Source organism: Myotis nattereri (genome assembly GCF_964212035.1).
Source record: "Myotis nattereri genome assembly, chromosome: 2".
NCBI classification, from domain to species: Eukaryota; Metazoa; Chordata; class Mammalia; order Chiroptera; family Vespertilionidae; genus Myotis; species Myotis nattereri.
The window spans coordinates 206937884-207007021 of NC_138076.1; the positions used below are offsets into that span (position 1 = coordinate 206937884).

The 69138-nt window shown below is 56.4% G+C and overlaps 2 protein-coding genes across 2 annotated transcripts; both read left to right on the top strand.

The window, feature by feature from the left end:
* Positions 1-956: 956 nt before the first annotated feature.
* HMOX1 (heme oxygenase 1) lies at positions 957-7872 on the top strand. Its single transcript, XM_081084143.1, has 5 exons — positions 957-1266; positions 2553-2673; positions 4518-5009; positions 6154-6250; positions 7155-7872. Exons 1-5 carry the CDS (start codon positions 1244-1246, stop codon positions 7277-7279), a joined length of 858 nt encoding a protein of 285 aa, XP_080940269.1. The 5' UTR covers positions 957-1243; the 3' UTR covers positions 7280-7872.
* Positions 7873-11613: 3741 nt separating this feature from the next.
* MCM5 (minichromosome maintenance complex component 5) lies at positions 11614-29506 on the top strand. The gene is made up of 17 exons (XM_081084627.1): positions 11614-11652; positions 11989-12163; positions 13744-13870; positions 13965-14093; positions 16244-16416; positions 17089-17244; positions 19346-19512; positions 19988-20159; positions 21078-21189; positions 22718-22861; positions 23224-23289; positions 23482-23658; positions 24263-24375; positions 26158-26286; positions 26743-26885; positions 27635-27762; positions 28664-29506. Exons 2-17 carry the CDS (start codon positions 11997-11999, stop codon positions 28763-28765), a joined length of 2205 nt encoding a protein of 734 aa, XP_080940753.1. The 5' UTR covers positions 11614-11652; positions 11989-11996; the 3' UTR covers positions 28766-29506.
* Positions 29507-69138: the final 39632 nt, after the last annotated feature.

Below are 69138 nucleotides of genomic sequence, written 5' to 3' on the forward strand. Positions count from 1 at the left end.
AAAAGACCGTACCCTTTTACGTAACGATGTTCACTTTGATTATATTAGTTCACACAAACACTCCATCCATGCTTTTGTTCCGGCCCTCCGGTCCAGTTTAAGAGCCCATTGTGGCCCTCGAGTCAAAAAGTTTGCCCACCCCCGGTAGTGCCTAGTGACCTCTCTCCCTGGCCTCCGCTTCTCTTGTCACACCCCCTCCTGTGTGGGTAACCCTGCAGCCCCCCTCTTACAAGGACTTTGTGATTGCATTGGGCTCACTTGGATAATCCAGGATAATCTCGCATTACAAGGTGGTTAATATACTCACATATGCAAAATCCCTTTTGCCCTGGAGAGTAGCACATTCGCAGGTCCTGGGATTAGGATGTGGAATGGGGGCGGGGGAGGGGGGGCTTGTTTGGCAGATCGCAGGGGGAGAAGACCGTCTGGGTCATTCCTGGGCTTGAGGAGCGGGAAGGGGAAGTCAGGAAGCTGAATAAGCAGGGGGGAGGGCTGCGAGCTCCGCAGCGGGACAGAGGACGGAACCAGCCGCGCTGCCCTGGCCTCCTCTGCCCTGGGGTGGGGGTGGGGGTGGGGGTGGGGGGCGTCTGTTCCAGCCGAGCCCGGGGCTGCCGGTTGGGATGAGAAGCAGCCTGGACTGAGGGCTAGGAGCCCCTGGTCATTGGGGAGCCCTGCTGCCCAGCAGCCGCCACCTCTGAGACGCGCTTCCCCCCAGCTCTCTGGAACCCTCGGACTCCTGGGGGCCTCAAGCCCTATCCCTGGGGGGTGCGGGGGGTGGCGTTCGGAAGGAGCAAAATCACACACAACTACTCAGATTTCCAGATGAGCATTTTATTTGTTTTTACGGTCTCTTTCTAAAAGCTTTGCTTTGTTTGCCAAGGCTCATGTGACCGCTGCCCCCCCCCCCCCCCCCCCCCCCGCCTGGGCGGGCGGCGAGGGTGTTGCTCTGCGGCGCCAGAAACGGGATCAGCTGTGGGGCGGCAGCCACGTGACCCCCTCCTCCGGGTATAAATGGACGGCGCCGCCGGGCTCGGCACAGTCACTCGCTCGACTTCTGCCGCCGCCTCCAGACGTCGGAGCCAGTCCCGAGCCGGTCCCGAGCCGGTCCGGAGCAGGTCCCAAGCCGGTCCCGAGCCGGTCCCGAGCCGATCCCGAGCCGGTCCCGAGCCGATCCCGAGCCAGCGCCGTCGGAGCCAGTCCCGAGCCGATCCCGAACCAGCACCGAGTGAGCCTAGCCGCCCAGATGGAGCGCCCGCAGCCCGACAGGCAAGCACTGGGAGGGGGACCGGAACGGGACCGGAGCCACGCGCTGAGCCGCCGGTCGGTCCGGGGGCTGGGGGCGAGGAGGGTCTGGGCGCCGGTCCTCTCTGTACCCGGGAGCGAGTTGGAGGCTGGAAGGTGACTAACATGCCCGCTCGCTGGCGCGGGGCGTGGGTGACCCCTGGGAGTGTTGCTGCGGCGTCCAGCTTCGTTGTTAGTATTTGCACTTTGGCGTGTGCTCGGGGGTGTCTCTGCTTGGTCACCTCGGGCCCCTCGGGCTGCGGGGCCTGGCTGTGTGGGCCCCCCGGGGCCCACCCTGGGCCGAGCCCCCCTCCCACGAGCTGTCAGACACCGCTGTGGCCACGGTGTCCCCATTCACAGCCGAGGACGCAGCAAGCCCAGGGTCGCTCCGCCAGCAGGTGTCCGGCTGGGATCGGAACCTTGGTCATCTGTCCCTCTGGCTCCGTCCCTTCTCCCAAGGATCTGATCTGCATGCGCGGAACAGGGGTGTTTGTTTCCTGGAAGGGGTGCAGGTGGGAGAGAAAGGAGAAATGGCAATTCAGTGGGAAATAAGTACAGACATACCACAGAAAAACTCCCAGAAAGAAACTTTTTATTTTATTTTTAGTAAAGCACAGCTTTACTCGGGCATTTTAACACAGGAAGTATTTTATAATGAGTATATGATAGGGGGTAATGAGATTTGGACCTGAAATCTCAACAAAATAAATGAGTTAAATCTCCGCTCTAAAAGCCCGTCAGCGCAATCAGACACTGAGTACAGCGCTCACCCTGCCCCCTGCTGCCGCTTCCGGGGTTGTGCTGCCTCCTCTTCCCTTTCCTTAGAATAACTGCCGGGATTCCCCCTTGGTTTTGGGGACCATCGTACAATGTCTCTTACTGACTGAAGAGTGTTGACGGGCTTGCATCTTTTTTTTTAACATTTTTAAAATTTATTGATTGATTTGAGAGCGAGAGGAAGGGGGGAAGGGAGAAACATTGATTTGTTGTTCCACTTATTGATGCATTCCTTGGTCGATTCTTGTATGTGCCCTGACCGTGGATCAAACCCACAGCCTTGGCGTATCCGGATGACACTCTAACCGCCTGAGCTACCCTGCCAGGGCTATGGGCCTGCATCTTAAGGCAGTTGGGAATGTGGCCTGTGGATTAGATAGATGGGAGGCTGGGCTGACTTCTGTGGAGAAGCGGGGCACCCTCAGAGCTCAGCCTCTGGTAGAACCCTGCTCAACGCCGCCCCCTTATTCACCCTCCCTCCCCTCCCTCTGCAGCATGCCCCAGGATTTGTCAGAGGCCCTGAAGGAGGCCACCAAGGAGGTGCACACCCAGGCAGAGAATGCCGAGTTCATGAGGAACTTTCAGAAGGGCCAGGTGACTCGAGAAGGCTTTAAGGTATGTGTCCTGGTGGAGGGTATGACAGGTGTGGGTGTGCCCAAGCCTCAGGCAGGTGTTTCAGTGGGACTGGGACTAGGGATGCTGAGGGACCAGATAGGAATGTCTGAGAGGATCATTTTATAGATGATGACATTGAGGCTCAGAGAGGGGAGGTGACTTGCGCAAGGTCACACAGCAAATTCATAGCCTGCTACATAGCATTGTGGAGGGGCTGGGGCAAGTAGTGCCATCAACTGAGCACCTTTTCCAAGCTGGGCATTTTACACACTTGGTATCTAATTTGTGCCTCAACCCTGAAAAGGAAGACCAGGAAGGGAAGGCTCAGAGAGGTTAAGTAATTAATAGACGGTCACACGGCCAGTAAGTACATAAGAAAGGCCAAAGTCAAACCAAGGTAGGTCTTATTTCAGAGCTTGTGTCCTGACTTAATTCTAATCTTCCTCGAAGGCAAGGGGCAGTACAGGTTCGAGCCCTGGCTCCACCATTTCCTAACAGTTAGACTGTGGACACCTCACCTTCACCTCCCTAAGAAACTTGTCCCTCAGCTGTGAATTGGGTTTTCTTAAGCTCTCCCTTTATGCCCGACGCCGACGTTGCGAATTCCCAGCACAGTTGTGCAATTCATGCAAATAGGACACACTTGACAAAGAACCAGACAAGCGCCTAGTGTTAAAGCATCAGCACGAGGAAGGGCTTGTTCAGGCTGAACATAGAGGGTGGGGGAGCTTTATCCCGCCACTCCTGGCACCCCTCCCTTTTGCAACCTGGGCCTTCCCCCACTCCCAGCCTCAGAGGTGCTCCAGCGAAGGAAGGGGGATTTAACAAGCAGTTGTAGGTGGGCTGGGGCCCTTGCCTCCATCCTGTGGGTGCTGGCTCTAGCTCTTGTTCCCTCTACCTCGTCTTCCTCTTTCCGCCTCAAAAAGATGACTTACACCCAGTTGCTGTTAAGGGGCTGGGGCAGCGGGAGCAGGGAGTGACTGCTGGAATACCCCACCCACAGCGCCCCCTACCCCTCGGAGATTTCAGTCTTACCGCTAAGCCATTGAGTTCAAAGTGGGCACGAAGTCCGCGAGAGGACCCAGTGCTCGCGTAGGGTGTGCTGAAGGAGGTGGCATGCATCGCCACGGCCTCCGATTCCAGTGCTGAGTGCCAGGCTGCACCTGCGTGCCAGGCTGCGCCCAGTGCTTTACCTGTGTCGTCCTGCTCCATCGTTTAGGATTATTCCCTTTGCAGGGCGTGGGGACCAAGGCCTGACTTGCAGTCACTCGGACCTCAGATCTCCCAGAGAGAGAGAGTGGCTCACCCGTGGTCACACAGCCAGAGTATTATGTGTAACAGGAATTCCCCAGCCAAGGTACACTGGGCGTGTCACCCCAGCCCAGCAGCCAGAGGTGGTGGGGTTCGGAGTGGGCCTCCAGGAGGGAGAATGGGGCCCTGCAGCCGGCCACCCAGAGGTCAAAGGTAGAGGCACCTGCGTCCCTTGTACGTGCTTTCATTCAGGCATTCCCTTGCTCAGAGCCAGCATGGCTTCCTAGCAGCGTCTAGGCTTGATTCCTTACAGGCTTGTCATTTCTTACTGGCTGTGCAACCTCCACATCTCATACCCTCTCTGAGCCTGAGTTTGCTTTTCTGTAAAATGGGGATAGCAACTCCTGAGTTTTTGTGAGGATTAAGTGAGGCCATGTGTTTACTACCCAGGGGGGTAAAAAGGCTTTAGGCTCAGGAAGTGTGTGATCAGTGAGGGGAGGTCGGAGGGGCAGGCAGGAGGTGGGAGCCCAGCCTGGGGAGGGGTGGGGGCTGCTGTTGGGATGGGGGTCCTGACCTGCTCTCTCTGCTTTCAGCTGGTGATGGCCTCCCTGTATCACATCTACAAGGCCCTGGAGGAGGAGATTGAGCGCAACAAGGAGAACCCGGTCTACGCCCCCCTCTACTTCCCGGAAGAGCTGCACCGCAGGGCGGCCCTGGAGCAGGACTTGACCTTCTGGTACGGGCCTGGCTGGCAGGAGACCATCCCCTACACACAAGCCACCAGGCGCTACGGGCAGCGACTCCAAGAGGTGGGGCGCAGGCAGCCCGAGCTGCTGGTGGCCCACGCCTACACCCGCTACCTGGGCGACCTGTCGGGGGGCCAGGTGCTCAAGAAGATTGCCCAGAAGGCCTTGGACCTGCCCAGCTCCGGCGAGGGCCTGGCCTTCTTCACCTTCCCCAACATCGACAGCGCCACCAAGTTCAAGCAGCTGTACCGCTCCCGCATGAACTCTCTGGAGATGACGCCTGAGGTCAAGGGGAGGATCATCGAAGAGGCCAAGACCGCCTTCCTGCTCAACATTCAGGTGAGGGTCTGGCGGCCCAGGGCTTGACTCCGGTTTGTTGCTCTGTTATACCGGAGGTGGGGTTGCGGGCGGGGGTGGCGCGATTTTGGAGGGTAGAAAGTTACCAGACTCGGAAGCCTGGGTTCTAGTTCTGCCACTTACTTAGTGGCTACGTGATCTTAGGCAAGTCCCTTAATCCCCAGCTCAGTTTCCCCATCTGTAAAATGAGTGGGTCATTGTGCCTGCCTCTTAGAGTTGTGAGGGTTAAATGAGTTTATACCAGTAAAGTCGCCATCGCGGGGCCAGCGCAGAGGCAGCCCTCTGATGCTAGCTGCTGTTCTCGTGGGGGCATGAGCGTCACAGTTGTAGGACTGACACACTCAAGTCGAGTGTTGCCAGGTTGGCACTGCAGAGGTTATAGGTGCCCCAGATGTGGCCTCTGACCTGGGGCCTCTCCGCCCAGCCAGGAAGTGAGGAAAGCCTGGCAGGAGGGGTTTGTGGACACTGAGGTGGGGGCGGGAGGTGTCCCGGGTGGGGGGTGAGGTTCCTCCTAGCCTGGATGTTGTACAGTCCTGTCACTCTCCCCCACCTGGAGGCACTCTGGGGACGGGACTCCTAGCTCAAGCTCTCCTGGCTCCCTGCTCCTTCCTTGCAGTCCCCCAAACAGCAAACCAAACCTGGTCGGTGGATCCTCCAAGGAAATCCATGTCTCTCAGAGAGAGAGGGGGGTTGGAGAAGGATGGGATTTTGAGCCAAAGCCCGTCGGAGGGCTGGCTCTTGCCCCCTGACCCCGTGGTTAGCCTGGGTCCGGGCACTTCACCTGTAGGAGCTGCGGCTTCCTCGTTGCGAACACCCCCGTGAAACAAGCTTTCCCAGGGGGACTCACAGAGTCGTGAGGAAAGCAGGCGGCATAGACACGAAGGCCCTGAATGGCGACAGGGCACCCTCGGTCCAGGGTGGCTGTCGGGGAGCATTTGGAGAAGAGCAGGCAGTCAAGCGAGTGAAATGCACTTGTGACATCTTATCTCTTAAGCTGGAGGAAAGGTACACGAACAGTCAATGTTTTTCTTAGGGGTTTTGTCCTCAATATTTCTTAGCAAGATTCCCAATCCCCCGGCAGCTGGGCTAGTGCCATCCCTCCCTGACACGTGTCTCTGTCTTCCAGCTGTTTGAGGAGCTGCAGGAGCTGCTGCCCCAGAAATCCGAGGACCAGAGCCCCTCGCAGCCGGGCCTTCGCCGGCGGGCCGGCAGCGGGACGCAAGGTGAGGGCCTCCGGGCAGCGGCGTCTCCTCTGGGCTCTGGTATCTCTTGACTCTTCCGTCTTCTGAATGTTTTAAATAAAAAGTGGGGTGCAGGCCAGAGGGCAAGAGGTCAGCCTTCGGTGTGTGACGCTGGGCAAGCCGTGTAAGCTCCCCCTACCTCAGTTTCCCCATCCCTGAAACCAAGGGCAGCTGAGTTAGTTCTAGTTCATTGGCTCTGAAGTGGAGACTTGCACACAGAGGACCCTCCGACGTCAGGGGCAAAGCCTTCCTCGGTTGATTTGGGTTCCTCTGAGGCCCTGTAATGATTCCTGAACAGAGACCCCTGATGGGGGGCGGGGAGCCTGCGACCACTCCCAGCTGTTACCCTGCCCTGGGACGCTAGGAAGACACGTAACCTTGGGGTCTTGCTGCGTGTTAGTCCCTCCCTCGTGTGCCTCGGAGGCTCAGGGGAAGCTCCCCGCGTGCTTGGTGCCACCCTAACCCACCTGCCCTGTGGCTTTCCCACGTGCGCCAGGGCCACGTGGCCCTCTCTGTTGGACCTGTGCCTGGAAGCATTGGAACATGCCAGTCCCTATAGGATTGGCTGCCTGGTGGGATGAGGCGACATTGCCTTAAGGCACCAGTTCTCAAAGTGTGCTCCCTTGGAGTACCCCTGGAGGGCATGGTCTCACAGTGTCAGCTGGTTGAAAGGGCAATAATAGACAGCTCAGAGGAGTAGTGAGCCCCCTGTCTTTGGAGGTATTCAAGCAGTGGCTAGAGGGCCACTTGTTCGTGTTCTAGCAGAATCCTGGCATTGAGGGGGACTGTATTGGAGACTGCTGACACCCCTCCGCTGTGTTTCTGTGAACTCAAACACCCCACCTCTGTCCACCTGTTGTTGACATGAACCCCTTTTCTCTTTCAGACTTGACGCCCACGGAGACCCCCAGAGGGAAGCCCAGTGTCTTCTCCCAGGCACCACTCATCCGATGGGTCCTCACACTCAGCTTTCTGGTGGCAACGGTTGCCATGGGGCTTTACGCCATGTGAACGCAGCGTGTTGGCTCCTGGGCCGTGGACTCGAGCGGAGGGCCCTCTTTCTAGAGAGGGCAGATCCCGTGGGCATGGGGAGCTGTCCGCTCCTCCCGCACCCCCATGCCCCCCTCTCTGGCAGGGAGGAAGGAGTCGGCGCCGTCTTCCCAACCAAAAGCACATCCAGCCGATGACCTGAACTTTCATAATGGACCGAGGGGTCCTGCCGGGCCCTCAGACACCCCCTCCCCCCTCCCCGTTCCTGCAGCAGAGCCCAGAAGACGTGGCCAGAAGTAGCAACCGCCTGAACCTCAAAGCGCCCTGGGTTCACGGTCTGCTTGTTGACGTGCCATGACCGTTGCCCTGTGGGCACTTTTCATATAAATGTGCCAGGATGTTGTGTCTTGTGTTTGTCTTGTTTTTGTTGGAGCTGCTTTTGTTCCCAGCTCAGCCTGCCTGTGGCATTTTGTTGTGTTCTGTTATAATAGCAGGGTTGGGGTGGGTTTGGGGGTGGGGTGGGGTGGGGTGGTTGGGTGCTGGGGGAGGTGTTTAACAGCACTCTGGCCTTGGTCTCTAACATTGTGAATAATAAACTGCATTGCCTGATAGTCAGTGAAGTGTTGTTCTTGGCTCTGTGCCCCTTGGGGAACGGGCCTTTCCTTCCCTTGTGTCTTGAACGGTGGGAGCAGGGATGACGGTGTGGGTGGCGTGGGCTGTTTTGGATGTTTTCTGTTCTGAGACTAGTGTTGGTGGGTGAGCTTCAAGCAGTTGGTGGGCAACTCTGGTGAACCCTGCTTGATGCAAGGCTCCCTGGACTGAGGAGGGGCTCGCCCTCGTAGGCTGACACGAGTGGGTTCTGGGATACGGTCCGAGTCCTGTACTGGGAATCTTAGGGACCCGGCGAGACCCTGGGCTGAAGTCCCTGCTGCTCTGCTGCATAGCTCTGCCTTTAAGGTTAGCCATGAACCTCTCTGCGGGCTCAGTTCCGTTACCTGTAGCATGAAAACGGGCCTCGCCTGCCTGTCTCGAGAAGCAAGTGGGATGCATGTGACATGCCAACGCTGTACATAATGAAACAAGGGCGACCAGGGTTTTTTATTTTTATTGTTTTATTGCTTAAAGTATTACAAAGGGTATTACACATGTGTCCTCCCCCCCCCCCCCCCCGCCCTTGACCATCCCCTGGCCTCCCCTACCCCCTGCAACCAGGGTTCTGAGTTCTTGCTAAGTGAGCTTGTACTGCCCGTCACCTCACCTATGTCATCTCATTGAATTCTCACAGCAAATCTGAGGAGAGCTACCATGCTCTGAGGGTTAGGAAGGGTTTACACCCTGTCTGCCCAACTCCATCCCTAACCCAAGCCTTTCCCGAAGTCCCAAAAGCCACTGGAATGTTACAAATGCAGCCCCCACCCCCATCTGGGAGAGGGAAAGCCTTTTGCTGAAGGGGTTTTGGGGAGCAGGGGACAAGGCACTCCCTTAGAAACGAGTACGTGAGCCCTAGTGGATAGAGTGTCGGCCTGTGGACTGAAGGGTCCAGGGTTTGATTCCAGTCAAGGGCACATGCCTGGGTTGTGTGTGTGTGTGTGGGGGGGGGGCGGGGGGAGTGAGGGGGGCATGCAGGAGGCAGCTGATCAATGATTCTCTCATCATTGATGTTTCTAACTCCCTCTCCCTTCCTCTCTGAAATCAATAAAAGCAAATAAATCAATAAATAAGAAAAACCAGTACGCGAGGCCTGGGAATTAGCAGGTCCTTTGTCCCTGCCCCTGCTTTGTCACTAAGTGCGGAACCTTGGACAAATCCCTTAGTCTCCTTTGGTTTACTGGCAAAATAATAACACACCTCCCGCCCACAGCTGGTGGGAGGGCCCAGCGGTGTCCCAACGCCAGTCTGCGGACGGGATGGTGGCATCAGATCCCTCCCCACACCCCCGGGAGCCCTGGGCCCCACCCTGGATGGAGGCTCTGGTTTTGGAAAGGTGGCCGGGCTGGAGTCTGGACTCATGTTTACGGTATGACAAGCTCCCAAGGGCAACCAGGCCCTGCAGCCGCTGTTTGTTTATGAGATGTGTGTGTACATGGTAGGCACCCAAGACCCAGCCTCCGGTTTTCCTTGAAGGGCATGGGCATTCATTGTTTGTAGTGACAAAGACAGGAAGGGGGGTGGCGGGGTGGAGAGAAACCACCTGGGATTGTACTGATGGGGAAATGGCTGAATAATCTGCGTTCTGTTCACACTGGGAAATTCAGGAGCTCTCAGCTAGAACGAGTTCCATCTTTGTCCACTCAGGGGCTTCCGTGAAGTGTCAGTGAGAAAAGCCCATTTCAAATTCGTTTGTTATATATATATTTTAAATATATTTTTATTGATTTCAGAGAGGAAGGGAGAGGGAGAGCGAGGTAGAAACATCAATGATGAGAGAATCATTGCTTGGCCGCCTTCTGCACACCCCCGACTGGGAATGGAGCCCACAACCCAGACATGTGCCCCTGATGGAATCGAACCCGGGACCCTTCAATCCACAGGCCAGCACTCTATCCACTGAGCCAAACCAGACAGGGTTTGATATCTTTTTTTATACACTGTAAAAGTACACATTGTAAACACTCCCCATAAGCATATGTTTGTGTGAACCTGGTGGCAAAGGAAAAAGTGCTTCCCAGTTCGTGTTGGGGGATGGAAACGAAACACGGGGGAGATTATGCAGCCCTTGCTGCTGCTGGAGCATGCGTCCATTTTTGCCAAATCTCCCTATTTTTCAAGCTAGGTTGGGAATCTGAGCGTGAATTTTCGCAAATGTTAAGCACGTCCAAATAATTTAAAATCTTCCATTTAAAATAAAACAAAACACCATCTGGGTTTATGAAAATGTCAAGTCCCAAGATAGGAAGACTTTGGTCCCAGGTGCGTTAGGCCCTAACAGTTAGGACAAGCTTGTCAAACTCAAAGGCAAACACGGGCCGAATAAACAAGGTGTACGTTTATGTGGGCCGCAAAAAACAAAAGTTCAATTTTCATAGAAACGTACGTTCATTTCCATAGAGACATGCTGGATACAGAGGGCTGAAATAAAATGAGTCATCATTAACACAAAATAATAGAATTTTAATAAAAATTAATATTTTTCTTGAACATTAACTTACCAGACACTGAATAACTGCACAAACGAGTAAGCATAACGCAAATAAACCTATTTTTCCTGTTCTCCGAAAGCGAAATATTTCCTGTTGCGCACACCAAACAAGTCAGTGCAAGACTAATGACGCGGCCATCGGCCGCTAAAATATTCGCCGCTGGTATTAGCGGAGAGAAATGTGCACCTGCACGTAGGGGAAATGAATGCAACACGATCATAGTCATCAGCCATTGGCAGACGTTGTAGTTCGTTATTAATGATTATGTATAACAAGATATTGTAAAAATTAAGTTACGAAAGTTTCGTTTCTGGCTGGGCCGCAAAAATATTCGTTGTGGGCCGCATGCGCCCGAGTGTGACGGGCTTGCGCAGGGGAGACCAGGCGGCCAGTCGCATGACCGCCCTGGAGGAGAGGTTCCTGCCGAACCAGGGCGGCCGGCTCCCACCGCAGGTGTGTACTTCTCATGGGCTCTCCCACCCCATGGCTCTGAAAGGGGCCACTTTCTTTCTTTCTTTTTTAAAAATACGTTTTTATTGATCTCAGAACAGAAGGGAGAGGGAGAGAGAAACATCAATGATGAGAGAGCATCACGGATCGGCTGCCTCCTGCACACCCCCTCCTGGGGGTCGAGCTCCCAACCTGGGCGAGTGCCCTCATCGGGAGTCGAACCGCCACTTCCTGGGCTCGGAGACTTTTGTTTATTTTAATTTTGTTTTTTCTCTGTGCCGTTGAGTGACAGCTCCCACGGGCACAGTCGCCGGACGAGCATGCACGCAAGGGATATCCTTCGGCACCAGCTGCCAAGTCCTGGCCCCGCCGGCGAGGACCGCAGAGACTTGGAGAGGCTTGCGCACAGCACCGGAAGTCCCCCTCCCCCCCACCCCCGCGCACAGCCCCCGGCGCCCCGCCCCCCGCCATCTTGGCGCCCCTCCCGCTCGTCCCGCCCATCCCCCCCGCCCCCCCTTGCCAGAAATTTCGCGCCAAATTGCTGGTAGACAAAATGGAGCCTGGAAAAGGTCCCGGAAGCATGACATCATGAGCCCGGAAGCCAATCGTCTAGGAATGCCGGCCCGGGAGGCGGGGCTAGAGGGCGCAGAGCGGTCCAATCGGTGTCCGCGGAGCCCAGGCCAGCCAATGGGAACGCAGCGGCCGCGGCGTGCGAACTCGACGTCTGGTTTTTCCCCGCGAAACTCTGTGGCGGGGCTTGGGGGGTGCTTGTCTCTCGGAATTCGTGGGGTGCAGAGAGGAGAGGTGAGGCCGGTGGGACTGGCGAGTGGGGGCCCGGGAGCTGACCCACTGGGGGTCCGCAGGCGACTGCAGTGGGGGTGGGCAGTGGTTTCTCCCGGGAGGACCGGGGTCGGGATGGGGGGGAGGGGGGAAACCAGGGTCCGTCCCCCTCTCCTCCCTCCCCTCCCCTCCCCCTCCCTCTCCCTTCTCTCTCCCTTCCATCTCCCCTTCCCTCTCCCCCTCCCCTCGCCCTGAGTGGGGGCCGGGACCCCCCGCCCCGAATTCCGAGCCGAGGCCCCGGCGTCGGGCGGGGGAGGCGCGCGGCCCGCCGTCCGCTCCAGCGCCCTGTCCCCGCGCCAGGTGCAGGCATGTCGGGCTTCGACGACCCCGGCGTGTTCTACAGCGACAGCTTCGGGGGCGACCCCGCGGCCGACGAGGGCAGGGCCCGCAAATCGCAGCTGCAGAGGCGCTTCAAGGAGTTCCTGCGGCAGTACCGCGTGGGCACCGACCGCACCGGCTTCACCTTCAAGTACAGGTGCGGCTGGGGCGGGGGAGCGGCGCCGCACCTTCACCGGCGGGCGCACAGCCTTTGGAGGCACCGACAGTCCGGGCGGGGGGCGGGGGGCGGGGGGCGGGGGGACGACTGGCGGCAGGGGAAGGAGCCCGTCCGGTTCTAAGGCGCTTGGTCCAGCGGTGCTTCTCCGACCCGCCCCCGGTGGGGTGCAGTTTTGCATATTTCATACCCGAAGTTCACGTTGGAGTGAGTCACCTGTTCAGTGGGCCGCCAGCGACCCAGCTGGAGGAGTCCCTGGGCCTGTGGCTCTTGTTCCAGATCTTGTTCCGAGGTCGTCTTCTGACTGCCCTTCCACTTAACGTCAGACACCTCAGACTCAAGCTCTCAATGTGCAATAGGTGAAGATGGGGGTTATGATTTACATCATTCATTCATTCCCTCATTCACTCATTCATTCATTCACTCACTCCCTCACTCACTCCAGTCTGTCACCTCACTGACGGTGCACCTGCTGCCTGCCAGGCTCTGTTCCAGGTGCTGGGCTGCAGCCCTGGAGGAGCTGGGCAGCGCAGCCCCTGCTCCCGGCCCTTGCACCATCTGTCATTGTCGGTCCTTCAGATGCAGAGAACAGGAGTTTGCAGGTCCAGGCTCTGGCGGAGTGACTTCCAAGTGACAGTCTCTCCGGTCCTCGGTTTCTTCATCTGTAAAATGGGCATAGCCATTCCTGCCTCCATTTATTCACGTGCCAGCTGATGTTGACCATCTGTCTGCCTGGCGCTGTGCCAGACACTGAGACACAGATAGGAAAAGATTCACGCTGCTCGCCCTCAAGGCCAGTGGGAGCGAGGGATAGAGACCAACAAATAAGTACTAGGTGAGAGTCACCCCAAAGAAGGAATGTAAATGAGTTAGGCGAGGCTTCCAGAGGTGACCCCTGAGCTGACGGGGTGGGGGGTGGGGAGGGAAGCATTGCACAGCAGTTGCATGGGCTGAGGTACAGGGTGGCCTGGTAGGGCAAGGGCCCTGTGGATCAGGCTGGCAGTTTTCTATGGCTTCCAGGCATAAAGCAGAAGGGGATGAGGCCTGAGATGAGGCTGGGGCAGGCTCTGTGAAGGTCTGTGTCCCCAAGTGTGTTTTTTGGGGACGATAGTCCCAGGGGATACTCTGCAAGAAGGGTCTGTCTGGTGGTTGACGGGACACACATGGTGTGTATCCTGTGTGCTGCCTTCAGTCTCCAAGTTCTGAGGAGTGAACCTTGTTAGTTTCCTGAGCTGAGCTAGTTAAAGGCTCCAAGGAGTCCTGGAATGAAGGAACTGGTTTACGGTGAGAGTTACCCAAACTGACCTGCATGCAGAGGCCAGTCTGAGTGTTGAAACGTGCTTCCACGGAGCTCTCAGTGGAGGATGCCTCTGCTGGCAGCGGTGGCCTCTGTGGGGTAAAGTCAGAAAACCACCTGGAACTCGACCTGTGTCTGGGAAGAGAAGTGGGGGAGCAGTGCTGGTGGCCGTGAGGGCACATTCAGGGTGCAATGCACCTTAGCCAGCGTTCCGTCCTCTTCTCTGCACCCTTACCCACCTTCAACTGCCACCTGCCCACTCCAGGGATGAACTCAAGCGGCATTACAACCTGGGGGAGTACTGGATCGAGGTGGAGATGGAGGACCTGGCCAGCTTTGATGAGGACCTGGCTGACTTCTTGTACAAGCAGCCGACGGAGCATTTGCAGCTGGTGAGTGGGACACTGTCCTCCATCCCCCCCCCCCCCCCCCCCCCCCGGGCTGCCCTGCGCCAGGCACTGACAGCCTGTTCCCTTCCCCCTCCAGCTGGAGGAAGCTGCCAAGGAGGTGGCCGATGAGGTGACCCGGCCCCGGCCCAGTGGTGAGGAGGTGCTCCAGGACATCCAGGTCATGCTCAAGTCGGACGCCAGCCCGTCCAGCATTCGCAGCCTGAAGGTGGGTTTGCTCAGAGGTTGGGTGGAGGGTGGCAGCGGCTCTGCCCCTCTCCTGCTTCCTCAGGCTGACCTACCTGGGTGCCAGCCGTGTAATCGAATTTAACTCATTGGACAAGTGTTTACTGAGCTGCTCCTGTGGGCAGAGCATTAAGTTGGATCCTAGAGGAACAACAGTGAATTAAAGGACACGCCCCTGTCCTCACCGAGTTTATTATTGCCCCGGGGAGACTGAGGAACTAGTAAACAGCACCCATGACAATTTTAGGTGATCGGAGGAAATGAGGGTGACGAGCAAGTGGGAGCCTCTCTGGAAAGGATGGAGAAGGCTTCTTTGGGGAGCTGACATCTGAGTGAGATCTGAGGATGGGAACGAGCAGCACACAGACCGTTGGGAGAGAGCATGGGGTGGGTGGGGGAGGTGTGCGCTAGTGCAAAGTCCAGAGGTGAGGAGGGCATGCGATGTGCAGGGCCATGTTGAAAGCCTGCGAGCATGGCTGCAGAGGGATGAGGAAGCAGGAGAGGGGCAGAGCCTGTCTGTCATCCAGTCGTTTATCTGTTTAACTCGGCAAATCCTGAGTGTGCCTCCCTCCAGGTTCTGGGCTAGACTCACTGTGGACAGACAGGGCCTCTGTCCCATGGCGCTTACAGAGAGAAGCAGACGAGCACGGAGATGGTGGCAGGTTCTGGGATGTGAGTCATGAAGAGAAGAAATCGGGCAGCATGACAGTGGCTGAGGGAGGCCTTCGAGGAAGTGCTGGGGGCGCGAGTCTGAGCGATGCCGCAGCCCGAGGGACACAGCCTGAGGGACGAGCACTCCGGGCTCACAGAGAAGCAGGTGCAAGGGCTGTTTCCGGGAACAGGAAGGAGCCAGTGTAGCCAGAGCCCAGGGAGTGACGATGGGGGAAAAGGAAAGGAAGAAGGGGTGGAGAGGCCAGGACGCCGGGCCTTTCCGTTGGAGGAAGGAGCTTGGATTTTGAATCCCAGTAGGAGACCAGTGGAGGGTTACGTGGAAGAGCAGGCTGATTGCACTTGTAAAAGGTCCCTCTGGCTGCTGTGCGGAAGGAGAATTTACAGACTAGGCAGGAGTGGAGCCGGGAGAGCAGTGAGGGAGAAGTCATGGCGTTGGTTCTGTCACAAGGTGGTTGTGAGAAGATGAAAGGAAGCGCGTGCCTGTGCTCGGTGAACTCACAGTGGGGTCCACTGTCCCCCGTGACCTCTGTTGGGGTCCCCGTGAAGCCTTCCTTGGCTCGCACGACGGCAGGTCGCTCCAGAAGCCAGAGTGTGGACCCTGGAGGCTACGGAACGTGTGGCTTCATCTCTGTTCCCAGCAGCAGGGAGGGTCTCCAGGACCTGATGGAACCAAACTGGGCTTCACGCGCTTGGCCCCTCAGTGGAAGCGGAGTTAGACTTGCTCTCCGGGGCAGCTGTTTCATCAGAGAGGCCAGCCTCCGCTCCTCCCAGCGTCAGCCTTCCGGTCTCGGACTCGCTGGAAAACACAGGAAATGGCCTGCTTTGGGTGATGGGTTTCCTAACAAGGGACGGAGCCTGCTCTCGGAAGATCACTTGTCAGGGATGCCTTAGAGGCCGGGCCAAGGCAACCCCAGTCCTTTCCAACTCTGAGTGCCAGGGTTTGTCGATTGTTTTCTAGAAAACATGCTCTGGTGGTTTCAGCAGTTCCAGTGACCCCTGGGCCATGGCAGGCACCTGGGGCTCTGGCCTCAGTTACTAGAGGGGGGCTGGCCTCCTCTCTGTGTGTCTCCCCTCCCTGCAGGCTTTGGGGGAAAGGCATCAGCATGAACCTCTAGCCTGCCTGTCCCGGAAAAACTAGTGGAAATGGGGGGGAAAGATGAGGGAAAAAAACTTTTATTATTTTTGGCTTTTTATTCTTAAATATTACAGAAAGGTAGGGAGTAGTGTAATGAATCTATACCTTCACCTAAATGTAATGGCTGTTAACATTTTGCCTTCTTTGCTTTTTCTCTCATCTCCCCACCCGCCCCCCTCCCCCGCCAAAGTATTTTGTAAAGTAAGTTACAGACATGGCACTTTATCCCTAAATATTTCAGTGTGCATTAAAAAAAGGCTTGCATGCATCATCTCAGGTGTACCTGGCTCCCTGTAACCCACCATCCTCCCATGGCTCTGTTACAGTCAGACATGATGTCACACCTGGTGAAGATCCCTGGCATCATCATCTCAGCATCCGGGGTCCGCGCCAAGGCCACCCGCATCTCCATCCAGTGCCGCAGCTGCCGCAACACCCTCACCAACATCGCCATGCACCCCGGCCTGGAGGGCTACGCCCTGCCCAGGAAGTGCAACACGTGAGTGGGCCTTGAGCGGCCTTCGGGACTGTGAGGAGGTGATGTGAGTGGAGATGTGAAGGATGAGGATGCTGCTCCGAGGGGCTGGGGCAGGGGGCGCCCAGTGGGAGAGGCACAGAGCTGCTTGTCACTATGTTATGTAGTTATTTGCCGGGTGTTTTCCGGTTTCCCCTGACTAGAACCTTAGCTCTATACGGGCAAGGGACTTTTTGTCCACTGCTGTGTCCCCGGCACCTAGAATAGTGCCTGACACATAGTAGGTGTTTTGCTATGATAGTGCTACAGTAGTTAAGTACTGATTTCAGTATATAGGGGTATATAGAGGCCTGGACCTGGGAAAGGTCTCCAGGTGCCCAGACCCTTAGGGATCCTGGGATTTGACTGGGGGATTAGTAAGGTCATTAGCAGTCTGGACCCTCTCTACCTGTGGGTACACTGACACCCTGTGAGGGGACTGGGAGTGTGACTGGTCTGCCTCCCAGCAAGTTCATGGAAGAGCCTGGCCCGGAGCAGGTCTCCCACTCTTAATCTGGTGTGTGGTCCCCCAGAGCTACCTTTTAGGGTCTTTCCCCAGCTTATCCTTAATTTGCTGCCAACCAGGCCTTGTTGCTGACTCCTGGGATGGGCTCTGGGTTCTCAGGGCGGCTCTGGTGACTCCTCTTCCCCATACAGGGATCAGGCTGGGCGCCCCAGGTGCCCGCTGGACCCGTATTTCATCATGCCCGACAAGTGCAAGTGCGTGGACTTCCAGACTCTGAAGCTGCAGGAGCTGCCTGACGCAGTGCCTCACGGTGAGATGCCCAGGCACATGCAGCTCTACTGCGACAGGTGAGGCAGCTGCCGATGGGCACCCACGCGGTCAGCGTCCCTGGCTGTGCCCTAAACTGGTGCTGGGTGTGGACCATCCAGCGTGGTGGGTGGGGAGGAGAGGGTGGCTGGTTAGGGGACACTTGCTCTGTGCCTGGCACTTCCCTCAGTTTCCTGTCGTCTTCCCATCACCTGCGGGCATGTCAGCCCCCCTTTTGCTGATTGAGGACATGTCACTGACTCTGGAGGAGCTTTGAGCCTGTGATCTTCCTGGGAGACTCTCAGCCCTCTTAGAACCGGGAGGCTCCAGGAGGCTAGATAACCAGGAGCTAGATAACCAGCAGCTGGGAGGCCTCATCCCAGCCTGACACCTGCCCCTGCCCCGCCTCGCTGTTAAGATTCTTCCTTGGATTTTGTTGAGCCATTGGAAAGAGGGAGAGGGTGCCGAGCTGGAGCCTAGTCCCCTTACAGTAACGGGCAGAAGGTTTGGAGATGGTGACTAGGGTCCTGAACTGGGGCTTGCACACCCTGGCTGCACAAATGTTCTGTGCATGTGCATTTTTCTGGAGAGCAGACTTGGAGGTTTCATTTGCTTCATTTTTTTTTTAAAGATTTTTAATTGATTTTTAGAGGGAGAGAGAGAGAAACATCAATGACCAGGGATGGAACCCACACCCTGGGCATGTGCCCTGACCAGGAATCGAACCGGCAACCTTTGGTGCATGGGACAACACCACCAACTGAGCCTCACTGGCCAGGGCTCATTAGCTTCTCCGGTGGCAGTAGAACCTGTAGAAGTCAGACTCTTAAGCAAGTTGCATGAACTTGCTGAGCCTCGGTTTCTGTATCAGTAAAATGGAGATCAGTCTTGACAGTCCTTAATCTCTCATCGGACTGCTGTGAGATTTAAACTGGAAAATGCACGTCAGACGCTGAGCACAGTTTCTTATACAGGCTAAGGGTTCGTATATATTAGATTTTGTCCCAGCTGTCTGTGATCCACAAAGCTTCAGTGGGACATAAGAGAGGAGTCCTAGAACCCTCTGCTGAAGCACTAACAGTGACAGTGACAGTCCTCAGAGGCTGTGCCTGTGCCTGTGACCTCACTGGGTCCCACAGCAGTCGGGCAGGTCAGACCAGGTGTTATCAGTGACTTCTTTGCCATCACATGGCTTCTGAGTGGCAGTGTCCCAGTGCTTCCTCCATGCCCAAGACTTCCTTGTTTCAACATCTTATTTTTCAAAAGAGGAAACGAAAGTCCAGAGGAAAAAGGACTTGGCCGAGCTCCTGGAGCCGTGAAGGGGCAGAAATGGGAGTAGTCCTTGCGGGGAAGCTGGGGGGGCAGGGGGAGGCTTCCCTGAGGTGGCTAAGGGGCACCCTGCGACGAGGCTGACAGCAGAGAGATGGAGGGGGCCTTTTTATTTTTATTTTATCTTTACTTTTTTGGGGGGAGGTTTAAATTTTTTATTGTTGAAAGTACTACATATGTCTCCATTTTCCCCATTGACCTCTCCCTGCCGGCTCCTGCCCCCATTATTTTTACTTTTTAAATTTCATTTTCAGTTACAGTTTATGTTCAATATTATTTTTCCCCATCACCATTTAGTCCCCTCATACCCTCTTCCACCTCCACCCACCCCCTTCCCCCACAATCACCACACTGTTGCCCATGACCATGAGTTCTTTTTTGCTCAATCCCTCCACACCACCAACCTTCCCCATCCCCCCCAATCTCAATATTATTTTGTGTTAGTTTCAGGGGTACAGCATAGTGGTTAGACAAATGTTTTGCGACGGGACTTCCGAGGGCTCGGGGTAGGCTCCCCTCTGACCCCGAGCAGCATAACAAATGAGCTTGTGAAGGCAGTGGAAGGGGTACGTCACCAAGGATTGTCATCATTGTCCTCCAAGTCACTGAGTTGCCCAAGCAGGGGGTAGGCTGTGATGAGGGGGAGAGACCCGTTTTCTGTGCCCATGGGAAGGACAGGTCTGGAGCAGCTCAGGTTGTAAGGCCTCTGGTAGAAATGCTAAGGTGGACTGCGTGACAGGGTGGGTAGAGTCAGGACTCTGTCTCCACCTGGCTCTCACCTGCTTTTCCCCTTCCTCCCCATCGACCTCTCAGGTACCTGTGTGACAAGGTCGTCCCCGGGAACAGGGTCACCATCATGGGCATCTACTCCATTAAGAAGTTTGGCCTGACCTCCAGCAAGGGCCGAGACAGGGTGGGCGTGGGCATCCGGAGCTCCTACATCCGTGTCCTGGGCATCCAGGTGGACACAGATGGCTCTGGTGAGTTGGCTTTGGGCCCTGGCCTGGCCCTGCCAAAGGCTGTGCTGCACCCTGGCCGAGCTCACGTTGTCTTCCTGAATTATTATTGGGCCTCCTCCCTGTTCTGGCCCCTACACTGTTCCACACAGTGGTCAGGGTAAGCGGTGCTGTCATCACCAAAGACACCACGTCATTCCTTGGCTGAGAGCACCCCACCCCTCTCTGCAAGATGGACGACTTCCCAGGAGTCCACAGGGGCCTCCACAATCTGACCCCCTGGCTCCTCTGACTCCCCCCACTCTTCCCCTCACTCACTGGACCCTGGAACTCGCAAGCCCATTCCTAAGGGGGGGATGGGGGCTTTGCCTTTTTGCTGACGAGCTGCCCCTCCCCTCCCCTCTGAGACGCCCTGAGCAGCACCAAGTTCTCCCTCACACAGCTCTCATGCACCCTCCCTCCCCTCCACCCTCCCCCCCCCCCCCCCCCCCCGCCCCAGGCCGCAGCTTTGCTGGGGCCGTGACCCCGCAGGAGGAGGAGGAGTTCCGGCGGCTGGCTGCCCTCCCCAATGTCTACGAGGTCATCTCCAAGAGCATCGCCCCCTCCATCTTCGGGGGCACGGACATGAAGAAGGCCATCGCCTGCCTGCTCTTTGGGGGCTCCCGGAAAAGGTGGGGGTCTGGGCTCCCCGGGTTTGGGGAGGGGACGGTGACTTGGCTCACAGGAGAACAGCTCCCAGATGGTCAGGACATGAATCCTCTTCTCATTTCCCCAGACTCTCAGCCCTGCCTGCTCTCACAGGCTCCTTGTCAGCTGGCTGGGGACTGATCCATCCTCTCTCCAGAGAGACCCATCCCCAGCCCTGGCTAGGGGTGGGCTGTGGGGGACCTGGCGGGCACAGTGGGGAGGGCTCTGGGCTTGCAGTCTCTGCCATGCTGCTTATTTACTGTGTGACCTTGGGCAAGAGACACCACCTCTCAACCCACGCTTCCACATGGACGACAAGTGAAAGACCCAACACAGGGCGTCGCATGCCCTTTGAAACGATTAAGTAATAGAGATCTGGAAATTAATATGACTAGCAGCTGCCACTTACTGATTCTTACTGTCCGCTAGGCCTTTTTCTAAGCGCTTTAATGTGTCTGAAACCCAGCCAGTCTTCATAACCCTGTGAGAAAGCTACGATCACACCCATTTTATAGCTGAGGCAGTTGAAGCATAAAGACCTAAGGGAACTTGTTCACAGGCACATGTAGGGCCAGGAGCCTGCCCATGTGATTCCCAGTCCACTTCCACGCACAGCCCACTGGCGGCTTCCCTGCTTGCCTTCTGCCCAGCTACGAGGGTGGTTATCAGAGGCTCACTGTGTGCCCCAGCCCAGCCCCAAGTGCCAGTTTCCTTTGACACCCCCCTCCCTGGGAGGCAAGTTACCACGGGGCTGTGAGCGTGGTCTCAGCCCAGACCCTTGCCTCCCCACTTGCTCTGAGGCCCGTGGTAGGTCAGGGGGCTGACGGCCTGCTGCCATTGTGAACAGCCTGAGCCCAGGCCTCGGGCGATTCTTGCCTTGCCCACCTGCGTGTCCTCCCTAGGCTCCCTGATGGACTCACTCGCCGAGGAGACATCAACCTGCTGATGCTGGGGGACCCGGGGACGGCCAAGTCCCAGCTGCTGAAGTTTGTGGAGAAGTGCTCTCCCATTGGGGTGAGTACTTGAGGAGCTGCTCTCCGTGGCTGCCCAGCAGGGAGGAAGGCCGAGGGCAGGGCCACCAGGTCCCCCGGGTCCTCTTGGTGGGCAGGATCACCCAGAATCTCTTCCTCATTCCCCTTGGTTGTGGGCAGCTAGCACAGGAGGAGAGGGAAGGAAATCAACAGGTGGGTGTAGTTTTGGGGTAGCGGGCAGAGCACCGGATGTGAGGCAGGTTGGGGTTGGGGTTTCAGCCTGGCCAGTCATTGGCTGTGGGCCTTGAGCAAGTCACCTCTGTTCCCTGAGCCTCAGTTTACCCGCCCACTAAATCATAACGCTGGTAATGGTCATGGCTAAACTCAAGGGCCAGCCACTGCTTGAAGTGACCGACGTCTGTTTACTCTTAAACGTGCACCTCGACTCTGCAGTAGGCATGTGAGCCCGTCCTGTGATGAGGAAACGGTACAGAATAGCTACGTGTCTTGCTAGTATAGTAGGTGCTAGTGCAGGTATTTGAACGCAGGTGCCTGGTAGGCTGGGGCCTCTGCAGTGATGAGCGTGTCTGGGGATCAGAGTGGGGCGAGGATGCCTGCGTGTTCAGTGGGACGGGTTGTACAGGTGGGAGGGGTGGTCTCTGGGTAGATAGGAAGTGTGTGCGACAAGTGCTCGTGCCAGGGCTGTCCAATAGAAATGTGTGTCAGCTGCACATGTGAGCCACATGTGTGATGCTAGATCAGCCGTGGGCAAACTATGGCCCTTTTGAAATGAATAAAACTAAAAAAAAAAAAGACCGTACCCTTTTATGTAATGATGTTTACTTTGAATTTATATTAGTTCACACAAACACTCCATCCATGCTTTTGTTCCGGCCCTCCGGTCCAGTTTAAGAACCCATTGTGGCCCTCGAGTCAAAAAGTATGCCCACCCCTGTGCTAGATGTTCTAGTAGCCATGTTAAAAAGTGGAAAAAGAAAGTCAGGTGAAATTAATCCTAATATTCTGTTTAGTCCAACATATTTACAATATTTCAACATGTAGCTTAACGTAAGAAAATAGGAGATACTTTACGTTCCCTTCTTAGCACTAAGATTGAAATCTTACACTAAAACGCTTCTCAGTTTGGACTTGCCACCATGCAAAGGCTCAGTGACAGCATGTGGCCTGCAGGTCTTTTCAAAGATGACATGGGACTCAGGGTTGGGGAAGCTTTTTTCTGGGAGTCAGAAGTCTGTAGCTTTGAGGCCGCTCCTCTGTGATGAGCCAGGCCCCTAAGGGCTGGTTCCTAGGGTCATCATGGCGGGGCTCCGCTGAGGCTCGGAGCTGAGGCAGGCTCAGGGTGTAATGGATGTGAACCACCCAGTGGGGCAACCCTCCAGGCCGGATGGGCCGGGGTGTCCTCATCCAGCGGGAGGCTCCCTGCGTTCTGTCTGTGCCCTGTGGCCAGCTGTGATGTGTGACCTTGTGTGAGTCACAGCTTTCTGGTCCCCTTGACTTGGGGTCAGCATGGAGCTGTGTTGGGCCCTGACACCTCCCATGGCCCTCCCCAGGTGTATACATCTGGGAAAGGCAGCAGCGCGGCAGGCCTGACAGCCTCGGTGATGAGGGACCCCTCGTCTCGGAACTTCATCATGGAGGGCGGAGCCATGGTCCTGGCTGATGGCGGGGTCGTCTGTATCGATGAGTTTGACAAGGTGAGGCTGACAGGGTGAGGTGGTGGCTGAAAGGTAGGTGGCACCTAGTGGTCTCAGGGCAGGGGGTGTGGTCTTCTATGCCTGGACCTAGGAACCACCTCTGACTTGGAGACTTGTATTCAGTCCCCTGCCTGTCGCTATAGGGTAACTGGGAAGTAGCTTGACTTCTCCCAGCCTCAGTTTCCACATCTGGAGCGTGGGGAGAGGAGAGCCAAGCCCACTCAGTTGTTACCAGGATGAGAGGTGACCCAGTTCCTGCCGTTGGCCTGGCATGAAGCTGGGACCAGCAGTGGTCGTGCTGTAGCTCTCCTGGCACTGCCCCCACCCTCGCCTGGTCTGATGGACGCTCTCTCCCCTCACAGATGCGAGAAGATGACCGCGTGGCAATCCACGAGGCCATGGAGCAGCAGACCATCTCTATCGCCAAGGTGGGTGGTCCTCCCTGCAAGCCCATTCGGCTGAGATCCAGCTTGGTTTGGCCGAGCCCAGGGTGCTCTGAGCACTGTGCCAAGCCCTGCCTGCCCAGGTCTCCGTTGGCGGCAGCAGCAGGCCTAGCATCTTGTGCGCATACGTGTCTGGGGTCCTCATCTCTGATCTGTCATCTGTTCCCCACTCCTCAGGCTGGGATCACCACCACCCTCAACTCCCGCTGCTCCGTCCTGGCTGCTGCCAACTCGGTGTTCGGCCGCTGGGATGAGACGAAGGGGGAGGACAACATCGACTTCATGCCTACCATCTTGTCCCGCTTCGACATGATCTTCATCGTCAAGGACGAGCACAACGAGGAGAGGGACATGGTGAGTCAGGGCCGCAGGGTGCACGGGCTCGGCTCCAGCCAGGCCCACGGTTCTGGGGGAGGGGGAACGGGGGCTGACAGGAGCCCTGACCATCGGATAGGGCCCATAGTGGGTAGCCCAGGAGGCGGCAGATGGGGACTGCAGAGAGCACTGGACCAGGGTGCAGAGTTCTGCCTCCCTGTGAGTGATTGGGGGTGAATCTCTCCCCCTGGCCCAGACCCTTGCATGGGAAATGGGGAGTTGACATTTGGGTACAAGTGATAGAACCCCATCCAGTTCTGGTTTGTAAATTTCTGAAAGGAACTCGGTGGCTGATGGAATGGACCAGCCCAGAGGTCTGAGGCCCCACTGGTGTCCTCAGGGCTCCTGCTGCTGCTCTGCTCTCCGTGGGGGGTCTTGTTCCCTGGCAGCTGCTCCCTCTGGTGGCAGAGGAGGCCCTGGCAGCTCCGGGCTTTTGTCTTAGCAGCTGACAGCCCAGAGGAGGAGGAGGCCTCCCCCTTTCCATTGGTTCTGGGTCTGCAGGCTCCCTCCCTGCCTGCCGGACCACTGTGGGGACCCAGGCTTAGGAGGGCCTGCCCGCTGACCCAGGTCCCCTCTGCCCTAGATGCTGGCCAAACACGTCATCACTCTGCATGTGAGCGCGCTCACACAGACCCAGGCGGTGGAGGGGGAGGTGGACCTGACCAAGCTGAAGAAGTTCATCGCCTACTGCCGAGCGTGAGTCCTGGATGCTGGCCCGTGGGCTGGGGCCCCCCGGCTCCCTGGGCGGGAGAGCGCCCTGTCCCCTGGGCCTGCTCCTCATAAAGGACGCCTGAGATGATGCTGTCCTCTGGGGTTCTAGTTCCGTGAATCTGCTCCACTCCTGTCTGACCTTACACAGGTCACTTGGGCTGTCGGCCTCAGTGTCCCCGTCTCCAAAATGAGGGCGTAGGATTAGGTGGTGTCAAGGACACCCCCTCACCTGACATTCAGGGAGGCAGGGCAGTGTGGTCATTGTAGACACAGGCTCTGGCTATTGCCCACCCCCACTGTGTGACCTTGGGCAAGTCACTTGACCTCTGAGCCTTGCTTTCCCTCGTTGGTGTTCCCTGGGGGTTTGTAAGGATTGCACAAGATGATGAGTAAGGACTCAGCACAGCCCTGCATCACGTAACCAGTCAGTAAATGGCACTTGCAACTTTATTGTTATTATCACAGATGGTCAGTAATAGTAACCGTACGTAGGGTACTTGTTCTGTGCCTGGCATTACTCTCAGTATTTATGGACAAGTGAAATTTAGCTCTTCCCTAAAACCTAAGAAACTGGTGTATTATTGTTCTATTTTATAGATAGGGAAGCTGACAGACAAAGGTTAAATAACTTGTCCAAGGTCACAGGTAGGAGTTGTAGTGGAGCCAGGATTTGAACCCAAGTACCAGGCTCAGAGGCTGTGCTTTTAGCCACTCTGCCAAGGTATTTTATTGTTTGTTTTTAAGTGTATTTTTTTATTGATTTCAGAGAGGAAGGGAGAGGGAGAGAGAAACATCAGTGATGAGAGAGAATCATTGATTGGCTGCCTCCTGCACGCTCCCCACTGGGGATTGAGCCTGCAACCCCAGCATGTGCCCTTGACCAGAATCGAACCCGGGACCCTTCCGTCTGCAGGCCGACGCTCTATCCATTGAGCCAAACCAGTCTTGACAGACACCTTGGTTGTGTCTTGTTGGAGCTACAACCTGAGAGTGAAAGAATCTTTGAGTGCCCCTTCCTTGGGAGGGGAAACGCTAAAGTCCGGCGGGTTTCTACTCACCACCTCCTCTGGGTGATGGGTGGTGTGGTGCCCAGTGATTTCTGGGTCTTCATCACGGTTCCGAGCTCCTCACAGCCGTGGGGAGCTGGCTCCTTCCATCCAGCCTTGGTCTCCTCATCCTCAGGATGGGGGTTGGATTAGGATCAGTGACTGTCAGTCGACGACCTGTGTGGTGTGTGGGAGGGAATAGGACCTACCTGATCAGGATCTACCTGATCACCCGCCCTCCTGGGAGAGTCTGACATGCTCCCTGTCCCTGGACAGCAGTCACTGCCAAGCCTCTTGGGGCGGCACTGAGCATCACATCCTCAGTTGTGTTGGCTGGGGGGGAAGTTTGGGTGGAAGCCGGCTGTGAGCCCGCTGTCCACTGGGCCCTGTGCTGCGTGGTGGTGCCATCATTCTGTTCTGTGGGTGAGGCAACCTTTGCTTCATGACTTGAGCCGCATGTCACCCAGCAGTAAGGAGGGCAGTCTTCACCCCCTGCAGATGGGCCTGGCTTCCCTCTGCCTATTTTCTGACAAGGCACCTGTTTTTCTCTCCTGCTGTTGGTCTCAGGCACCTGTCTGAGCCCAGATTTTACTTAAATCTCTTCTAAAGGATGCACCCAGCCCGTTGGGGGCAAGCACGTGATTGTAAGCCAGCTGAGGGCAGGGAGGGTGCCCCATGTTTCCTTCCGGCCTCATGGCAGCTGCTCCTTCCCCTTCCGCAGGAAGTGTGGCCCCCGGCTGTCAGCGGAGGCCGCGGAGAAGCTGAAGAACCGGTACATCCTCATGCGCAGCGGGGCCCGTCAGCACGAGAGGGACAGCGAGCGGCGCTCTAGCATCCCCATCACTGTGCGGTGAGCCGGCGGGCAGGGCTGGGCGTGGGCCTCACTGTAGAGCAGGGCATGCCGGGCCATCGGGGCCGGGCCATCGCTAACCACACAGCCCAGGCCCTAGGGAAGGCGGGTGGGGGAGCTCCTTTTGGAGTGTAAACAGTCACCTCCCTCTCAGCTGGCAACCACCTGAGCCACACTGGTCAGGGCTAAGGACACTTAAATATCCCACAAAGTGTTTGGACTTATGACTCATTGGCCACACCTCACTCACACACACACCTAGATGCAAGGGAGGCTGGGTGTCACGTGGCGGAATAAAAGTCCCGTTACTGAGGAGGAGCAGGCAGACCGGGCAGGGGGCACCCAGCAGTCTCCGCTGTGGTCTTACCACCTTGGGCAGGTACTGCCCTGATGTCAGGAAGGGCCGGGAGGGAAGATGGGCTCAGGCCCCCCTGGTGTCCCGTTGCCCCCACACAGGCAGCTGGAGGCCATCGTGCGCATCGCCGAGGCCCTCAGCAAGATGAGGCTGCAGCCCTTCGCCACGGAGGCGGACGTGGAGGAGGCCCTGAGGCTCTTCCAGGTGTCCACGCTGGACGCCGCCTTGTCGGGCACCCTGTCAGGTGAGCAGCGGGGCTGCGGGCTCAGGGCTCCGAGGGCTGGGCGGCATGCTGGAGGCCCCGGTGTGGCTGCTTTCCTGCCTTTGCTTCCTTGCTGTTTCTCCCCCGGGCATTTCCTCCCGATGGGAAGAGCCGCTTCTCTCCAGACCCTTGAGCACAGTCCTTTGAGCCAGTTCGTTAGGAACGGGTGCAGTTGATCATTGGCCAAGAACCGTAGCCAGCACCCCGTGAAGCTCTTTCCCCCGTCTTACAGCTGGCTCCTGGGAGCCAGTGGCCACTTCATCCTTCTCGTCTTAGGAGAAAACTGACACTCAGCTTCCTCACAGTCAGCTCCTGTCTGTCCTCAGAGGCCTCCAGTGGCAGCTGCTCTCGCCAGAATCACAACGAAACCTGTGCCGAGGGCCACAGGGCCCACAGGACCTGGCCCCTGGGTACCACTCTGGCCTCCTGTCCTGGGTTTCGAAGCAGCCACCCGTGTTCCCACCTCATGCCTTTGTGCCTGCCGTTGCCTCTGCCTGAAGCATCCTTCCCCACACGGTAGCCCCGTCCCCCGACTTCAGGTCCCCAGTCGTCTCCTCAGTCGGGCCCTCACTTCCCTGGCACACTGTTCCTCTTCCCGTAATTTTCTCTTCTGGGTCTGGCTCCAGCCGCTCTTCCTTGGGCTGGAGGCGCCATCTCCAAGCCTCCCACTGTGGGCCGACTGAGATCCCGGCACCCGTCCCCACCCACCGTCTCCCTTCTCGTGCCCACAGGGGTGGAGGGCTTCACCAGCCAGGAGGACCAGGAGATGCTGAGCCGCATCGAGAAGCAGCTCAAGCGCCGCTTTGCCATCGGCTCCCAGGTGTCGGAGCACAGCATCATCCAGGACTTCACCAAGCAGGTGGGCCTTCCTTGGGGCCCGGCCGGGCGGGGTGGGGAGGGTGCAAGGGTCTCCTCGTGGCTGCCGTGGCCCAGTTCCCGCCCACAACACCAGAGTCCTATTGTCCACGGACATGCTGTGGGGCAGCTGGTCCTCGTCCCAGAGCTCTTCCCATCATTCTTCCTCTTGGGACTGGGCTGTTTTTCTATTTCATTAGGGGAGGAGGACAGTGGTTGGGGTCTTGGTGGAACCACACCCAGCCTTCCCCAGGCCCTTGTCCACTTCCCGCCATTGCCCGGCTTTTGTGGGGTGAGGACGGGCAGAGCCAGGAGGATGAGCCTCCCATCTCTCTGGGGACAGTGCTCCTGACCCCAGAGAGGAGCTGGCTTTCCAGATGTTACGGAGAACTTGCCACCATCTTTACGTCTCAGGAACAGTGCCAGCTCCTGGCCTCCGCTCCCCTCTCGTTCTGACCCTCAGAGCAGTTCTCTGCAGGGGGTAGTACGACGTCCGTTCTGTAGGTGAGCACACCGAGGCTTAGAGAGGTTTGCAGACGTGAAGAGCTTGGGTTCTAGAGTCAGACGGACGTGATTTAAGTCCCAGCTCTACCACTTACTTGCTGTGTGACCGAGCTCTGTGCCTCAGTTTACTCCCCTGTAAGGAGGGGAAGGTTGTATACCAGCTGCATAGCGTTGTTGTGGCGATGGAACGAGTTGTTTGTGAAGACTGAACAGCCCGTGGTGCGTGCTAGGCGCTCAGGAAGTGTGAGTCCTGTGATCAGAGGGGGTGTGATGGACAGTTCCCTGTGAGCAGGGGGGACACGTGGGCTCTGCGGGGGGCTCTGCAAGGCCCAGGGGGCAGGTCGGTGGTGCCTGGGGTCTCCTCGGGAAGCAGACTTCTGCATCCGGCCTTGTGTCCGCAGAAATACCCAGAGCACGCCATCCACAAGGTCCTGCAGCTCATGCTGCGGCGCGGCGAGATCCAGCACCGCATGCAGCGCAAGGTCCTCTACCGCCTCAAGTGAGCCTGCCCCGCCCACAGCAGGAGTGGCGCCCCGCGATGCCTCCCCGTCACTGTCGTCTTGAACTTCCCTCCAGCTCTCCTCTGTGCCGGGGGTGGAGGGGCCCACCTGCCCCGCGGGAGGAGCGCCTGTTCTGCTGGTTGCCTCTGGCGTCAGCCCAGACAGGTCCCGGAAGTGTGCTTTTGGGGTTCTTTGACATAATAAAGCCGTGTGTGTGGATACGTGGAGGCTTCTGCTGGGTGTCTGACCCGCTCTCCCACTTAGGTCCTCACTTTTGGGTTCTGGGTTCCTCAGCTGCTCTTGGGGATGATAGAGCTGCTGTCTTGCTGGCCCTGGTGACAGTTCAGCAGGACCCAGTGTGTGTGGAGGTCTTTGTAAGGGGGTGAGCTTGACCAGTCTCAGCTGGTCCCCAGCAGCTGTGTGGTTGGGCAGGAGATATATTTTTTTTTTTTAAAAAATTTGTTTTATTGCTTAAAATAATACAAAGAGTATTACACATGTCTCCTTTTTTCCCCCTTGACCTTCTCCCGGCCTCCCCTACCCCCCAGTGTCTTGTGTCCATTGGTTATGCTTATATGCATGCATACAAGTCCTTCAGTTGATCTCTTACCCCCGCCCCCAACCCTCCCCAGCCTTCCTGCTGCAGTTTGACAGTCTGTTCGATGCTGTTCTGCTTCTGTATCTATTTTTGTTCATCAGTTTATAATGGTCTTTATTATCCATAAATGAGTGAGATCATGTGGTATTTTTCTTTCATTGACTGGCTTATTTCACTTAGCATAATGCTCTCCAGTTCCGTCCATGCTGTTGCAAATGGTAAGAATTCCTTTTTTTTACAGCAGCATAGTATTCCATTGTGTAGATGTACCACAATTTTCTAATCCATTCATCTGTTGATGGGCACTTATGCTGTTTCCAAATCTTAGCTATGGTAAATTGTGCTGCTATGAACATAGGGATGCATATATCCTTTCTGATAGGAGATATGGTTTTGCAGTTAGACTGGCTGGATTCACGTAGTCTTTCTGTGCCTCAGTTTACTAGTCTGTAATAGAGATGGCACTGGTTGTGTTAGGATAAATGAACCACTGTTGGTGAAGTGCCTAGGACGGTGAACCTGGCTGTGAGGTGAGGCTGATTTAGTATTCAGGGCTATGGATATCTACCAGGCTATACAGCTTAGTAGGTAAGGCAGAGATGCTGCAAGTCTAGATGGGGTCTCTCCTAGGAACCGCCCACGCGCTGTGTGGCCTTGGGGAAAGCACTTGACCTCTCTGGAGGTCATAGGATTCATCACCCCACATTGTGAGGTTTGAGTGGTAGAAAGCATCATACAGCAGTACTGGAGAAATGAACAATGCCATTCTTGTGCTCATTGATTTGCCTCATGTTGAAATACCAATTTGAGTATAATTTTGTTTTAAAAAGCTAGAATTCACAAAATTAAAGAAAAATCAGTGAAGTATTTTATATTTAAATACATTTAGTAATATAAAGCCTCAAGCAAAATAGGAATTTAGAAGTATATTTAAACATTTTATTCTAATAAAATTATTAGCACATAAAATGTTTAAAAATAACCAGTAAGTAAAAATGAAGACAGTGCCCTAACCAGTTTGGCTCAGTGGATGGAGCGTCGGCCTGCGGACTCAAGGGTCCCAGCTTCGATTCTGGTCAAGGGCATGTACTTTGGTTGCAGGCACATACCCAGTAGGGAGTGTGCAGGAGGCAGCTGATCGATGTTTCTCTCTCATTGATATTTCTAACTCTCTATCCCTCTCCTTTCCTCTCTGTAAAAAATCAATAAAATATATTTAAAAAAAAAATGAAGACAGTCATGAAGAAGTGAAAAGTCAGGGTTTTGATCTTTCTAAAACCACAAACAGGAAAACTTGGGGCCGCAGTGGGGTCATTGTTGAATCAAAGTATCTTTGAGCAGCAATTTCCAGCTGCTGAAAGCTCTCCGGCTACACCTTTCAGGGAAATGGAGAGATGAGAGCAGCCAGATCCATTTCCTGTGACTCACTTGTGTTCAAAGCCCATTTCTTTGATAACGCTGTTGGAAATGTTCTCTTGTTTGGATGGTGAGCATTTCCGGTTCCTCTTCTCCTTTCATCTTGCTCAGGTGGAGACTCGGGCGGGCGAGGGCCGGTCTTTTGCAGACCTGGTCCTCTGTTCCTTGTTTGGCGCGTGAGCGCTAACCCTGCAGTAGCGGGTTGCATTTCTTGGAGATGAAGAGGGGTCTTTCTCCAGGGAGCCCACTCACCTGGGTCTCAGTCAGTGATGGCTGTCGCCCCGTCATCCCACATTTGTAGAGTGGGATGCACTTGATCCCCCAGTGTCATGGGTGCTGGCACTGTGTCACCTCCATTTTACAGGGGGAAGCTGAAGCTCAGAGGCACGTGTCAGCGAGTGGTGGCAGGGGCAGGATTCAGGGGAGACAGTCCTGGTCCGGAGAAGGTGTGGCTCGGGAAGACTGCCCTGGCACAGTCACTATGCCCCAGGGTAGATGGCACTATGGCAGGCACATTGTGGAGGGACCAACGGAGGAGCCACTAGCTTGGCTGGGGCTGGAGGGGGCGGGGCGTGGGGCTCACAGGAGGGGCAGGCGTGCATCAAGACCAGTATTCTAAAGAGATCAGCTCATGAAAGAAGGCATTTGTATATTTTTGGATGCCGTAACAACGATTTTTCACATAGATATTTAAACATGAATATGTCAGTTTTGTATTTATTTGACAATCAATGATGTAATGGAAACTTCAAGTCTAGATGAGCAAAAGCAGATGTTTGTTTTAAAACATGGTCTGGCCAGAGTACATTACAGTGATTTCTGACACAACGTTTGGTAACACATACATAAAAAAACAAGCATTTTTCACTTAAAATATGAGACAATAAAGCATAATGGTTAAGAGTATGGACTGAGAGCCAGATGGCCTGGATTCAAATCCCAGCTTTGGCACTTTCTAGTTGTGACCTTGGGCCCTTAGTACATCTGTCAGCTTTAATTTCCTCATCTGTACAATGGGGTTCATACCGTTTAAGGATGTGAGGATGACATGGGTCATGTTTCTAAAGCACACAGGGCTGCCTGGTACAACAGTCATTGTTCAAGTGTGTGCTAACATTAAAGTTGCAAGTAACAAACATTTCAAAATGGGCTCAAAATCCAGGGCACGAGTGTCCAGCCAGCATTGCTCAGTGGTTGAGCGTCAACCTATGAACCTGGAGGTCAGGGTCCAATTCCTGGTCAGGGCACATGCTCCATTAGCGAGCTCCGATCCCCAGTGCAGGGCATGCAGGAGGCAGCCAATCAATGATTCTCGTCATTGATATTTCTCTCTCTCCTCTCTTCCTCTCTGAAATAAATAAAATTATATTTTAAAAAATCCAGAGCACGTGTTGCTGTTTGAGTCAAAAAACAGGGCCCATGGGTGCTTTTTATGCATGTGGTTCAAGAGTGACCACTAAGGTGGGCCTCCATTTCCCCTATATTTACGGTGCCCAGCTCTGGTTTCCCTGGGCTTGAGGTTCCTGGGATTTTCTGTCAACATTGCAAAAGCCCTACCCACTTTACAGATAAGGAAACAGGTTCACAGCTATTAATCATGGAGCCTGGAAGTCTCTGGAATGACAGCCAGCACTGAACAGGAAGGTATAATTACTGAGCCTTATAGAGTGAGGGGTGAGGCCAGGGCTGAGTCCTAATGCCACCACTTCTGGCTGTGTACCCCGAGTGCAGTTTTTTTAATTTTTACCTCCTGGGTCTCCGTTTCCCTAGCTTTTAAGAGGATAATGATGGTGCAGACGTTGAGGTTTGGGAGAATGAAGTGAAGCATTTTAGTGTGGGCACTGGGTGCCTGTGCTTACTAAGGCGTCATCAAGAGCTGCTGACACTAAATGCTGCCTATTGGGGGGCCCCAAAGCAACCAGGTGGCCCTTTACCTGGTCTGGACCCATGTTTTTTAAACTCCAAGCAATCAGATTTTTAAAATAAAAATCTGTTCTCCCAGGAGCGTGAGGACAGTGTCCATGAGGGGGCGCCAGAGCACCAGGCACAGCAGCAGCCATCCTCCCACCTCCCTTTGTGCCTGGCCATTCTCTGGCTCTCACTGGCTTCCCGGGGACCCCCTGGCCCTGCCTTGGGAACCTAGAAGCTGGCTGAGACCCAGCAGCCCAGATTCAGCCTGAAGAATCCTCCAGGCTCGGCATTCACCACTGACTGTTTAGACAAAACCTGCCAGGTGCAGACCCTGGGGGGATGCCCGATGTACTTTTAAAAAAAGTTTTTGCTTAGACTGAACAAACAAAAGTAAGAATCAGTTCCCCTTGGCCAAAGCTGTCTCCCAAAGGCCCACTTTGTAACCATAGTTACAGTTTCTTGGGTCTCTTCCTAGATGTAGACACATCAAATGTTAGAGATAGACCAGGTCTGGGTGACCTGGTTCCCCGGACCCAGCTGCTTCTCGCCCCCGCCCCTCAGTCTCCTGCTGGTAACGTGGTCACAGCCAGGAGATGAGTTTGAGGATCTCCTGGCTCCCAGAGTCCCCCCAGCTTTAAGCTCACCCATCCCTTTATTTATTTATTTTTTATTTTTTAAATATATTTTATTGATTTTTTCCAGAGAGGAAGGGAGAGAGAGAGAGAGTTAGGAACATCGATGAGAGAGAAACATCGATCAGCCGCCTCCTGCACATCTACCGGGGATGTGTCCGCAACCCAGGCACATGCCCCTGACCGGAATCGAACCCGGGACCCTTCAGTCAGCAGGCCGACGCTCTATCCACTGAGCCAAACCGGCCTTGGCAAGCTCACCCATCCCTTTAGAGGGGCTGGTGGCACTGAAGAGGGGATCCCCTCTAGCATAGGGAGGCGGGGCCTCTGTTCCCTCCGCCCCTTCTCCTCCAGGGTCATCCCAGAAAGGTCCACCCTGCTAGTGGAACCCACATTCACTATTTCCCCGTGGAGGGAAGAACAGAAGACTCCCTTTCCCTGGGGTTGCCCTGCAAGATGGCGCTCGGGTGGTGGGCCCCCCAACAGAACCCTGCCAGGCCTCCCCTCTCTCCAGCTGGGAGGGCAGAGGCCCCTGCACCCAGCCTTACTTAGCGTGGACATCTTTCCCTAAAGCCTTCCCTGCTCTCCGGGCTCCGGTCAGGGGCCCCTCCGAGCGCCCCCTCTCCGTCGGAACTCGTCTCGTTGGATTTAGTTTTCTTGTTTCTCTATTTCCGTCAGAGGGTGCGCTCTGGGAGGACGGGCTCTGCTGAACTGTATTTCTTCCTGGCGCTCAGCACAGAACGGACACTCCGTGGTGAATCAGTTACCCAATGCTTTCCACCAGAGTCCACACTTCCCCCTTCTCCCAGGCCCACTAACGATGACACACCCCTGCCTCTGGGGTTAGCCACGGGCCAGGCTCTGCCCGGTGGAACCGGAGCCGAAGTAACAAGTGGGAACCTTGCAGGAGTAGGTCATGGTCCTTCCAGCGCCCTTCCTCCCGACCAGGGACTGGCACGTCCCAGTGGGGCCCTCGGGGAGGACAGCAGGAGCACGTTGCACGAGTGAGAAGTAAGCCTGTGGTGGCCCAGTCGTGTGGTGTGTTTGGGGCAGTTGTTCCTGGATGCACAGACATGTAGTATCATTAAAAAAAAAAAAAAAATCCTGCCCGGCCAGTGTGGCTCAGTGGTTGAGCGTCAACCTATGAACCAGGAGGTCGCGGTTCGATTCCCAGTCGGGGCACATGCCTGGGTTGCAGGCTGGATCCCCACTGTAGAGCATGCGGGAGGCAGCTATCGATGATTCTCTCTCATCATTGATGTTTCTGTCTCTCTTCCTCTCCCTGTCTATCTGAAATCAATAATTTTTTTTAAAATCCCTTTTAGCTTAGATGAGCTAGAATAGATGCTGTTGTCTGTCACTGAGGTCTGACCTGTATGCACACCTTCTCCTGAGTATATAGAACAAAGTCACTGGAAGTCCCTGCTCAGCTACCTTCCCATCCCCAGGAGAGAGCAAGAGCTTCTCGTAGTATCAGCTACCATTCCCAGGGGAGCTTTCTGATTGGCTCTGCTGGGTCAGACCTTCTGTCCTGGGCCAATCACAGTTGCCAGAGAGATGGGGGGACAGTGACTAATTGGTCAGACCTGGGTCATTTCCTCCCACTGTGGTCTGGGTCAGGGCCTGTTGCTAGAAGAGAGGATGAGAAAGCTTGGAGCAGAGATAAAGCATTAGCTGCCAACCTGTCTGCCGCTTCCCGCCACAGGGCGGCACTGTTAACCAGTCCCACGGAGACTTGGCTGTAATTAGGCCGCGAGGGCGGGAGATTATCACAGGAGTCCCAGGGTCCGCTCATGGGTGATCATGCCTGTTCCCCAACCCTACCACCATGGAGGGACGCAGAACGATCCCCACGCGCACTCCTAACATGCTTCCGGTGGGGATGGGAAATGGGTTCAGAAGGAATGGGTCGCCTGGGCGGCTGGGATCAGGCAGGGAGGGGGGGGTTTGGTCCAGGCCTTCCAATCCCCATCATTGCTCTGCCCGGGGCCAAGCCTACCTGGGCGGTGTGGGGCTCTGGCCAGGGTCTCCGCCTCAGCCCAGGACTCATCTGCGGGGTAACGAAGACAATGGGGACTTCAGCGGGATAGCGTGTGTAAAGTGCCTGCCCTGGGGCCTGGCCATAGCAGGCTCCTCCTGGTGACCGTGACCAGGAGAGGAACAGCAGTACTTAATTCCACTTCTGCAGAGCAACTTTCGCGTTGCCATGGTGACTAGACTCCCTGTGACTAGGCTTATTTTAGTACTTGGTCCACATAGAAGCGGCTTTGTCCTCAGGCCCACCTGCTGCAGCTTTGTCCTGTGGGCCTGTCCCCTGGTGCCAGGCCAGGTGGGGCAAGCAGAAGGGTACAGGGAGCTCCACTGGGCCTCTACCTCAACCCTCCCCACCCCTCCGCCTGCCCCCTAAATCTGGCCCGACCGGAGGCTAGGCCTGGGTTCTACTCCTGCCTCCACCACAGGCCTGCCCCAGCCTCTCCAGCCTCTGTCTCTCGGAGGATGAACAGGAGATGATGTGTTTTGCTGGGTTTCCAACCTGGAAAGCAACTGTCATGCACCCATCATTTCTGTGCAGTTGTGACCATGTTGTCGATGCGGCCTGGGGTCCTAGCCCTTCCCCTGACGTCGTTTCATAATGTTGAGGTATTCAAATCTGTGATACAGGATGTGAGTGAGGAACCATGAGAAACAGGCCTTGGCTTGGAGGCAGAGCCTGGGCAAGATAAACAGGCCCTCGGGCCGGAGAAGCACGCAGAGGGCCCCTTGGGACTCATGCCGGAGACGGCCGTGACCAGCCCCGTGACATGTCTGGACCTCAGCTCCTCCATCTGTGAAATGGGAACACTGAGCCAGCTGATCCTTGAAGTCCCTAGGCTCTGAGGTCTGGGGGTCTGTGACCCATGAACTGTCCAGAATGTTCTTGGCATGCCAGGTGTTATGGGGGATAAGATGGGAGGAGGTGTGGGCCTGCCCTCAGCGACCCACACAGCCAGGCCACAAAACCCTATACAAGAACCATAATTCTAGAATCAAAGGAAGAAAAGTAGAGTTCCAGTGACAGCAATGCTGACAGCTACACTTGAACCTCAGCCTTGCCCCACACCTTCACAGTCCCTCACGCTCCCATGCTCACCCTCAGGCCTGTGCGTGTCCTTGCCATCTCTCCTGCATGGACCCTCCTTACGCCCTCGGGCTGTTCCTTCTGCTGGGACTGCCTTCTCCTGCCTTCTAGGTCCAAAGCAGGACTCCACCTCCTCCTGGTTTATGGATCCTTCCTTCCCTCCCTCCCTTCCAGTCCTGCAGCTGCCAGCCCAGCGATGGCCCAGAGCGGGCACCCCTGTCCACCCAGGCGGCGAGTCCTGGCCGCTCTCCCTGGATGATGAGCTCAAGCGCAGCTTCTGCTCCTTCCCTGGGCCCACGTCCCTCGAGCTCAGCTCAGGCCGTGGGGGAGAGTGGGCCATTGACATGAGGTGAAGGAGCGGAACCCCAGTTCGAATGCTGCTCTGCATTACTGGGTCTGCCATCCTGGGCCAGTTTCTTAGCCTCTCCATGCCTCAGTTTGCACATGTGCAAAAGGGGGACAGGGATAGTGATACCTCATAGGTTTGCTTTGATGATTAAATGAGATGATGAAATACAGGAATAGCTGGGGGCCTGGCAGGGGCTGGCAGACAATTCGCGTTAGCGTCAGTGCTGTGGTCATTGCTAGGGACTCAGGGAGTGGTGGTGGGATTTAATAGAACCAGGAGGCAGGAGAGAGAGAGTTGGGGAGGGGCTTATGGGTGAGGGAGCAGAGAGGGGGCTTGAGCTGGGGAGTGTGAAGGCTGCCAGGGGGTGTGAGGGGAGGCAGAAGGAGAGCAGAGGGCATCAGCCAGGGTCCGCCTGGTGTGAGAACTCCTCTGTCACAAGTGTCCCCTGCCAGCCAGCTGCTCTCAAAATAGCTGTCCCTGTTGGGGCTGTGGCTGGTTGGGGGCAGGGCTGGGAGCCCCATTTGGACACGTCCTGGGGCCCTGGGCTCTTGTGGTTCTGAGCCTGGCAAGGAGCCCCTGTGACCTGTGCCTTGAGTGGGGCCAGTGGGGCTCTGGGAGTCCCTCCTGTGGTGTGTGTATGTGTGTGTGTGTGTGTGTGTGTGTGTGTGTGTGTGTATGTGCGCATGCGTGCTCGGTGGGCTGGGGTAGGGAAAGGGTCTTCCTGGCATGGGGCTGGGGTGTTCTGGGGATGGGCAGGAAACGCCATAGTGATAATGACAATAATGATAGTGGTCATCGCCTTTTTCATCATCATCAGAATGAGGCAGACACAGTGAACTTGCCCACCAGGCCCATCCTCTCTCCTCCTTCCAAAACAACCAAGTATGTGCGGTACAGCCCAGTGAACCACACCCCGCCTCTCCAGACTCCTTTGCAGCTAGGGTGACCATGTGACCCACTCTGGCCAATGCGATTCGGGTGGAAGTCAGCTGAGAGGGCCCTGAGAAAGCTGTTGTGTTCCTGTTTGGTCCCCAACTCTTGGCTTTGTGTCTCTGTGCTCGCTCCTGCCCTCCAGCCTGCTGAGGGAGCCGAGCAGGAGAGAGCCCGGGTGTTGGAAAGCAGGCGCTGGGCTGTCAAGGAAAGGACGATGGTGCGTCTGGTTTACCTCTGTCTCCCTCACCTCGCCAGGGCCTGGCATGAGCGGGCATGGACCTAGATACTTACTGAACCCGTGAACGTGTCTGTGTCCACTCAGCAGACGCCTCTGCAGTGGCTTCTGTGTGCTGGGCTCTGTCCTGGGCACTGGCATAAAACCCAGGCCCCTGGGCGTCTGATGGACAAGGCCGCGTGTCCTCCTCTGTGGGCAGATCTGGGCTCACAGGGAGCAGTGTCTGAGCCGCGGGAACAAGCCCAGGAAGGGGACTGTCAGGGAGTGAAATACGCTGCAGGAAAATAAACCAGGGACATGGGCAGAGAGTGGTGGAAGGAGTGTCGATTTCTATTCGTTATCATTTAAAAAACCTTTATGATGGAAAAATATCCAACATCGGGAAAGGTAGAACGGAGCAAAGATCCCGGGGTACCCACTCCCAGCATGGCGCCCGCCCCTGCCCCTAACCCTGGTTATTGGAAGCCAAGATTCAGGTAAGATGTGCAGAGGAGGCCTCTCTGAGGAGGGGTGTTTGGGCCAAGTCCTGGCGGGAGTGTGAGGGGCATCTGGGGAGGATGTTCTGGGTGGAGGGGGAGCAGGGCCACGTTCCTGGGAGGACGAGGCCTGGCGGGTGTGAGGGAGAGGAGGACGGGTGGCAGGACACGCGTTGAGGGCCTGAGCCAGGGGCTGCCCGGAGCGGGGAGGGAGGACAGGGGGTCAGGGAGAGACCCCATGGGGCCAGAGGAGCCTGGATACGGGTCGCAGACCCGGTCACCGTGAGCCTTGGATTGTGGTTTCTCCTCTGGAAGGAAGGACACAATTGCTCACCTCCCGGGCCTTCTTCCTCCTCTTCCGCCACCATAGTCCTCCCGGTTCTAAGGGGCTCTGGTCGGTCTGTGCTGGCTGGGGGCGTGGTGTTGACAATTCCAGCGAAGGAGCAGGAAACAGGGCCGTCCTGCCCCGCTGCCTGCCCAGCCTCCCAGCCTGTGCCCACCCTCCCACCCACCCCGCACCTGACCAGTGAGCCGGCCCTGTCCCACGGAGCCAGGCTGTTGGAGGTTGAGCGCAGAGCACAAGTAACCGGAGTATGTGGGTTCCCGTCCGGCCCCCCTCCCAGGGTCCTCTGGCCAGAGAGGGCAGCTGGGACCCCAGGTCTGGGTGTTGGGCTGAGCGGAGGGGCTGGGGGCTGGGAGGGAGCGTGTGATCTGGGGGAGCTGCCACACCTCAGGCAGCTCTGCTTTTCCGTGGGGCGGAATGGGGATGATGGAATACGCCTCCTAGGACTATTGTGAGAATTAAGTGAGGGATTTGGGAAGGAGCGCAGCCCACGGTTGAATTCTGGATCAACTTGCTTCTTTTCTGTGTGACCTGGTCCCACCTCTCTGAGCCTGTTTCCAAATTGGCAACATCGGGGTGGGGGTGGGGGGACGCCGTCTGGTGGGTTGTTGGGTAAAACAGGACAGTGCCCAGGAAGCCTGGCAGGGAACCCCCCTGGCTTGTCACAGGCCTCTCCTTCCCCGCCCCTCCCTCACTTCTGCTGGGACCTCAGGGGTCTGGGGAGGAAGGGCTCTGTGTCTCCCCAAGTGGGTGAGGACTCCCCCAGCCTTGCCCTCCGTCTTGGCCTGGTCCCCGTCTCCGCATGGCCTCCCCCTCGGGCTCAGCTCCTCCCGCCACTGGAGAACCACCGGGAGCTGGAGCCGCTGCCCTCCCTCCCGCTCCCCCAGGGGGAGACCGGTATCCACGCCTTGTTACGGGCCTCGAGCCTCGGGCTGCTTCTGCTCCAGGACTCCAGAGCAGGTTCTGATCCGTGTTCCATTTATAAATGAGGAGAGAGCCCTAGCTGGTTTGGCTCAGTGGATAGAGTGTTGGCCTGGGGACTGAAGGGTCCTGGGTTCGATTTTGGTCAAGGGCATGTACCTTGGTTTCAGGCTCAAACCTCAGCCCTGCTCGGGACACATGTGGGAGGCAACCAATTGATATTTCTCTCTGTCTCTCCCTTTTCCTTCCATTCTCTCTAAAAATCAATGGAAAAATATCCTCAGGTGAGGATTACAACAACAAAACAAACAAAATATAAATGAGGAGAGTCAGGAGCCTAAATGAAAACCCAGGTCTGTCTGACCCCAAAGCCAGCGCCCTTTCTGTTCCCGCTTTGCCAGGGGGGCTGTACCCGCTGGAGGGCTCCGCCCACTCACCCTCTGGAGACAAAAGAGCCAGAGAACAGAACAGATGTTGGAGAGTTCAGTGAACGAATGAATGACTTACAGGCAAGTGAGGGAGGGAATGAGTGAGTGAATTTATGGAGGCCTTTCATCCACCCTTCCCCCCATGTTCCACCCCAGTGTTGTCCCCTCACCCACCTTTGCCATGGACCCCTCCTCTGCCACAATAGACGGCTCCCCACCCTCACCTGCAGCCCACCTGCCTCCTCAGGGTGCTGTAAGAGGGTTGCCTTGGCAACCATAAGTTTCCAATTGAAGCAAAAAGTTCCTACTGCGGTTTGCAATAGAGAGTGACAGGGGTGGCAGCAGCGGAGAAGGTTGCCACAGCAACGGGAATATTTAAGTCAAACTTCGTGGTCTGGGTGTGGGGAGATTAGCCTTAGCAAGTCAAATAGACTCAGGGCACCTTGCCGGGTGGGGCAGCCAACTGCGTGCTGTGGGGAGGGAGGCAGCTGGGCCTACTGGGCGCTGTGAGAGGGAGGCAGCTGGCCTATTGCATGCTGTGGGGAGGGAGGCAGCCGGGCCTACTGGGCGCTGTGGGGAGGGAGGCAGCTGGGCTACTGGGCGCTGTGGGGAGGGAGGCAGCTGGGCTACTGGGCGCTGTGGGGAGGGAGGCAGCTGGGCCTACTGGGCGCTGTGGGGAGGGAGGCAGCTGGCCTATTGCATGCTGTGGGGAGGGAGGCAGCTGGGCCTACTGGGCGCTGTGGGGAGGGAGGTCGGGCCTACTGGGCTCTGTGGGGAGGGAGGCAGCTGGGCTACTGGGTGCTGTAGGGAGGGAGGCAGCTGCCGGCCCCAGGGGCTCATTGTTTCAGAGGGCGATGGATCTGGCTTGGCACAGGGCTTGGGGATGGCTCCGTGTCCTCGATCATGTCCATGTTGGGCAGCACTTTTTGTCACCCTCTTTGCTAACTAGCCTGTCCTTTGTTGCTGCAGACACAGCCCAGAGCTCTCAGACCGATGCCAGTGCTCCCTGGGCCTGCTTGGCCGGCAGCCATTGCCGAGTAGGTTAAACCACGAGCGCCTCCTCTAGGGAGGAGAGAGAAACTGGGGCCGGCGGGTGTGAGGAGAGAGGCTGTGTCGGGGCCTGGACAAGGCCACTGGTAGGGAATCAGGCCCTTTGGCTTCCCGGGACCCGCTCTCAGCCTCTGGTCTTGTAAGGCAAGTGGGGTGGGGCTGCACCCGCCGGGTCCCACCCGCCCTGGATGGGCAGTGTCAGCCCCTGGCTGCTTCCCTCTGTCCTCCCTGCCTGCTCCAATCCTGTCCCCTAGTCGGCACATCTCACCCTGCTGCTGTCCCCCAGGGTCCCTGGAGACCACCCTCCCCTCCACCTCCCGCAGTGGCCCGGATCCCGCCGCCCTTCTCCGTGCCATCTTGTTGATGGTGTCACACTCTGCATTACTGTCCATCTCCATGTGACAGACCCTCTGTCTCTCTCCTCTACCACTTTCTGCCCAGGGCCTGTGCCTGTGCCAGTGCCTGGCCCCAGAGGTGCCCGGTGAAAATGTGTAGGAGGCATGGGTGGTACCTGCCTTGGCTGCCTCAGTGGTGCCGGGAGACCTAGAATCACACTTGTGCCCAGCCTGCGTGGCTCTTGTTGAGTGCTGACCTGTGAACCCGGAGGTCACAGTTCGATCCTGGTCAGGGCACATGCCCGGGTTGCAGGCTTGATCCCCAGTGTGAGGGGTGCAGGAGGCAGCTGATCATGGATGTTTCTCTCTCTCTCTCCCTTTCCCTTCCTCTCTGAAATCAATAATATATATATTTAAAAAAAGAAAAGAAAGTTATCTCATAAAATAAAATAAAAAGAATCACACTTGCCCGGGGTCAGGGGAGATGCCACTCGGAAACGCTTGGCACCGGGCAGGACTTCAGTGCCCACACCCATCGCTGTTAACTTTCCGACCTGTACGAAGTGAAGGGGCCTCTCAGCGTGGTTAGCCTGCGTGTGTTTGTGTTTCAGACTGATGTCACCCACTCCCGGGCCGTGGTGCCGGCCTGGCCCGCTCTTGTGCAAACAGAAGGCTTTTAATCAGTTCTGCCCCTTGTGGAATGCCTTCCCCGTCAGCAAACATTCGGGTGCCCGTTGAGTCTTGGCCCTGAGGGAGGGAACGGAACCACGCGTGTCCTCACTGCGCTGTGTGAGGTCCTGCCAGGGCTTCCCCTGCCACCTCCCTGAGCGCGGGCACCAGCCCGAGAGGGCGGCGGGCAAGAAGCTGAGCAGCGAGGCTCCGGGTAAAGCAGAGCTGGGACTTGAACTGCTCTCTGTGGCGCTAGATCAGGGCAGCAAGGGGGGTCGGGGGGAGTGGGGGGGAGGGGGCAGGCAGCACCAGCGAGGCAGAACCCGGGTGGGGGTGGGGTGGGGTGGGGAGACGGCTGCTTTCTCTCCAGGGAGGGGCCCTCACTGGCACGGGCCTTCCCGGCCTCCTGCTCGTCTTTCCCTCAGCACCTCTGCCCGGCTGGTCGTCCCCAGACACAGCGTGGGGTCCCGGCTGAGCCGGCTTCCCTGCAGGCACAGTTCCCTGGGTTCCAGCCACAGTGCCAGGACCTGGCTCCGGTGCCTCTGAGACAGGAGAGAGAGGGACAGAGATGGAGACGAGGAGAGAGAGCATGAGAGACAGAGACAGGCAGAGACAAAAGATGGAGAAGGGGACAACGGCCCGAGTGAGAGTCAGGAGGGAGAGGCGGGTCCTCGGGAGCGGGCAGAGCCCCAGCCGGACCCAGAGAGACAGACACTCAGGATGGGGTGTCTGGGGGGCCCGGTGGAAGGAAAGGCTGGGACAGTCCCCACACTGTTGCTCCCTCCTCTCTCCCCTGCGATGCTCTCTCCTCCTCAGCCCTGCTCTGCGAGGCTGCAGGAAGGATGGAAGGTCGGGGGCCCCGAGGTCGGTCTGGCCCGGGCTCCAGCTATGTGACGTCCCTCTCTGGGCCTCACTTTCCTCTTCTGTGAAATGGGAGAGCAGTACCTCCCTCCCCAGGACTCTGGTGCACACATGAGGTGGGGGCGTAGAATGGCCTAGAGTGGTGCTCGGAGAGTGCCTTCTCTTTTCACCCCTGCACTCCCTCCTCCCTCTCTCTACTCCACCCTGCAAGCTGGGACATTCTCCAGGACCTCACCTCGCGCCAGGACCGGGCCTCCTAGAGCCCTCGATGGGTAAATATTTACACCTTGAGGGTGTCCTGGGGAATGTCATCACCCTCTGTTAAACAAACAGATGTCACTGAAGAAAAAAGCGTCCCCGGAGCATCCCCGGAGCATCTCCCCTGTCCCCCTCCGCCCGCCTTGGCCTAGAGCAGGGCCTGGGCAGCAGGAGCCGAGGGCACTGGGTAAGGCCGCACAATCCACAAGGTCCTTTCCTACCCACCTCGTCCTCACAGGACCTTAAAGCGTTCATGGTTCTCCCTGAGCTCAGAGAAGTTGAGCCACTTGGCCAGGGTAGCACAGCTAGTCATGATAGAGACATAACTTGAACTCAGGTCTGTTGATCACACTCGACCTTGACTCTTCCTTCTTTGAAACCCGGTTGGGGCATGGGACACAGGCTGGATGGAGAGCCGCCGCCTGCAGGACAGCGAGCCGAGGCGCCGTGCACAATTCATGAGCAGGTGTTGGGTGCCTAAGGAGACACCGACAGGGCTCTGGGCGGCCTGCCCACCCTCTCATGTTCCGGGTTTGGGGGTGGCCACCCTCTCCTGAGGGCAGCTCATGCCAGGGTTTCAGATGGGGAAGGAGAGGACAGTGCTGGAGCACTGCCAGCAGATCTGGGAGCAGGGGCTTGGGGTGCCTCTTGAACCAGGACTCTGGTTTATTAAGTTACCCAGTGGCCACCCCAGGCACTCTGCTGAGGTGGCCGGGGGCCAGGGGAGGCCCTAGGAGCTCTCATTCTAAGCCAGTGGTTCTCAACCTTCCTAATGCCGAGACCCTTTAATACAGTTCCTCATGTTGTGGGGACCCCCAATTTCATTGTTACAAATTGAACATAATTAAAGCATAGTGATAAATCACAAAAACAATATGTAATTATATATGTGTTTTCCAATGGTCTTAGGCGACCCCTGTGAAAGGGTCGTTCGACCCCCCAAAGGGGTCTCAACCCACAGGTTGAGAACCACTGCTCTAAGCAAAGTGTGTCACCTTGCTGTTTCTTTCTTTTTTTTTTTTTAAATATATTTTATTGATTTTTTACAGAGAGGAAGGGAGAGAGAGAGTTAGAAACATCGATGAGAGAGGAACATCGATCAGCTGCCTCCTGCACACTCCCCACTGGGAATGTGCCCACAACCAAGGTACATGCCCTTGCCCAGAATCCAACCCGGGACCCCTGAGTCCACAGGCCGACGACGTTCTCTCTGCTGAGCCAAACCCGTCAGGGCAACCTTGCTGTTTCTTTGTGACCCAGATCCTGTAGACGCTCCGAGATGCTGAAGCTGGGACCGACACGTACCTGAAAGGGCGATCGGACACTCCTTTTGGAGCAGGGAGAACTGGAGTCAAGCGGAGCTCTGGTTATGCCCTTGTTTTGTTCTGTGGCCGGGGGCGGCAAGCACTCCCTTCTCCAAGCCTCGCTTTTCTCACCTGTGCAATGGGATGATGCTACTGTAGTTCAAAGTGACTGTTCCGCACGGTCCAGTCCTGGCTTGGGACACAGCAAAGAATCACAGTCTAACAACCAGGAGTGATGAAAGGAACTTCAATTCTTTAAGTTCTAGGAAACTCCAAAGTGGACAGGAAGATTGGGGTCACGGAGAAATGGATTCCTAATTCATGGCAAAATTTAGAAGTTTGCAAACACTTTTCTCAGTTCCCGCCATCGAAGCTGTCATTCTTCTCTCTCCCATTCTTATCCTTTCACCACCCCAATTCCCCAGACAGCCCAGACTGGCTCTCACGTCTTCCCACTCTTCCCAGTCCCTCTTCTTGGAATTTAACATGTGGGCCCAAGCACGTCCCTCCTTTAGGATTCTTCCCCTGAGCCCAGTGCCATGGCTCTGCACACAGGGGAGGGTGGGGGAGCTGACAACCCTTGGGGAACGGAGGGCGGGGGGAGGCGGGGAGGGGAAGAGGGTCCCACGGTCCCACTGACTTACTTGTTAACAGGGCACAATGCCGAGAGCTAACATTAGGGCCTGCGTGCCAGGCACCATGCGAATCTAGCTCGCATGACCCCGTGAGGCCAGGCCTGTGACGGTCCCCACTGCACAGCTGTAAGCCCAAGGCCTTACAACTGGTAGGTTAGTAGGACTAAGGTCAAGTGCAGGCTGTCTATTAAAGAGCCCACATCCTGCTGTCACTCTGGTCGCCACCACTTCCTCAGGGCAGGACCATGGAACCCACAGGCCCATGGAGGCGCGTTCGGAGGCTTGGGTGGGGCTTGGCATGTGGTGCTAATTGAACTTGACTCATGACAGACTAATCAGTTGGCTGGGTGAGGGGCTTTATGAATCACGGTGGGGTTTTTGTGTGTATGTGTGTGTGTGATATCTTTGAAAAGCCAGTTTTTCTTATGCAAAGTGGAGGGCAGCCATAGGCAAGGTGTGGGCTCTGGTCTGATGGGACAAGCCTGGGAACCTAGGTCTCCATCAGCAAGGGGTTCTCATAGATGCTGAGCCCAGCCGTGACACCCCTAACCTGCAGAAGTTGGGCGCAGACAGGAGGCCCTCCCTGGTGTTGAGAGCAGCCGGTGGAGTCTTGTGAGGAGTCCTGGCAAGGCCTCCTTCCAGCTATGTGATTTAGACAAGTTCTTTGATCTTTCTGAGCATGAATTTGGTCTTTTGGATGCTAGTGCTACCTTGTAAAGTTGTTGCAAAGCTAAGAGCTCGTGATATAAAATGTCTGGAAGCAGCCTAGCACATGGGAGCAGGGGAGTGATGCCGGATTCCTCAGCATGGGCACTGCTGACCTTGGGCTGGATAGTTCTTCGTTATGGGCCGTCTGTGCACTGTGGGGGTTCAGCAGCATCGCTGGCCAGTACCTACTCGGTACCAGTGTGACAAACAAAAATGTCTTCAGATATTGACAGATGTCCCTTGGAGACAAAATCAACCCTGATCGAGAGCCATGGGAATAATCATAGCTATTGTTATCTATATATATAAAAGCATAACATGCAAATAGACAGGACAGCGGAATGACTGGTTGCTATGATGCGCACGGACCTCCAGGGGGCAGACGCTCAATGCAGGAGCTGCCCCCAGCCTGCAAGCTCTGATCACCCAATCAGGGCCTGCTGGCCAACCTCTTGGCCCCTCCCCCCGGCCAGCAGGCTCCTATCACCCGATGGGGAACGGGGAGCTGGGGGTGGGTGGTGGCAGACGCGGGTGGTGCCAGGCCAAGGCAGGTGCAAGTGAGCGGGGTCCCAATCACCCTGCTGGTCGCCCCACACACAGAGGGTGAACGGCATCGGCAGCTACCAGCAGCTGGGGAAGATCGCCCCGATCGCAGGCTAGGCCTAGGGACCCTACCCATGCACAGATTTCATGCACCAGGCCTCTAGTGACCAATAAAAAGAGTGATTAAACATACACACACACACACACACACACACAAACAAAGGCCACAATGAAGGCAGTCCTAGGCCTGGGATGCTAACAGCCCTGCCAACATCTAGGTGAGCAGACCTGCTGGCCCCTCCTCTGAGAAGCCTGCCAGCATCTGCTTATAAAACCGGTGCTTAGCCCGGCTGGCATGGCTCAGTGGTTGAGCGTCAACCTATGAGCCAGGAGGTCATGTTCAATTCCCGGTCAGGGCACATGCCCGGGTTGCGGGCTTGATCCCCAGTGTGGGGTGTGCGGGAGGTGTCCGATCAATAATTCTATCTCTCTCCCCCTCTCCCTTCCTCTCTGCTTATAAAACGATGAGAAAAACAGGGAATATCGCTAGATGGGAGTGGGGGTATCTAGTCTGGAGAAGAGAAAACCTGGAATGACACCAACATCTGTCTTTGAACAAAGCATTGTGCGCTCACAGGTGAAGAGAGCCACTTACGCCTTCCTCATCCTCCTGACAGCCGGGGGCTGGAGGATTGATTCTCCTGCTCCTCTGGGTGAGCAGATGAAGGCTGAGAAGGGTTCGTGGCTCCCCAGAGGTTCCAGGACCCAGGCCGTTTAGACCTCTGGTGTGGGTTTCTCTGTGTGGGTGTATTAGTCCCCTGATGCTGCTATAACAAATGGCTAAAAAATATAAACGGATCTTACACTTCTGTAGATCAGAAGTCTCACGTGGCTATTCTTGGGCTAAAATCGAGATGTCGGCAGGGCTGCGTTCCCTCTGGAGAGAATCTGTTCCCTCGCCTTTTCCCGCTGCCTGCATTCCTCGACTCCTGGCCCCTTCCACCTTCCTAGCCAGGGATGGGGTGGAGTCCTGCTCACTTTGCATCACTGTGATCTTCTCTTCCACCTCCCTCTTCCACTTTTAGGAGCCCTGGTGATGATACGGGTCCACCCACATAAGCCAGGATATTCTCTCTATTCTAAGGTCAGTCAATTAGAAACCTTAGTTTCACCCGCAGCCATAATTCCCCTTTACCATGTAACATAATTCACTGAGGCCTGTGCTGTAATGGGACAGAGCAAGGGCTTGTGGTGACACAGGGTGGAGGCTGTTCTGCTCCTTCCTGGCTGCGTGCATGGGGCACACTCGCTTCCCTCTTCTGAACCCCAGTTTCTCAGTGGGCATGAGAACCCCAGGCAGGGCTTCCAGCCGTCATCCTATGGCCACTCTGCTTCCCGTCCCCTGCGGACCCCTAGCCCCCGCACTCATGTGGCACTTGGCATCCTCAGACGCCTTGAAGTCTCCATTCTGTTCCCTACGCCCCGTGTGTCACTGGGAGGGGGAGCAGGTGCCAGCAGGGGTGGGGCATGGGAGATGCAGGGATGGCAGTCCAGGGTCCGGGGCCCTGACAGCGCCTGTGGGTGTGCCTCCCCAGCACTTCCAGGCCCGGGGTGGGGAGGGGGTTCCCAGAAGCAGGTCTGGCTGCCCAGCTTCAAGTTCTAACACAGCCGGGGAGGGCTGGTGCCTGGTTCCTTTGCTGGCACGTTTCCTCATTCATTATCTCAGTGGCCCACGCTGGGCTGCTTTCAGCTGCCAGTCCCCCAGGGCGCGGAAAATGAGGCTCAATTACACAGAGCTCCCGGGAGCCCTGGGTTGTGTGAGGAGGTTCCCGGCTCCTGCAGAGCAGATTTCGCATTCTCTTCCCATCCTCCTCCGAGTTCCTCCCTGGTCACAGAGGCTCCGGAAGAGGGAGGGAAGCCAGGGAGGTCAGCGCCTTGCTCAGGGTCCACAGCTAGGAAGGTACTGGGCAGGACCTCACGCCTGGGTCTGGGCGGCCCCCAAACTCCCCATTCTCCGTATCACACCGCCTGGGCCCTCACGGGATGAGAGACAGGAGACCCTGGGCGTCAAACAACAGAGAGCAAAGAAGGGACCAGGAGACTCAGAGGTTCCCCAAAAGAGAGAGGCACAGAGTCCTGGCCAGTGCCAGGCAGGGTGCAAGGCTCCTCACCAGGCAGCTCCTACCTCTCCCCTGGCTGGCGCCTCACACTGCAGCCTGGGAGAGTGAACTTGCTGAGTCCTGGCCGGCAGGGTGGCATGCCTGCTGGAGGGAACAGCGGTGGGACCTGCTTGGAGTGTCCTGAGTGTTCAGACCCGCCCCCCACGTCCTGTGATGAGATCTGTCACTCCCAGTTCACGGACGGACAGGAAAGCTGGGGGATGGAGGGGCTGTGGTTCCCTTCTAAGCCTAGCAGGACTGAGGGTTGGGGTGGCTGGGGCTCGGGCTGCACAGGCCCCAGCTGCTCCTGTAGCCGAATTCGGTGGCAGGGATGGGAGGTGTTGGTGGGGGGACCTGTGTTCTGTGCAGGGCTGCTCACTGTATTAGTGCCGGGGCTGCATGACCCAGCACCACAGACGGGGGGAGGGGGGCTCACACACCTGGGACTTACTGCCTCGCTGTCTGGAGGCCAGAAGCTTGAGGTCAGGGTGTCCACGGGGGTGGCTTCTGCTGAGGCCACGTCTCCTCCCGGTGTCCTCACCTGCTTCTCCCTGGGCATGTGCCTGTCTGTGTCCTAATCATTTCTTTTTTTTTTTTTTTTTTCAAATATATTTTATTGGTTTTTTACAGAGAGGAAGGGAGAGGGATAGAGAGTTAGAAACATCGATGAGAGAGAAGCATCGATCAGCTGCCTCCTGCACACTCCCTACTGGGGATGTGCCCGCAACCCAGGTACATGCCCTTGACCGGAATTGAACCCGGGACCTTTCAGTCCGCAGGCCGACGCTCTGCCAAACCGGTTTCGGCCCTAATCATTTCTTATAAGGACACCAGTCAGATTGGATGAGGGCCCCCCTCGTGACCTCATTTCACCTTAGTCACCTCTTTGAAGGCCCCATCCCCAAATGCAGTCATATGCTGAAGTGCTGGGCTTGGGACATCAGCATATGGATTTGGGGGAGCACAGTTCAGCCCACGAGAGCTGAGCATTGGCCTCCTCTATGGCAAAGGCAGTGCCTCCTCTCTTTCCCAGGGACCAGGGAACCTTGGGGTTCTTGTGGGACCCACAGGAAGGGGAAGAGATTGGAGAAGCTGCCATAGGACTTCCTGCCAATCTTGGGAGTTGTGTTTAATTCCATTCGCTTATTATTATAAGCACTAGAGGCCCAGTGCACGAAATTCATGCACAGGTAGGGTTCCTAGGCTTAGCCGGCAATCAGGGCCAATCAGGGCCTTCCAGTTGCTAGCCAGAGCCTTCCTTCATTCTGCGTCACCCCCCTGGTGGTCAGCGCACGTCATCGTGAGGGATCGAACTCCCGGTCTCCCGGTTGAACTCCTGAGGGGACACTTTGCATATTAGCCTTTTATATATAAAGATAGATGTTAACTTACTCTGAATAGCTAACATGGGCACATGACACAGAGTTCACTGGGCCCAGGGCTATCAGAGAAAGATCCTCCTCTCTCCCACACCGCCCCGTGAGCCCTGTCCTGGGTGCCTCCAGAGGCTCTGCCTACTGCGGCCAGCTCCTGCGCCTCCTTGCGGGGTCCCTGCCGACCCCACATGCACACACTTAGATCAGCGCTTCTCCATTCCAGCGCACACAGAGACTCCGGGGAGTGTGGAGGGTCCAGGCGGCCAGGCCCATCCACATCAATGAGACCCGAGTCTGCGGGAAGGCAGAGTGGAGAGACGGCTCTGCCTGCTCCCGACTCCTACACCACGGGCACCTGTCCTCCATGTGGGAGCGGAGGAGGGAGCGAGGGAGGGTGGCGGCCTCGCCTGGCAGCAGAGCCTCTCACACACACTCTAGTGTCCTGAGGGGCGACACCACCTACCAAGATCCCAACCAGGGACAGGGAGCAGGATGCAGGGGTGGGTGTGGGGTGGGGGTGGCAGCAGGCGGCACTGGCGTCTTCCTTCTTGGGGCCACGCCAGTGGAAGGGATAGTAAACTGACCCACCACGGGGAGCTGTGAGACTGAGCTGAGCTAATGGAGAGGAAGGGGCTCTGGGTGTCGGCCAAGCAGGCTCTTACCCACATGCAGGTTCATCAAAGTGCTGGGAGGGACGCAGGGGGCGCCATTACCCAGAGTGCCTTTCCTCTGACCATGTTCCCCCTCTGCCGCCAGCTTTTGTTTTGCCCGCTCTCCTCCCCCTCCCCCCTTCCTCCTCCACCTGCTGAACGGTTGTCTCCTGGTCTCTGCTTTCCCAGAGGCTTATCCTGGGCTGCTCTGCACCCCACCCCACCTGGCCCAGCTCCTCCTCCCCCTGCTCTTGCCTTTATCCTCTGCCCAGGCCTGCTCTTTAGTCTGCCGCTCTGCCCCTGCCTGGGCTCTCTGGAGGTAGAGACACTGATTGTAGGGCCTGAGGTCCTGGACAGGACAGGTGAGGAGATATCACACCTGTCAGCCCCGAGCAGCAGGTGGAAAGAAGGCAAGTGGTTTCCCTGCACCCAGCCCAGCCTATGCTTGGCATCAGTTATCTCTTCTACCCATCCAAGCACCCATCCACCCATCCATCCATCCATCCATCCATCCATCCATCCATCCATCCATCCATCCACCCATGCACCCACCCATCCATCTATCCATCCATCCACCCACCCATCCATCTACCTATCCAAGCATCCATCCACCCATCTACCTACCTACCCATCCAAGCACCCATCCATCCACCCATCTATCCATCTATTCATCCATCCACCCATCCACCCATCCACCCATCCACCCATCCACCCACCCATCCATCTACCCATCCAAGCATCCATCCACCCATCTACCCACCTACCCATTCAAGCATCCATCCATCCATCCATCCATCCATCCATCCATCCATCCATCCATCCACCTATCTACCCTCCAACCCACCTACCCATCCAAGCACCCATCCATCCACCCATCCACCCATCTACCCACCCATCCACCCATCTACCCTCCAACCCACCTACCCATCCACTCACCCACCCATCCATCTACCCTCCAACCCACCTACCCATCCACTCACCCACCCACCCATCCATCTACCCATCTACCCACCTACCCACTCACACCCATCCATCTACCCACCCAACCATCCACTCATTCATCCACCCACCCACCCACCCACCCACTCATCTATCCAGCTACCTACCATATCCATCCATCCATCCATCCATCCATCCATCCATCATCCACTCACCCCCCCACCCATGCATCCACCCACCCACACCCATCAGCCTAAGGAGGCGCTGCCCTTGTACCTGGCAGGCAAGGCTTGGGGAAGTAACTTCCTGAAGCCACACAGCCGAATGGAACCAAGTGAGCAGCACTTCATGCGGGGCTGACACTGAACGGGCCCTGGACAGTGTGGTCTGTGGGAGGTTCGATCGCACCGTCCCACGGGACTGCCCCACCTGCCCGCTCAGCTCTTCACAGAAGGTGCCGGGGCCATGGTGAACCTCCAAGGACAGTAACGGCTCTGAGCCCACTCTTTAGGGGAAGAGAATAGTGGCCCAGGGCCGACCTGGGGGCCAGTCTCAGGGTTAGAATCCTGGCTGCCCTTTTATGAGCTCTGTGACCCCAGGCAACTTACTGGACCTCTCTGTGCACCCCTTTTCCTCCTCTGTAAGAACAGCAATGTTGCCCACCTCAAGGTTGCTGTGAGGATACAGGGGAGGATGCAGGTCAGGAGGTCAGCATCGTCGTTATTCGTGTTTTCAGCTGGTAGACTGGGCAGGGTTCTTGGTCCTGCTAAGCCCAGTGCGGCCTCACATGTGATGGGAATAGGCAGCGGGGACCTCGCGTGGGACAAAGGCCCGAGGGGTGGAGAGCCCCGAGCAGCCGGAGGATGGTTGTCCTGGCAAAGGCGCTGGGCTCTGTAAGGTGTGAGAGGCCGAGCAGGCAGGATGCTTGTGGGTGAATGAGGCGGGTGAAGGAGGGGCTTTCTCCCAAGGGCAGTGTCCGCCCTGCTGACCTGGCCCAAGTGGACAGCCCGGCTCTGTGGGCCTCACCCGAACACCTGGCACAGAGCTCCAGGGTCCTTCTCCTTTTAAACCTGTTTATCTCTTCTTTATTTTTATATGCGATTTTCAGTTCAGGTTCTTTGGGTGTCAGACCTGCTCTAAAGTCCAGCCTTTTTAGGGCGCAGTCCTGTCTGTGTAACCCCCACAGTGAAGACAGGGGCAGCTGCTCCATCAACCCCACGCTCTCTGATCTCAGTCTCCAAGTGTCTCCGAATGCCGAGCTTAGAAAGTGGGCTGCCCACGGTTGGCGGAGGGAGGACAGACTCGGTTGGCGGGTCTCTGAGCTGTGGGCTGGGCCCAGCTGTGCCATCTGCCCCTCTGGCTGACAACGCTGGGTGAGGAGGGACTTGCAGGCTGAAGACAGGCTGTGCCGGGAGCAGGAAGAACATTCCAGGCCCGTGGCACAGCTTGAGGCTGGCTCCATCCTCCACAGTTGATTCCTGTGATGTTCGGGGAAACCCCGTGGGGACCATGGGCTGGGCTGGCGTCCTGGTGTTCCTGGCCCTGGTCTTGCTGCTTCCTTGCTGCCTCTGGGCACCTATGGATGCTGGGGTGCTAGGCAACTGTGCCAGCTCAGGAACCCAGGGTTCTGCCCTTCACAGGGGCCCCAGAAGGTACCCACTGAATGCCATTTGCTTATGGAGGACGCAGGAGGGGAGGAGGCAGCTCCCATACCTGTGCTTTGATGAGCCCTACCAGGCGGCCTGACTGACCGGTGTCTTTGCATCAGGTGTGTCCGGGTAAACACACTCAGTGACCTTGACCTGCCTCCTTCAATCTCAGCCGCACGGGCCTCCCTGATCCTGCGGCCCCGTGATCCTTCTTGGCGAGGAAACCGTCTTCCTTGCGTCCTTGCTGGGTGCAGGGTGGGAGCCTGGATGTGTGGCAAGGCCCAGGAGCGTGAGGGAAGGGAGGGGCAGAGGGACAAGAAAGGAGAGAAGGGGAGGCAGGAGCTGAGAGAGAGCTCGGGGCCTGGGGGACTTTTTTTTACTTAACTTCATGAAAATATTTATTTGACCCAAATTACTCCTTTTTCCCCTTTGAAAAAGAAGTCAGTAGTTATGTGGAACGCTTCACTGAAAAGAAGAAAACCACCGCACAACACAAAGGTGCAGAAACTAATCCAGGTGCGTCCATTAGTGCCGAGTGGCCACACCCATGTTATACAGGGGGACTCGGGCCCTTGACCAAGTCCCATGGCCGAGGGACTCGGCAATGGAATGTGGTTCTGTGAACAAGGTGGGGGATTGGCACCTGAGCCCCTGTGAGCTTCTGGGAAACCCCACACTCTAGGCCTCCTTAGGTGTCAGTCAAGCCAATAGGTATCCTGTGGTTTTGTTCGTTGAGCAAAAATTGTTTCTCTGGCTACCTCCTGTGCATCGCTCAGGTACCTTGGGAATATGCATTTTTAATCATTGATATGATTTTTAATCAATGTTTTGTATGGAAATTGCTCGGCATACTCAGAGGTAGAGAGAACAGTTTCATATGAGCCGAGCACTCAGGTCCCCGGCCTGGTTTCGGCTCCTTCCCCAGGGATGGTGGTATTCCTCCCAGACACAGGAGAGCGTGGAGATAGATGCCTACCATACCATTCCCGTCTTTCTGGAAACTTCTGTGTGGGGGGAGGGGCAGGCCTGGAGGAAGCCTCTGAGTTTCAGGTATAGGGTGATGCTGTCCTGAGCACCAGGCGCCCAGGGAGCAGTGACAGCTAGAGCCCCACGGGGACTTGCTGAACTACAGGGAAGCCCTGTGCTTCCTCTGGGTGAGGAACTGGGAGGGGGTGGGGAGAAGTCGAGGCTGCTGGGTGGAGATGACTTGTCGCTGGGACCTCTGAATCCCACCCCCCTGGACTGCAGAGCTGAACCCCCTTAGCTGCCACGCAGTGGGCCCTCCCTGGACAGAGGAGGGAACCATGGCCTCCAGGACACGCACTGAGTCAGTAGGGCCAGGCGAGAGCCCAGGGACGGGCTGTTTGCTGCCTGGAGTCCCCACAGTGGTGACAAGCCCTAGGGCCTTGTGGGGACACTGCCCCCCCCCCCCCGAGGGTGGGGTCCTGGTGCAGCGTCTCCAGCTGTCTGTCCACCAGAGAGTGGCCTGGGGACCCTGAGAGCGGCTCCCCGGCTGGGCACCCCCAGGAGCACCCAGAGCCCAGCTGGGGGATCTCAGAGGGAGTTCCTGAGCCCGTCAGACCAGCCCCTCAGGCACAGCCAGCGCCATTTTCTCTCTCATACAAACACACTTTCTGTGCTGCTTTTCCCTCCAATTTCTTTACCCTTCTCTCTCTCATCTTCTTTTTTAAGCCTCACCTGAGGATATTTTCCCATTGATTTTTAGAGTGGAAGAGAGAGAGAAGGACAGAGAGAAATATCAATGTGAAACACATCAATTGGTTGCCTCCTGCATGCGCCCAACTAGGGCCCAGGCCGGGGAGGAGCCTGCAATCGAGGTACATGCCCTTGACCATAATCGAACCTGGGACCCTTCAGTCTGCAGGCCGACGCTCTATCCACTGAGCCAAACCAGCTGGGCTCTCCTTATCTTCTTTTTAACAACCCACACTCACCTCCCCCCTTTCTCTTCCCACTTCCCTCCTTCTCTCACACCCCTTTCCACGGCTGGGGCTTTTCGCCAAGGGGCTGAGTAAACAGGATGGGGAGAGGGGATAAATCACAGCCCGCTGGGCCTCTGCCAGGGAGCCCAGGGTGTCTGGAGGCCCCGGGGAGGGGTGTGGAGGAGGGCTGTGGGGAAGGGCCTGAGGAGCAGTGGGGGCCAGTGCTGTGGGGCAGCATCAGGCAGGGATGGAGCCCAGGACCCTCAGTGAGGCAGGAGAGAGGGTCCCGCCGGGGAGCACATCCTCTTCTCTGTCCGGGCCAGCCTGACTCAGCCACAGGAGGAGGGGTGGAGGCGTCGGGGCAGAGGGCGGGAAGGAGAAGTCCCTCGTGGTTGCAGGCCCAGGGAGAGCAATCGTCTGCTTTTCCATTTCTGGACACAGGCACGTCATAAAACCGAGCAAACCCAGACTGTGTGTGGGTCCCCTGCGCCCCCACCCCTGTCGGCCGCACGAGGTGCCGACTGCGGGGAGGGCTGGCCACTCGCGGGCGGTGCTGCTGCCCTGGAGGAGAGGAGAGGAGAGAAGAGGCAGACACGGTCCCAGCACAGGCGGGGACTGTGGTTCGGGGGCAGTGACTGCACATGGGCAGAGGGCTGGAACAGAGGGGCCAGGGTCGCGGAGGCCTTTAGCTCAGGGCTCTGCTTAAATGTCACCACCTCCTCAAGGCCTTCCTTGATTACTCTGCCCAAAGGGGTCGCCCTGACATGCTCTGTTTCAGCGCTCTGCAGTTTAGTGTACAAAAGCTCACTGTAATTTATAATCAACTCAATCATATGTCTATTTAATTATTTTTGTGTCTCTCCCCCTCTACTGTCACCTTAACAAAGAGGGGCCATATGGGTGCTCAATAAATATTTGTTACTGGTTGGCAAACATTGACTGAAAGACTGTTTGAAGGAGATAAGGGTTCACCTGGCCTTGGGGCGGAGGAGGACCTGGGCAGGTGGAGAAAGGATGTGTTTAGCTGTAATAACGGAAAACGCGACTATCAGTGGCGGACCCCGTAAGGGCATCCACTGCTGACTCTGCGGATGCCCCCATGTAAGGTCCTGAGGTGGACTCTGCAGCTTAACTGCGTCACCAGGCAGCCTAATCTCTTTGTCTGTCTTAGTTCAGGCTTCTATAGCAAAGAACCAAGACGGGGTGGCTGACAAAAAAACAGAAATTTGCCCGGCCGGCGTGGCTCAGTGGTTGAACATCGACCTAGGAACCAGGAGGTCACAGTGCGATTCCCAGTCAGAGCACATGATTGGGTTGCAGGCTCGATCCTCCAGTGTGGGGCGTGCAGGAGGCAGACGATCAATGAGTCTCTCTCATCACTGATGTTTCTATTTCCCTCTCCCTTGCTCTCTGAAATCAATAAAAAAATATATTGAGAAAAAACACAGAAATGTATTGCTTATTGCCCTGGAGGCTGGAAGTCTGAGCTCAGGGTGCCAGCATGTGTGGGTTCTGCTGAGACCCTCTCCAGGCGTCAGTAAGACTGCTGACGTATTGTCTCCTCACCTGGCAGAAAGGGTGGTGAGAAATCTTTGGGTCCCTTTTATAAGGGCATAGCCCATCCATGAGGGCTCCACCCTCACGATCCAATTACCCCCAAAGGCCCCCACCCCCTAATACCTCCCACTGGGGATCGAGCTCGCAACCGGGCCTGTGCCCTGACCAGAATCGAACCATGACTTCCTGGTTCACAGGTCGGCAGGCAGTCGTTGAGCCACACCTGCGGAGCCTAAGCCCTTCTCTGAACCACTCCCTCTGACTGAGCCTGGAGCCCTGAGGCTCGGATTCTAAGGATGTGGACTCGCGCAGTGAGGGTGCATTTTCTAAGATTCTATGACTGGGCACCGACTCTGGGATTCTGAGATGCGCTGTTGTCTGCGACTCTGACTGCTCCGTGGAGAGCCAGCACAGTCCTCCCTAGATCCATCTTGAAGCTTTGCTTAATTAAAAATCGCTGGCTTGTTGGACTGCATTGTTGCTTAGTGTGGGGGAAACCCCAGCCCCAGTGTCCTCTGGCCTGTTCCCTGCCGTGGCCTCGCCATCCATCCTGGAGCCCACACCATCCATCCTGGAGCAGCTGCCAGCTTCTGCCCGGTTTCGCAGCAGTGACGCAGGGAGACGCCAGCGCCTGAAGGATCCACCAGACTTCAGCGGGCGCTGCCCCAGGTGGGGTCAGGGGGCCTCCCTCGCAGCTGCCGGCCAGGCGGTGACTAATGTGGGGGTGCTGCTCTGCGGGTGAGGAGGGGGTAGGAGGAGGAGGCCAGGAGAAGCAGGGAGGGATGGGAGCACACAGCAGCAGCCTCTTCCCTGGGTCTATCCCTCCAGGACGCACGGGAGGCCCGGAGAGATGAACCACCTGCAGGTTCCTGGTGAGAAGCCACCTTCACCTGCCTCCCCAGCACCAGAAGGAGGAGGACAGACTGATCAGGAACCTTCTATGGGGCGAGGTCCTTTGCATTATCGACCATGTTCATCAGCCCCCCAGTTCCCTGGGTAGTGGGGCTCTGACCCCCTCTCCCAGCCAGGCCCGGCACATGGCTTCCCTCCGGGAGCTTGCATTTCAGTGGAGACAGGAGCAATGTAGGCAGATGTCTACGAGGCTCCCACTGAGGGCCATGCATTGTTCTAAGTGCTTTATCACGTAAACCCACTTCACTCTCACAACAGTGCTATGAGTATGCACTCTTATCGGCCCATTTTACAGGTGAGGAGCATGAAGCACTGAGGTGCAGTCACTGGGCCAGGCCACGCAGCTAGTGCCAGGTGAAGCCTCTTTGTAAACCCAGGCGGTCTGACTCCAGAGTCCGCGCTCTTGGCCACAGCTCCCTCAGGATTCAAACAGCGATGTAAGTACAACCTGCAATTGCAAACGGTGGCAAGTGCTATGGACGAATAGCTGGGGGTGCTGGGGCGCACAGAGAGGGGGCTCCGTCTGGTCCAAGAAGCGAGGGAGGGCGTCTTGGGAGAAGTGGTAGTTCAGTGGAGACAGAGCATGAGGGAGACCCGGCGAAGAACTGAGGGAAGGGCATCGCAGGCGAAGGAAAGGCCCAGAGGCAGGAAAGCTGAGCTCAGGGAAGGCACCTAAAGCCAGGACGGCAAAAGTAAACTAAGAGGCCCTGGCTGGTGTGCTCAGTGGTTAGAGCAGCCGTGGGCAAACTACGGCCCGCGGGCCGGATCCAGCCCGTTTGAAATGAATAAAACTATTGAAAAAAAAGACCGTACCCTTTTATGTAATGATGTTTACTTTGAATTTATATTAGTTCACACAAACACTCCATCCATGCTTTTGTTCCGGCCCTCCGGTCCAGTTTAAGAACCCATTGTGGCCCTCGAGTCAAAAAGTTTGCCCACCCCTGGGTTAGAGCGTCGGCCTGTGCACCAAGGGTTTGTGGATTCGATTCCTGCGTTGTAGGTTCGATGCCTGGCCCTGGTCCGGGCACATGCGGGAGCCAACCCATTGATGTGTCTCTCTCACTTGATGTTTCTCTCTCTCTCTCTCTCTCATCCTCCCTCCCTTTCACTCTCTCTAGAAATCGATGGAAAAAATATCCTTGGGTGAGGACTAACAAAAAAAAAAAGAGAATGTGCGTGAGGTGGGAAGCGGGGAGCACTAGGGGCAAGGAGATGGGGGATACGGGCGGAAGCTGGCAGGCACCGAGTTAGGTTTCCTCCCTCCTGCAGCAGGAAGGGTGCAGGGCAGGCCAGGCCAGGGTCCGGTGGTGCAGACAGGCCCCCGCCCCTGGGTGACGCAGGCAGCTGTGGGCAGGATGGGATTTAGGGCTCCTGGGACCCCAGCTGGTGAAACAGCTCCTCACACTCATCAGTCGTCCTGAAAGTCCTCCACGGCAGACTCTGTCCTCGGGTTCTGAAAGGCCGTTCCTGACTTCTAGCCGGTCTCCTGTGCAAAGGCTGCACCCGGGAGGTGTGACGCCCGCGGCCTCCGCCGGCGGCTACTTCCATTAACAGCTTCTCCACCAAAAAATGAGCCCTGCTCTGGCCGGACGCCGTGCCGGGCACGGTGGCTCCAGGGGGAGGACTTTTGCTTTCCAGGGACCGCCTGCCTGACGGGGAGACAGCCAAGTGAGTGACCCTGTGCCCTGGGACCGAGGCTGTGACCCAGGGGTGGCTGAGGCCGAGTGGTGTTCTCAGGCCGGGAGTGATATGCCCCAGGTAGAAACATGAGGTCAGAGAAGGCTTCCCAGCAGAGGCGGTATTTGAACTGGAGCCCAGAGGGAGGGGGGAAGGCATTCCAGGTAGAAGGCACCGTGTGGGGAGGAAAAGATGCAGTGGGGTCTGGGGAGGGAAGACGGGGCAGGCATGTTCCCATTCCTCAGGGACCCTGACCAGGCATGGGTGTGGGAGGTGGGCTTCTGAATCCGGAAAAGAACTGGGATCATTACCCCCATTTAACAGAAGGGAAAGCTGAGTCTCGTTTCCCCACAGGCCTTCTGAGTGGCATAGCTGGGGTTAAACTCCCTGACTCCAGAGGTAGAACACAGACCTCGGAGCTGCATTGCCCGAGAGTTATTGCAGATACCCGCGAGAGCTGGGCAGGTGTTGACCAGGCGGTGCGAGAGCATGGGATTGGGAACCAGAAGGTCCCCTCTCGAAGCCTCTTGCCCCTCATCTGCAAACAGCCCCTCCCTTTCTCCACCACAGTCTGCTGGGGGGCCAAGGAGATGACAGAGGAACAAGCCTTGGGACAGAGCCCTGGCAACACCTGGGAGGCCTGGCTCTGGGCCAGGAAGGCAGGAGGAGCCGGAGGAGGTGGGCTGAAGGAGCCGGGAGCAGGGCTCTGAGATGGACGGCGGCTGCTCTCCCCCTCCCCCCTCCCCCCCTCTGCCAGGCCAGTGCAACAGGGCTATCTATCACCCTTCCTGGGGGGGGGGGCAGCCTTCTCAGCAGCAACACCACTGCCAGCTCCTCCATATGTCATCAGCTGGAGAGAGAGGAGCAGGGGGGTGGGGGTGGGGGGGGGGATGGAGTCAAAGGGCTGCCCATTGCCCAGCTGGGGTGGCTCAGTGGTTGAGCATTGACCCATGAACCAAGAAGTCATTGGTTTGATTCCTGGTCAGGGTATATGCCTGGGATGCAGGCTTGATCCCCGGGAGGGGGCATGTAGGAGGCAGGTGGTCAATGATTCTCTCTCATCATTGGTGTTTCTTTCTTTCCCTCTCCAAAAATCAACAAAAACATATTAAAAAACAAAACAAAACCAACAACAAAGGGCTGCCCGTTAACAAAGGCAGCCCCTTTACCCCAGCCAGTCCCCTCAACACAGTTTCAGTCAAGTGGGTCAGGCCACAGGCCAGGGCTCCCTGGTGTGGGTTGCGCAGATGAGGCATAGTAGAAATAATGACTGTTATGATGATAATGATGGTGATGATGGTGGTGGTGATGGTGATGATGGTGGTGATAGTGGTGATGGTGATGGTGATGATGGTGGTGATGGTGGTGATGATGGTGGTGATGGTGATGATGGTGATGATGGTGATGATGGTGGTGATGGTGATGATGGTGGTGATGGTGGTGATGGTGGTGATGATGGTGGTGATGGTGATGATGATGGTGGTGATGGTGGTGATGGTGGTGATGATGGTGATGATGGTGATGATGGTGATGATGGTGGTGATGGTGGTGATGATGGTGGTGATGGTGATGATGATGGTGGTGATGGTGGTGATGATGGTGATAATGATGGTGCTGATGGTGATGATGATGGCGATGTTGGTGATAATGATGGTGCTGATGGTGGTGATGATGGTGGTGATGATGATGGTGATGGTGGTGATGATGGTGGTGATGGTGGTGATGATGGTGATGATGGTGGTGATGGTGGTGATGGTGATGATGATGGTGGTGATGGTGGTGGTGATGGTGATGATGGTGGTGATGGTGGTGGTGATGGTGGTGATGGTGATGATGGTGGTGATGATGGTGATGATGGTGATGATGGTGATGATGGTGGTGATGGTGATGATGGTGGTGATGGTGGTGATGATGGTGGTGATGGTGGTGATGGTGGTGATGGTGGTGATGGTGGTGATGGTGGTGATGGTGGTGGTGATGGTGGTGATGGTGGTGATGGTGGTGATGGTGGTGATGGTGATGATGGTGGTGATGGTGGTGATGGTGATGGTGATGATGGTGGTGATGGTGGTGATGGTGATAATGGTGGTGATGGTGGTGATGGTGATGATGGTGGTGATGGTGGTGATGGTGATGGGATGATGATGATGGTGATGGTGATGATGATGGTGATGTTGGTGATAATGATGGTGCTGATGGTGATGATGATGGTGGTGATGGTGGTGATGATGGTGATGATGGTAATGATGGTGGTGATGGTGGTGATGATGGTGGTGATGGTGATGATGATGGTGGTGATGGTGGTGGTGATGGTGGTGATGATGGTGATGATGGTGATGATGGTGATGGTGATGGTGATGATGGTGGTGATGGTGGTGATGGCGATGGTGATGATGGTGATGATGGCGGTGATGGTGGTGATGGTGATGATGGTGATGATGGTGGTGATGATGGCGATGGTGATGATGGTGATGATGGTGGTGATGGTGGTGATGGTGGTGATGGTGGTGGTGATGGTGGTGATGATGGTGGTGGTGGTGGTGATGGCGATGGTGATGATGGTGATGATGGCGGTGATGGTGGTGATGGTGATGATGGTGATGATGGTGGTGATGATGGCGATGGTGATGATGGTGATGATGGTGGTGATGATGGCGATGGTGATGATGGTGATGATGGTGGTGATGGTGGTGATGGTGGTGATGGTGGTGGTGATGGTGGTGATGATGGCGGTGATGGTGGTGGTGATGGTGGTGGTGATGATAACTTTCCAGGCACTCTGTAAGCACTCGGTGTACACTGTATCATATAATCCTCTCAACTTCTCCAAGAGGAGGCTCCATCATGCCCCTCACCTAAGGCCCAGAGGGATAAGTAGTCTGCCTGAGGCTCAGCTAAGACCTGGTCAGGCTGAGGTTCGACTCTCAGTCACCTGAGCTCTGGCCTCCTTGCTCTAACCCTAACCATTATGCTCCCGGTGTGGGTTCAGAATCAGCAGACTTGGGTTTGAGTCCTGGGTCCACCAGTTACCAGCTGAGCAATCTCCGGCTATGCCTGCGCCCTCTGACCCTCGGTTTCCTCAGCTGTAAAACGGCTGCCTTGTGGGGCTACTGTGGCTCAGAGCCAGCCCCCCAAATTCTCCAAGTCTTGGCTCAAAAGTCACCTTCTTAGCGAGGCCTCGCCTGACCACCCTACTGAAAATTGCCGCTGCCCATTCCCTCTCCCTGCTTCACTGTCCTTCTCCCACATCACACGTCGCCTTCTCTACGTTCCACCTGCTGCTGTCTCTGCGGGCAGCATGTCAGCCGGCGGCAGGGACCCCTGCTCGTCTCCCTCCCGGGTGCCGAGACCCGCAGCACTGTGTTCGGCAGGTGGGCGTGCTCTTCCCTCCCTCAGCGGCCTCGGGGAGCAGGAGGACCCAGGGGTGAGATTCAGCCGGCGGTTGGGTTGAGCTGGAGAGGCCGGGAGGGAGGTATTTACAGAGGGGCAGAAAGTACACTGGATTCTGGGTCAGGAGGACCGCGGGAAGGGGAGCGAGGCGCAGGGAGGGGTGGCCTCCCCAGGCGGCGGGCAGGGCGCCATTTCAGGTTTGCCTCCGAATCCCCTGCCCTCCCCTCAGCTGCAGGTGGTCCATCAGCCTCATCCAGAGCTTGCCGCTCCCCATCCTGCACACTCACGGGCCCCTCCTCTCCCAGAGGTCTGGGCCATCCAGACAGGGCCCTCACTGTCCCCCACCCTCACCCGCTAGGCTTCTCTGGACTCATGCCAGCCACCCACACACTCTCGAGCGTGTTGATTTAGGGGCGCGGTAAGTCAGAACTTCATGGGCTCTTGGAGATTCCAATCCTCTGAGCAGGGAGCGAGCTCAGAAAGGAAAGGTGCCCACTCCAGCCAAACAGCGAGGTCAGGTCTGACCTGGCCGTCTGACCCAGACTCAGTGGGTAGGGAGGCTGGGTGCTCCGCCCACACTGCTCCCCAGCCTCACCCCCAGCTGTGGTTCTCTGGAAACGCAGCCTGGCTTCTAAATGAGAGCCAGCTGCCCAGCCGCTCACCTTCCCAGCGGTTAAAGAGCAACCCAGGCGGACGCTCTTCTTTAACCACGGCCAGGAGCTCACTCTGCCCCTGGGCCTTTGCACGTGTGATTCCTCTGCCGGAGATGCCTGCTCTGCTCCAGCCAATGGCCACCCTGTCCCCAGCCCCCACCTCCTTCAGGAGGCCTTTGTGTGGCCCTGTGGTGGGAGCAGCCAGCTTTGACGCACAGGGCCCCACATACGTGTGTTTCCAGGTCGCCTCTGAGTTCTAAGGGGTAGGAGCGGTGGAAGGAGGCAGAGCAGTAAGTGTGCCTCTATCTGTTCCTCCAAAGGCCTGCGTGCGGCCTTGGCTCGCTTCCCACCCGCTGTGATGAGGGGAAGCTGGCGGCGTCCCCTCTCAGCTGGCCCAGCCCGGTCAGCCGATACCTGCCCCCCACCTGCCCCCCCTCGCCCAGCACCGTATATGTGGAGGGAGCTACAGGACCTTCCCAGGAGGTTCCAGTGAATGTGTCTGCAGGCATTTCCTGCCAAGGTCTGGATCCGGTTCCACACCTTCTCCATTGCGCTGGCACCGGGGCCACCTCTCAGGTGGCTTCCAGCTCAGAAACTCTGCTCATTGGAGGTCAGGTCACCCACCTCCCAGTCCCCAGACAAGCGGGTCCCTTCCTCCCTCCTTCCCAGAGCTCTCTCCCCTCCCTCTCCAGGTGTCCTTGGGAGCAGGAAGGGACACATTCATTCTAGGGACACAACTGGGCCGGTGGGTCCTAGGTGACAGTGCCCGCCCAGCTCTGCCTCTCACCAGCTGCGTAACGCCAGGCTGGTCACGGTGCCCCACGCGTTGCAGTCCCATGTTTGCGTGCACGATGACTCGATCGATGTATATTCCTCACTCGGAACGAGATGCTCCGTGACATGGGGGTAGGACCTCTCCATTGTTACAGCCTCAGCATCTAGCCTAGTCCTTAGCACACACCAGGCGCTCAGTAAGTGTTGAGCGAGTGATGCTGAGTGAGTGCCCCGTGGGCAGCATGTTGGGTCCTGGGTACAAGGTGAAGCAGGAAGCAGCTGCCGGCCTGCCCAGCGCGGAGGCCACGTGGAGCGGTTCGGGTCGCAACCCCAACCTCCCAGCGCGCACTCTGAGGACCAGCCACAGAAACCCAATGTTTTTCAGGAATTCTAACAAACTAAACGGGCTGAAAAAGACCATCGGGAGGAAAGCTGGCAGGGCTCAGGGGCTGCCCACTTTTTGAAATTACTCATGCGCACGGGTGCTGCGCTGGCACGGGGACCAGAGCCAGCCCCGGCGGCGGTTCTGTGTGCCGGGCCTGGATCTGAACCACGTACTAAATAAAGGCTGGAACACGATGTACCACATTTCCCACCCCGGACGCGTCTCGGAGCTGACGGCAATATAGATGCTGCTGCTTTTCCCTCCACGACAAAGTGCACAGGATTTCCTCTTGAACGCCCGGCGGACCGGGCGAGAGGAGAGGCCTGATGTCACGGAGGGAGCTCGGTGCAGAGCCAGACCGGACGCCTCGTGGCCACAGTCCCTTTGCTCCGCGCACCTGCTTCCTCACCAGGACAGGAGGGGAGTGTCCTCGCTCCCCTCAGCTCACGGGTGCGCAGGGGATGATGGACGGGAAAACGCATTGCCAGTGAGTGGTTTGGAGAAACAGGAGGCATGGCTTCATGAGTCAAACAAAGGGACCTTTCAAAAGCCAGGACATCGAAGCATCGTGCACCCTCCCGGCCCCGTGGGGACATGTGAGTACATCGCTGCTCTTGTTCTGCTCATTCTCTGCACTTCCCACTCAGAGAGACGCGATGGCCTCAGCTCATCTTTTCCATCATAGGCGTCATCAGCTGGCCAATGGGCTGGCTGCTTATGTGTGGACACCCCCCCCTTCCCCTCCAATCAGCTGCGGCCAAGGACTCCCAGACACACAGGCAGCCATCTTTCTTTATTCCTTCCTTCCTTCCTTCCTTCCTTCCTTCCTTCCTTCCTCATCCGAGGATATTTTTTCCATTGATTTTTAGAGATTGGAAGAGAAAGGGAAAGACAGAGAAATTTCGATGTGAGGGAAGCCCATTGATTAGTTGCCTCCTGGCCGGGGTGGAGCCTGCAACCAAGGTATGTACCCTTGACTGGAATCGAACTCAGGATCCTTCAGTCTGCAGGCTGAGGCTCTATCCACTGAGCCAAACCGGTTAGGGTGCCATGCTTTCTAATAGTCCTGGGTAGGTGCTAATATGTCCATTTAATAGATGAGGAAGTCTGAGGCAGAGGGAGATAACGGGACCAATGGCGTCAAGCTAGTAAAATATGGAATTATGATTCCAACCCGGGGGTCAAGTTGGTTAGGTCTACCTTCTCGCATCTGTGTCTCCAGGGCTCAGCGGATGGCTTGGCACATGAGTAAGCACTCCCCATGTGTTTGCCAAGGGAGACTTTAGGAATAATAACACTTATTTTACAAGCGTATTACACAAATTAAATAAGTTAGTATTAGTGGAAGCGTCTGGCACAGACCCTGGGGTTGAATGGTGGTGAGTAAATATTGGTTTAATTCATGGGTGGCTTCATTCATTCATCCTGCCTTATGGCGTGGGGCCATTGCTCCCAGCAGATGCGAGAAGTCAGACCCTGCCTTCCAGTCTTCCCTCCTTCGGCCTCATTCTGCAACTGCCTCGGCTTCAGCGACCCGGATCTTTCTTTCCCTCCATTTCCTCTGCTCATCACGAGCATCTGAAAAACCTACTGGGTTTCAGCTCCCCCAGCCCACCTCCAGCTCCCTCCGCGCCTCCCTCCGCAGGCCCAGGCAGGCTCTCTCTGGGACCTTCCCTGGCGCCCACCAGCCTCACACTCTGGCCATGGGACTCAGAGAGCAATCAGCCTTTTGCGCCTGCTTTCTTTCACTTCACATGCAGTGTCTGAGAGTCACCCATGTGGCCGCCTGTGGCCGCGTTTCTCCTGTTGGTTGCTGAGTAATATTCCAGGGGTGTGGATGTACCACAGTTTACCCATTCACCAGCGGGTGGACATCCGGGTTGTCTTCCAGTTTATGGCTGTTATAAAAAAAGCTGCTATGAGCGTTCATCTAGAAGCCTCTGCGCTGACATGTATTGTCATTTCTCTTGTGTAAATACATGAGAGTAATTGCAGGGCAGATGGTAAAGGTATATTTGACTTTATAACAAACTTCTGAACTGGAACTACTCTTTGGTTGGTGAACTGTGCTCCTCTGTCTGGGCCCAGGTGGCTCACAGCGTTATGAGGGCTGCTGTGTACTTTTCTTGGGTGAATTTCAGTTTCCTCTGTTGTCTCTCCCAAGGACATTTGCATTCTAACCAGAAGTCTTGTTCCTTTCAAGAAGCATGCCCCCCCTCCCTTGCCCAGCTGGTGTGGCTCAGTAGACCCAGGAACTGGAAGGTCTTGGTTCAATTCCCCATCAGGGCACATGCCCGTGTTGTGGGCTTGATCCCCAGTAAGGGACATGCAAGAGGCAGCTGATCAATGTTTCTCTTTCATGGATGTTTCTATCTCTCTTTCCCTCTCTAAGATAAATTAATCTATATATATAAAAGCGAAGCAACCAAATGACCGGAATGACCGAAACGACCAGTAGCTACGGTGTGCACTGTGGCCAGCCAAACAGCCCAATCGGGGGTGGGGCCGGCTGGCCAACCTCCCTCGGCCGCTCCCCCCACCCCGGCTGGCATGGCACCAATCAGCCCTGATCGGGGTGGGCCGGCCAGACCCCACCCATGCATGAATTCATGCACTGGGCCTCTAGTATATATATAAAGAAACACTCCCTCCACATTGTAAATTGAAGGATTAGCTTCTTCCTCCATGAGGAAATGTCTCCCGTGAGCTAGCAGGTAGAAGGGGGTCACCCTAGGTGAGGTGAGGTGGGAGTGCCACGTGGGACACCATATGTGCTTTCCTGGAACTACAGACAGGGCCCCTGAGAGCTCTGACATCCTCAGTTCTGCAAGGGAGGTTGACCATGAGGAAAAGGTGAAGATGGGAGGGGCTGCTCAGGGGTCCTCCCCTCCCCACAGGAGCCCTTGCTTTTTATGCTCAGGCCCCAGGGTTGTCTGTCCCAGGCTCCACGCCTGCCACCAGGGCACAGCAGGTGCCTGTTAGACAGCGTGATGGAGGAGAGCTCTCCCGGGGACAGTCTCTTCTGACTCAGGTTCTCTTGCTCATTCAGACAGTGACAGATCAGAGCAGGAGGGCCTGTAGGGAGGACTCTGTCTTAGTTCCTGCCTGTCTTTGACGCCATCCACTTCTCTCCATCCCCACCTCGCTCCAGGCCAAGCTACCAGCTCCGGCCAATGACTCACTGACCTGCTGGCCTCTGCTCTAGCCCATCAGCCAGAGGAACAACTTTATTTGTAATGTTTTGCTCTATCTATCTATCTATCTACCTACCTACCTACATGCAGTGAAAAGTCTCCTTTTTACCTCTTTTCCCCTTCATCCGGCTTCACTTTCTGGAGAAAATGAATATACTTACTAGTCTCTTAACAATTCTCCTAGAGGTGCTCTGTGCATATATGAATATGTAAATGCCTACAACTGACCTTGAACAACACAGGGGTCAGGGACACTGACCCCTACACAGTCAAAAACCCACATATTACTTTTGACTCCCCAGCAGATTAACTGCGAATAGCCTACTGTTGTCCAAAGCCTCACTGATAACATAAACAGTCAATGAACACGTATGTTGTATGTTATATGTATGATATGCTTACAATAAGGTAAACTAGAGAAAAGAAAATATTAAGAAAATCATAAGGAAGAGAAAATACATTTACAGTATTTAGTGAAAAAGTCTGCATGTAAGTGGGCCCGGGCAGTTCACACCTGTGTTGTTCAAGGGTCACCTGCAGGTATTTTCTCCTCCTGCAGAAAAGAAACACACGGCAGTCTATGTGGAACCCTGCTTGGCTCTGGCCTGGCTCAGTTAGTGTATCTTGGAGACTGTGCCCTGTCTGTACGTGAAGAGTCACCCCCTTGCTCTTTTTTAAAATAGCTATAGGTTTTCCTTGTATGGCTGTCCCATGCTTTGATCCCTATTGATGGGCATTTAACTTGTCCCCAACCTTCTGAGAGATTTCTTTTGGAAACACAACAATGATCGTGTTGTTACCCTGCTGATAGCCACTCAGTGGCTCCCCATTTCTCTGAGGATAAAATACCAAGTCCATAATGTGGCCCCAGGGTCCAGTCTGGTCTGCCCCCCACTCTCTCCTGGGGCCTCTCCTCCTCACTGAGAGTCCAGACACCAGGCCCGCCTCCAGATTCTCCAGCACGTCTATGCAGGAGTTCAGTAAGGATCTGTTGAATGAGTGGCTAAAGAATGAGAGCATGAGAACTCCCATTTTACAGATAGGAAAGCTGACACTACTCTAGACTAGAGCATCTGACCAGGTCCTTCAGGGCGGCAGAGGTGGAGCTGAGAGGGCAGTGCAGGTGCCTGCCTGGGGGGCTGGGTTCTCCCCGCTGCCCCACCCAGCCTCCCAACCCCTTGCCTCCCGACCTGGAGACCCAGAGCCAGCCTGCTCAACCCAGACCTCCCTGCTTGTTGCCTCCTTCCTCCATGTGGCTCTCCTCACCCTCTCCCTGGAGATTTCCAAAGCTTGCCCTCAGCGCCTCCTTCCAGAAAACCACAGGCAGCTCCCGAATCCCCCTGGCCCTCTAGCCTGCCCTGGCAGCCTCAGCACCCAGCCGCACAGGCAGGG

Excerpts from the sequence above, each read along its gene's own strand:
- MCM5 (XM_081084627.1), top strand. The coding sequence starts at position 11,997 with ATGTCGGGCTTCGACGACCCCGGCGTGTTCTACAGCGACAGCTTCGGG. Across the intron at positions 13,871-13,964 it reads CGACGGAGCATTTGCAGCTG|CTGGAGGAAGCTGCCAAGGA; the intron begins GTGAGTGGGACA and ends TTCCCCCTCCAG. Across the intron at positions 26,886-27,634 it reads CTTGTCGGGCACCCTGTCAG|GGGTGGAGGGCTTCACCAGC; the intron begins GTGAGCAGCGGG and ends TCGTGCCCACAG.
- HMOX1 (XM_081084143.1), top strand. The coding sequence starts at position 1,244 with ATGGAGCGCCCGCAGCCCGACAG. Across the intron at positions 2,674-4,517 it reads TGACTCGAGAAGGCTTTAAG|CTGGTGATGGCCTCCCTGTA; the intron begins GTATGTGTCCTG and ends CTCTGCTTTCAG. Across the intron at positions 5,010-6,153 it reads CCTTCCTGCTCAACATTCAG|CTGTTTGAGGAGCTGCAGGA; the intron begins GTGAGGGTCTGG and ends TCTGTCTTCCAG.